The sequence below is a fragment of the Hemitrygon akajei genome, unplaced genomic scaffold (assembly GCF_048418815.1).
Source record: "Hemitrygon akajei unplaced genomic scaffold, sHemAka1.3 Scf000065, whole genome shotgun sequence".
Lineage (NCBI taxonomy): Eukaryota > Metazoa > Chordata > Chondrichthyes > Myliobatiformes > Dasyatidae > Hemitrygon > Hemitrygon akajei.
In genome coordinates, this window is record NW_027331951.1 from 2826935 (window position 1) to 2898861 (window position 71927).

At 48.6% G+C, this 71927-nt stretch overlaps 2 protein-coding genes across 2 annotated transcripts; both read right to left on the reverse strand.

Annotated features, from left to right (window-relative positions):
* Positions 1 to 8927: 8927 nt before the first annotated feature.
* LOC140721930 (killer cell lectin-like receptor 7) lies at positions 8928 to 47478 on the reverse strand. The gene is made up of 12 exons (XM_073036748.1): positions 47374 to 47478; positions 46286 to 46377; positions 43585 to 43840; positions 26807 to 26933; positions 26378 to 26449; positions 25086 to 25205; positions 23910 to 23981; positions 20541 to 20657; positions 17157 to 17372; positions 13929 to 14071; positions 13506 to 13570; positions 8928 to 10051 (listed from the first exon to the last, which is right to left on the reverse strand). The coding sequence occupies exons 4-12, from the start codon at positions 26871 to 26873 to the stop codon at positions 9859 to 9861; spliced, it is 1065 nt and encodes a 354-aa protein (XP_072892849.1). The 5' UTR covers positions 26874 to 26933; positions 43585 to 43840; positions 46286 to 46377; positions 47374 to 47478; the 3' UTR covers positions 8928 to 9858.
* A 10100-nt stretch (positions 47479 to 57578) lies between these two features.
* On the reverse strand, positions 57579 to 69369 carry LOC140721946 (oxidized low-density lipoprotein receptor 1-like). The gene is made up of 6 exons (XM_073036770.1): positions 69285 to 69369; positions 67167 to 67280; positions 65194 to 65409; positions 62367 to 62509; positions 59733 to 59797; positions 57579 to 58544 (listed from the first exon to the last, which is right to left on the reverse strand). The coding sequence occupies exons 1-6, from the start codon at positions 69349 to 69351 to the stop codon at positions 58520 to 58522; spliced, it is 630 nt and encodes a 209-aa protein (XP_072892871.1). The 5' UTR covers positions 69352 to 69369; the 3' UTR covers positions 57579 to 58519.
* Between the last annotated feature and the right edge of the window lie 2558 nt (positions 69370 to 71927).

The window sequence follows — 71927 nt, forward strand, 5'->3', positions numbered from 1 at the left end:
GTTGAGCATGATGCCACTGGTGTCCCGAGCAGCGTATGTTTCAATGCTGGAAGTTAAAGAAGGGGAGGTGAGCTCAGGGCACGAATCAACACTTTGAATTATTACATTGTAGCCATTATTGAGGATTGGAGACAAGAGGGAAAAACGGGACAGCACAATATTTCTGCGATCCCTATTTTTTGACGTCTAAAAGAGGAAGGAATGAAAGGAAGATGGCTGACATTACTGGACAGAGAAAATGTTACCGCAGTGCAGAGTCAGGACAGACAGGAGAACTCATCCAATTGACGAACTGTGGGTAGAGATGAGGAATAGGAAATGTATGACCATGTTCATGGGGCTACATTCTAGACCAGACAGCAGTCTGCTGGATTAGAAGGAACAATTCAGGAGAGAGATCGCAGACTGTTACAGGAAACATTAAGATTGTGATAGCAGGTGATTTCAGCTCCCCACGTATTGACTGAGTCCCATACAGCAAAAAGCCCAGCTGGGTGGAGTTTGTGAAAAATATTCAGGGCAGATTCCATAATGAGCACATAGAAGTCCAACGAGAGAAATATTAATACATGATCTCCTACTTCGGAATGGGACACGGCAGGTGTCAGAGGTTTGTGCGGGGGGCACGTTTTGTATCTACTGATCATAACGCCATTTCTCTCAAGGTAATTATGGAAATGCATGGGGCCAGTACTCGGGATTCGACTCTCAGCTGGATCAAGGCCAAATTTGTTGGGATCAGAAAGGACTGGAATGTGTGGATTTGGACAAGCTGCGGTCTGGCAAATGTGCATTTGGTAATGTCGAACCCAAGCGCTGTTTTATCTCAGTGTCGAATGGAGCGGACTATACCGTGAGTAGCAGGAAGTGTTGAAGGTGAGAGGGAGTTATGCGTATAAGGCTGGGGAACACACACTGTAAATGGGACAGGGCCCCAGTGCCCTCAATGGGACACTGAAAACCGCTTGCGATGACACTGCCACACACCCCACAGTGGCAGCAACACGTCTTTCATCGTGACACCATTATACCAACACGCCCCGCTTCTTAATGCTGTCGCAGTCCACCCCATCTCTTCCCCTCATAAACACCTCCGATCACCGTGAGACACGACCTGCCCTGCACAACTGCCCTTCCCCGGCAGTCTCACCTGCCCCATTCCGCCGGTTATCCTTCCCTCGGTCCTAAGGGCACAGGCCGGTCGTGTGGACCGACACCACTTGCTCTAAAGTTTGCAATCTGAACACTCTGTCTGTGGGCTCCACTCTACTGCCTTCCTCCCTCTTCCCTCAGAAAACCATCGGGTCACATACATACACAATCCCCGAGGGACACACTCAATTCGGGACGACTGAATGCCGAATTGCTGTGTATTGTGAGAGGGGTGATAGGGGGATGGAGGGAGTTTCACTCTTTTTTGACTCCGGTAGAGTGTGAGGCGATGGTTCGGCATTTAATCAGATTCCAGACAGCGGCAGGGAACGAGAAAATGGGAACTCCCGCATTCTGCGGAGCGCATGGAAAACGGTACTTTACCGAAGTGATGGGGTTTGAGCAGCGAACAATCACGGAACGGGATTCATCAGCAAGTGGAAACAAACACAAGGTAGCGGCAAGCGGAGCGGCCATTGTTGAAGAGGCAGTATCGGACTGGTTATTAGAGGCTTTATCACTTAGATGCTTCAGTTAGGAGAGATTTCAGCGAGAAAAGGCATCAAACTTCAAAAATATTTTTGCAGTTTATGAATTGTTTCCTTCTCGATGATGCTTAATTCGGTGTGCGGACAACCGGACGTCATGGTCCATGTCCGGACCAATGACATCGGTATGAGTAGGGAGTTGGTTCTGCAAAGTGATGTCAGGGATTTGCCTGTGAATTTGATGCCCCGGTCCACTATCCGTCCCAGTGAGACCAGACTAGCGCTAGGGTTAACTTTGTTAGCGAAACAGAGAAAAGGCTCTGCGGACGAGAACGTGGTTTCCTCAATGGTATGAGGCCGTTAAATGTACCTGTATTGTAGGTAGAAGGAAAGAGGCCGTTCTGTATGTGCTGGCGTAGTCAAAAAAGTAGAAAGAACATACAATTTAACAGGTGGATTAAGCGTTAGGGGCGAAACGAGGGCTTCAGATATGTGGATCATTGGGCTCGCATCTAAGGAAGCTGCGACCTCTACAGGCGAGATGATGTCATTTAATTTCAATTCAATTCAATTTAAGTTTATGACGTCAAAAAGTGAAAGGAATTAAAGGAGGAGGGGTGACATTACAGGGCAGAGAAACTGTCACCGCAGTGCTCAGTCAGGACAGACATGAGAACTCGTCATAATCAGGCCCTAATGGGTAGAAATTGGGAATAAGAAATAAATGACCATGTTCTTGGGGGTAATTTCTATGTAATTACGAGAGACACAGGTAGACCAGACAGCCGGTATACTTTTTTTTTCTGGAGCGGCATAGTCTGAGAGGAGAGCAGATAAAGGTCTATATCATTTCGAGAGACAGATAGACGAGAGAATCGGTACATTTCTCCCCTAGGATGGAAATGTCAAATACCGCAGAGTTTAAAGTGAGAGGGGATATGCTTATAGGAGCTGCGATGGGCAAGGTCTTGCTTACACAAATAGCGTGTGTGACTGGAATGTTTTGCCAGGGTTGGTGAGTGAGACAGATCGATAGAGGTGTTTAAGTGCTTCTTTGACACTGCGCGTGGATGTACAGGGAATGGAGGGAGATGGTGATTGTGTAGGCAGAAAGGATTTATTCAATTGGTTTAGCACAAGATTGCGGGCAGAAGGTTCTCCTTTGTTCTGTTGTCTGATTTCACTGCTCTGCGGGAGGGGTAGAGAGAGAGATCTGAACTCAGAGGGCGGGAAGAGCAGGTGTGAGGAAGATCAGGGAATATGACGATGGATTGACAAAGACAAGGAACGATATTTCCACAGACGACATGGGCAGTGAACGGCCCACAGGGAGAGCCTGTTCAGACTCAAGCAGATGGCTAATCTGCGTTTTAACAGATTCCTCATTAGTTCTTCATGTTTTGCAGACAGGGAAGGGGGGTGTGAAACTAGGGTTGCAGGCGGATGGGAAGCAGAATGCCAGAACATTTAGTGGAGAGGTTTTGGGAGCGACATCTGTCCCACATCTGCGAGTCCACGACCAGGGGTGCGCCGTTCACAAACTCGGCCGGCGAGGTGTGCAGATCCTCTTTGCACACTGTGCGAATTCCAAGAAGGACCCAGGGATTCTCGTCCACCCAGTTAGGTCCTCTCAGGCGGGCCATGAGTGCTGACTTCAAGTGACGGTGGAAGGTTCCCACTACTCCGTTCGACTGTGGGTGGTAGGCAGTTGTGTGGTGTAGCTACATTCCCAACAGCCGACCACAGGCTGGAGGTGAACTGCGGCTCTGTCGGAGGTAATGTGGGCCGGTACCTGTAGAATTCTGAATTCCTTCTGCCGACACAACGTCCGTCTCCCTACATTCCCTGCACATCCACGTACGTGTTAACGAGCCACTTAAACGCCTCTATGGATTTCCTCCACCATCAGCCTTGCCAGCACGTTCCAATCACCCGCCAATGTCTGTGACATAAAACTTGCCAAATTCATCTCCCTTGAACAAAAGCTCTCTCACCTTAATGCAGGTCATCTCATATTAGACATTTCCAGTCTGGGGGTAAAAGATACAAGATGCCTGGTCTCTTTGCGGCTCGTATTGTTATAAACCTCGAAAAGAAACTTAACTCGAGATTACACCTATCCTTTTCCATAATTACCTTGTATCTAATGGCACAAACTTCTGTCCCCTGGCTTGTCCTATTAGATAGGATGAGATCAAGTATTGCACTCTCTCATTGGGATTTTCTATCTACTGATTAAGGAAACTGTCTTAACTGATTAAGAAATCTATCCCAGCGGTCCTTTCACAGTATGAGGCTCAAGGTCAATACCAAGAATGTTAAACTCACCCGATGTCACAACCTGATGTCTCTTACAACAGACTACAAGCTCCCCACAGATTTTCTCCTCTAACTGCACAGGACTGTTCGGTGGTCGATGATGTAGTCCCATGAACGAATTCACACATTTCTTATTCCGCACTTCCACCTTTAATACCTCAACTCAGCCTAAGTTATATGTGCTTTAGCAAGACTAAAACAGCGGTACCCTGGAAGGTTGAGCAAGCAAACCTGCGTCTCCTACAACCAAGTCTTACTATCGGCAAAACTGCGGTGCTTCCAATTTTTGGCCCATGGCCTGAGCTCATCTGCCTTTCGTACAATACTTACTGCTTGTAAATGGACGCAGCTGAGAACATGAGGCCCAACGGGCTCAACATTTTTCTTGCTGACTTTATCTGAATTCTTAACAACATCGGTCCCAACAATTAGTCTACAATCTGTTTAATCATTCTGGTTATCATCCCCCTGCAACTCTGGCTTAAACAGCACAACGACCCATCTTTTAATGGTAAACCTTCCCACTGGTACATTAATTCAGCTCCGGTTCAGGTGTAAACTGAGAGAGTTTCCATATGGCGGAGAAAATGAAGAAGCTGCACAACGAGGGACGGTTTGGCGCGGCCTCCAGGCAGGACTCCGTGCTGCCCCCAGTGTTCGCTCGGCAGAAGACAAGCTCAGCTGTTGTAGCTTGTAGATTTCGGTGTCTTTTATAGTGCCTAGGACCTCAAGCTGCTTATGTATGAATATATTCGCGAGCGCGTGCTTGAGTGTGCGTCTACATAAAGCATGAAAGTATTTCACTGATATCGTAAATATGCTTGCAAACTTTCTATTTCATACATATTATGTGTGTTTTGTGCCTCGTGTGACACTTGGTTTTGTGTTTAGCAGCTTGGCCCTGGCGGTCATATGTGACGGAATTGCAATTAAAATTAAATTGAATTGAATTGAAATGAAATGAATTCGTCCCGTCTGTAGAGGCCGCACCTTCCGAGGAAGAGAGCCCAGTGACTCACATATCTGAAGAGCTTGTTCCAAACCTAACTCTTTAGCCACATTTTAAACTGAATGTTCTCTCTAATTTTGGCCACACCTGCACATACATAAGTTTAGTGAACCGGATCCCTTTTCCTACCAATAAACTGGTGAGTATATTGACCGCATACCATCAAGGAATCTTTTTCTCGTCCACATAACCTTCATTTCCCTTCCCCTAACAAAGACAACACTATCGATACAGCTCAACACATTTCACCCCCTCCTTTCTGAGCCTCAGAACCATAGTCAGCGCCAGAGACCTGACCGGTGAGACTTTCCTCTGCTTGGTCATTTTACCTCTCCCCTCCCATCCAGAAGTATCCAAAGTGGTGTATCTGTTATTGACCGGGTTGGCCACAAGGTGACTCTGCACCGGCTTTGGCTTTTAATCCCTTTCAACTTCTTGTTTGTCACCCGGTTTTGTGCATCCTACACCTTGAGTGTTAATACTTCTTTATATGTCCTTCCTATCACCCCTCAGCTTTCCGAATAATCCCGAGTTCCTCCATTTCCAGTTCCAACTCTGTAACGCCGAGTGATAGAAGGTGCAGCTGGATGGTTTTCTTTCATCTCGCAAGAGGAGCATTCAACTCTCCTGCCAGGCATTGTTACTGTCATGACTGTGTTATTATAAAGAAGGAAACAATAATTAAACTGAAAACAAATCAAACAACAGTTTTTTTTTTTACCTTCAGTCACCCAAGATGCAAAGAGGTAAACCCTCTGACTTCCACTCAAAACCAATTTCCCGCCAGTCTTTTTGGGTTTCTGGCTCATCACACTCACATACTCACACACACACACACACACACACACACACACACACACACACAGACAGACAGACAGACAGACACACACACACACACACACACACACACACAGACAGACAGACACACACACACACACACACACACACACACACACACACACACACACACACACACACACACACACACACACACACACACACACACGCACACACATTCAAACACTGAGTGAATATCTCTCCACACCGTCCCAACACATATTCACTGGGTCAGACACTGAGTGATGCTCATTCCACACAATCCCATTACGCACTTCCGTTATCAGACAAGAACTGAAGCTCCCTCCATACCGGCCCATCACACACTACCGTGGTCAGTCACAGAGAGAATCTCCTTCCACACCGTCACATCACACAATCCAAAGATGAGACACAGAGTGAAGCTCCCTCCACACCTTCCCTCTCTGTGAGAACAAAAAATTGCCAAACTCATTTCCTTTGAACGTCCCCTCCTCTCACCTTAATGCAGGTACTCTGGTGTTAGTCATTACCTCCCCCCCCCCCCCCACCATGGGTAACAGATACAAGCTATCTGGGCTATTTGCGACTTGTATTGTTATACACGTCAAAGAAAAACTTAACTCGTGGCTACACCTATCCTTTTCCATAATTGCCCTGTAGCTAATGACATTACCATCAATAGATGCAAAGTGATCCCCGACACAAACTTCTGTCCCCCGGCATGTCCATTCGATAGGATGAGATCAGGTATTGCACTCTCTCATTGGGACATTAATCTACTGATTAATGAACATTTCTTAACTTATTATGAAAACTATCCCAGTGGTCCTTTCACAGTGTGAGGCTCACAGTCAATACCAAGAATGTTAAACTCACCCGATGTCACAACCTGATGTCTCTTACAACAGACTCCGAACTCTCCACAGGTTTATTCCTCTAAATCCCCAGACTGTTCGGTGGTCGATAATGTAGCCCCATGAACGAGTTCATACCTTTCTCATTCCTAATTTCCATCTTTAAAACCTTACCTCAGCCTAAATTATATATACATCAGCACGACTAAAACAGCGGTAAACTGGAAGGTTGAGCTTACAAATCCGCCCCTCCAACAACCAGTTCTTACTAATGACTAATCTATCATGCTTTCAGTAGTGGGCCCCTATCCTGAACTCATCTGCCTTTCCTACAATACCTACTGCTTTGAAATGGACGCAGCTCAGAACTTGAGTCCCAGCGGGCTTAATATTTTGCTTGCTGACTTTATCTGAGGTCTTAACAACATCTGTTCCACAATGATTCAACTATCTGTTCAAACATTCTGGTTATTATCCCCCTTCAATTATAGCTTAAACACCACAAAGACCCTTTTTTTTAATGGCAAACTTTCCCGCTGGGATATTAGTTTCACTCCAGATCAGGTGAGAGAATTGCAAGATGGCGGGGAAGATGAAGGAGTTGCACAATGTGGACCGATATGGCACGGCCTCCAGGAATGACTCGGTGCTGCCCCCAGTGTTCGTTCGGCAGTAGACAAGCTCATTTGTTGTAGTTTTTGGATTTCGGTGACATTTGAAGTGCCTAGGACTTCAAGCTGCTTATTTATATACGTGCGTGCGTGCGTGATGGCCTCCTTGCAGGTGAAGTTGGCACGGACTCTGGAGGTCTCCATGCCTTCCCACATCTTACAAGAGGAGCATTCAACTCTCCTGTCAAGCATTGTTACTGTCATGACTGTGTGATTATAAAGAAAAAAAAACGATAATTCAACTAAAAAAACAACCAATAATGTTGTGCCTTCTCTCACCCAAGACTTATTCTCCATGCAGATTCAAAAAGATAAACCCTCTTACTTCCACTCAAATCCAATTTCCCGGCACTCTTTCCCTCAACTTTAACTCATCTCACTCACACACACACACACACACACACACACACACACACACACACACACACACACACACACACACACACACACACACACACACACACACTGAGATGCAAACACTGAATGGAAATCCCTCCATATCCTCCCATCCAGCACTGATACGTTCAGTCAGAGACTGAGTCTCGCTCCACACCGTCTCATCATACACTCCCGGGGTCAGACATGGAGTGCATTTTCCTCTACACCGTCATAACACACACTCCCGGGGTCAGACAAGTACTAAGCCTCCCTCCAGATTGTCCCATCACATATTCACAGGGTCAGTCACAGAGAGAAGGCCTCACATCACACATTCCCGGTATTCGACACTGAGTGAAGTTCCCTTGACAAAAACGCAGCACACATTCCCAGGGTCAGACACAGAGTGAAACTCTATCAACACCGTCGCATCACAGCCTCCTGAAGTTAGACACTGGGTTTCGCTTTCTCTGGACCGTCCTATCGAACACATCCGGTTTCAGACTCAAACCGAAGCTTACTCCCCAGGGTCCCTTCAGAAACTCCCATGTTCCGAAGCCTGTTCCCTTTCACCAATACCCAGAACTCCGATGTTCCAGTAGTCTTGAATTGTGTGCCGGCTCGGAGAACGTGCGTGTGTTTCTGTTCAGAGGATGTGCAGGGAACAGGAGAGAATTGGTACGGGGATGGACATGGTGGTGAGGTAGCAGTCACTGGGATGAAATGTTGTCGAAACAAACGATCGGCCTGTTCACACAGAGCAGTGCAGAGGCTCAAAACCCAGAGATCGATATCCGGTGGAAGGGGGCTGGGTGTTGTAACAACAGAAGTCACCTCTCCCCCTCCTCCCCATAATTCCATATAAACAGAGAGAGAGGGAGACGTGTGGAGGAGGGAGAGGGTTAATGGAATCGTGGAGGAACTGCAGGGGATGGAGCGGGTCAGTGAGAAGGAGAGCTGAATTTGTGAAGCTGGAGATAACGGAGACAACACGGAGTGTAGGGGACGGAGGGGTCATGGAGACAGGGTGTGGAACAAGATAGCGGTGGCGGAAACTGGGAGGGCTGTTGCGGAAGTCGTGGATGACGGTGACGAGGATGGTCGGCTGGGAAGGAGGGTTGACGACGAACAGGAGATTGAAATCTCAATGAACCAGGAAGACCTTCTTCCCCTCCGCCGACATATTCTTGAACGTATCAGCAACACCTCCACATTTTTGCGGCATTTATTAGGTTTTTGCATGTGACATTAATTTTACATATTTGAGCCCTACTGATTCTTCAAAAGAAGAAATCTCAGGTGGTCTAAGTCACAGATAATAAAACAGACCGTGAGTCCAGTAGAAAAGATGCGATACAGGTGGACAGGACATTTGACACGCTGGCCTTCATCAGTCAGGACACTGAGTACGGGGGTCGGAGGTCACGTTGCAGTTGCAGATGACGTCGGTCAGGCCGCACTTGGAGTATGGAGTTCAGTTCTGCTTGCCTTGCTCTAAGAGAAATTTCAACGAACTGGAAAGATTACAGAGGGAGATTTCCGAGGATGCTGCCGGGACAGGAGGGACTGAGTTATGGAGCGAGTTTGGGAATTCTGAGACTTTTTTCGGTGACCTTACAGAGGTGTAGAAAACCACAAGGGACACAGATCAGCCTAATGCGTGCACTCTATTTCCCCATGACTGGGGTAACGAGAACATTAACGCACATGATTGAGGTGAGAGTAGCTAAATACAGAAGCGGGGTGCGAGTTGGGTTTGATAAAAGCGACACAGTAGGATGAGGGGAGTGGGTAGAGACAGAATCTCTAATCGAGGGGAGAGAGTGGAGCTATGGAGCTCTTTTGGGAACTGATCCAGGTTGTGGGAAAGAATGAGCTAGTGGAAGTGAAAGCTAATCGAGGGAGAGACCGGGAACAGAAGGGGGAATTGGGGGCGAGGGAGGCAAGAAACCAGGCTGAGGAAAACGGAGATGAAACAGAGGAGGCGGGAGTGGAGAAGGATAAGGGAGAGTCATTCGAGGGACGAGTGTACAGAGATGGTAAGATGGTGAGTAAGACTGTGATTGAAGGAAAGAGGAGAATAGGGTAAGGGTGACTGGCAGCGGCGCGGAGGGGTTAATGTGAGTGGTTAAGAGAAATGGAGGAGAAAGAGGGTTTTATCATTGTATTCAAGTCGGTCCCAGTGGTTGGTGACAGAGATCCTGGATCTTTTCAGAAATAACTGGGCACGAATGTGCAGACTTCTCACAGATGAAGCGCGTGCGAACCTCATCGCAAGGTTTACTCTCACTGTACCATGTACATACAGCGCATTCGGGGTCCCCACCGCTCAGCCGGAACATGACATTCGAAGCCACTTTCCTGTCAAAGAGTGGTAAACAATGTCAACACACCTCCAGCAATCAGTCCCCCAAACCACTGATATCCTCCCTCGTCATTTACCTGTGGCACCCCAACATCTCCCACAACCCCACTGTCCCAGCACAGCCCTGTGTCAGTCTCCAGAATATCCCACTGACCCACTCTCTCTGCAGCCCAGTGTCAGTCACCAAAGTAATCCCTTGCCCCCTCTAACAGCAGATCGGTGTCAGAGACCAGAATTATAACAGGACCCAACATTCTCCTCACAGGCCCGTGTCAGTCCCCAAATTATTCCCACAGCGCCAGTGTCTTCCAAGGCCCCATGTCAGTCCTCAAAATGCTCCCACTTCTTTACTGTCTCCCCACGGGCCTGTGTTCTCTGCCTAAGTGCTCACACTCACCAATCCCATCCCACAGATCAGTGTCAGTCCAAACTACACTCACCGCCTGACTCTCTCCCCACAGCCCCGTGCCGGACCCCCATATAATCCCACTGCTCAACCCTCTTCTCAGAGACCTGTGTCAGTCACCAAGACACCTCCCGTTTCTCATGCTCTCCCCACGGACGTGTCTCAGTCCCCAGAGTACTCCCACTGAACCATGCTCTCCCCACAGATCTGTGTCTGTCCCCACAGTACACCCCTCCCTCATTCTCCGCTCACAGACATGTGTCAGGCCCCAAAGTGCTCCCGCTGCCTCACTCTCTCCCGCAACCTGGGTCAGTTCCCAAAAGAGCTCTATAGTTCCACTCTCTCCCCACGGACACGTGCTGGTCCCCAAAATAATCCCAATGCCTAGCCTTCCCATAAAGACCTGTGTCAACCACCGAAAGACAGCCACATCCCACTCTCTTCCCACAGCTCATGTCAGTTCCCACATTTGGAGAAGGAAGTCTGAGGATCAGAAAGGATTTTTTTCTTCTTCTCACTGCAGTTAAGAGAGGCGGGACTGCGCAGGCCTGTGACGTTGGGCAGCGAAGCGGGGAAGATTTAAAAGGAACACAGCCTTATACAGCGGGCAGCGGAGTGAGCCGGGAGCAGAGTAAAGGGCTCTTAAGGGATTTGGCGTACCAGGCTTAGGTGGAAACGGGCGAGGCAAGGTAGGTTTTGTTTTAATTTTTCCTTTTATTTGAGGAAAGGGGGAATTATGAGTGTGAGGGCAGTTTGTTGTCCTCGGTGTCTGATTGGGAGGTCCTGGAGACTCGTAGCCTGCCGGACGTCCGCATCTGCGTCGGGTGCGCCGAGTTTTAGCTCCTAAGGGACCGTGTTAGGGAACAGAAGCTGCAGCTCGATTACCTTCGTCTGGTCAGGAAGAGTGAGGAGATGATAGAGATGAGTTACCGGCAGGTGGGCACACCAGGGCCACAGGAGGCCGAAGGTGCGTCAAGGTTAGGAGAGGGAAGGGGAAGAGTCAGGTAGTAGAGAGTACACCAGTGGCTGTACCCCTTGAAAATAAGTACTTCTGATTGAGTACTGTTGGGGGGGGGGGGCAACGTACCTGGGAGAAACGACAGGTGCCGTGCCACTGGCATAGAGTCCGGCCTGTAGCTCAGAAGCGTAGGGAAAGGAAGAGGAAGGTAGTAGTAATAGGGGACTCGATACTTAGGGGGTCAGACAGGCGATTCTGTGGGCCCAGTCAGGAGACCCGGATGGTAGTTTGCCTCCCTGGTGCCAGGGTCCGGGATGTTACTGATCGCGTCCAAGATATCCTGAAGTGGGAGGGAAAGCAGCCAAAGGTCGTGGTACATATCGGTACCAATGACATAGGTAGGAAAAGGGAAGTGGTCCTGAAAGGAGAATATAGGGAGTTAGGAAGTAAGTTGTGAAGAAGGACCGCAGAGGTAGTAATCTAGGGATTACTGCCTGTGCCTCGCGACAGTGACAGTAGGAATGGAATGAGATGGAGGATAACTGCGTGGCTGAGGGATTGAAGCAGGGGGTAGTGATTCAAGTTTCTGGGATCTCCATTAGGGCAGGTGTGACCCGTACAAAAAGTATGGGTTACTCTTGAATCCTAAGGGGACAAATATCCAGGCGGGGAGATGTGCTAAAGCTACGGGGGAGACTTTAAAATAGAATGGTAGGGGTGTGAATGAATTTGAAGATACTAGGAGATAGCAGGTTATTTCACAAATAGAAAAAAGCTAGTAGACAGTGTCAGAGGGAGGATAAGCAGGTGATGGAGAAGAGGAGAGCTCAGACCGAGGATGTAGGAGAGAAGGAAGAAAATGATAATAAAGTTGTTTGTACCGTTAGGGATAAACATAGAGGAAGAGGTGGAGAGCTTTTTCAATGTATCTATTTTAATGCTAGGAGCATTGTAAGAAATGTGGATGAGCTTAGAGCATGGATTGATACCTGGAAATATGATGTTGTAGCTATCAGTGAATCATGGTTGCAGGAGGGGTGTGAGTGGCAACTAAGTATTCGTTGATTTCTATGATGAAGAGATGTAATGGGACATCTTCCTCCACTGCGCAATCTCATCTCTGAACGCACGAGAACTAACTCCATATTTTTCTATCAGGTCTGATAGAATCGGAGGGGCAAGAGGGGGTGTCTTGTATTATTTGTCAGAGAAAATATTACAGCGGTGGTAATACAGGACAGATTAGAGCCTCGTCTAGGGAGGCTATTTCGTGCGAATTGAGCAATGTGAAAGGTGTAGTAACAATTCTAGACCACCTCATGGGGAGCGAGAATTGGAGGAGCAAATTTCTAAGGAGATAGCAGATATTTGTAGTAAGCACAAAGTTGTGATTGTGGGAGATTTTACTTTTCCACATATGGACTGGGAAGCCAATTCTGTAAAAGTGCTGGATGGTTTGGTGTTTGTAGAATCTATGCAGTATAGTTTTTTACAGCAATGCATATAGTTACCAACTAGAGAAAGGGCAGTGCTGGATCTCCGGTTAGGGAATGAGATAGGTCAGGTGACGGAGGTATGATTTGGGTTCCATTTTGTCATTTAAACAAATGGATAGGCATATGGATAGGAAAGGAATGGAGGGTTATGGGCTGAGTGCAGTTAGATGGGACTAGGTGAGAGTAAGCGTTCGTCACGGACTAGAAGGGCCGAGATGGCCTGTTTCCGTGCTGTAATTGTTATGTAGTTATATGGTTCTATTAATTTTACTGCACACTCTGTACCAACAGCCCTCGTCGATCCACAAACAAGTCCAATTGCCCATTAACTCACCGCAGAACTTTCTCTGTCTCCAAAAGTCCCCGTTTTCCCACTCTCTCCCCACAGCCCTTGTCAGTCCGCAAACTCATACCAATGTCCACTCCCTATAGCAAACCGGGTCTGACCACAAACTAATCTCACTACACACAACCTTCCCGCAGCCTGTGCCAGTCCCCAAAATAAATCCACTGCCCACTCGCTTCTGGCAGCCTGTATCAATCCGACGACCCACTTTCTTCTCAGAAACTTGCAAGATCCAAAATCTCACCCGTCTTTGCATTTTCCAATCCAGTGTGAAATGCCACCGTCGCGGATAGCTTTGACAACAAAATTCTGTGAAATTAAATTGCTATCATTAATGATTGAATTCCAAAGATATTTACGTTGCGTCCCTTTATGACTGAACCCGGGAGAGTGTGAAGGGATGGTGTTGAACGAGCTTAATACTGTGTTTCGCCACGCGAGAATGTGAATGGCATGGTGTGGAAGGAGCCTCACTATGTGTCTGACCCCGGACATGTGTGATGGAACGGTGTAAAGGAGATTCGCTCCATTTCTGACAGCAGGAGTCTGTGCTGGGACGGGAAGGAGGGAACTTCACTCTGTGTCTGACCCCGGAAGTATGAGATCAAACGGTGTGGAGGGAGCTTCACTCTGGTGTGGATATATCTTCCGTCGATCTGACACGTACCTCTTCTTCTGTTGAATTTATTTCAAGAAGTTTAGAATCAAATTTCGAACAATTCTGCTTCGCTTCATCGTAGGAAGTGTTAACCGTGGATATAAAATAACACGGGCCATCATTTCTGATCCAGTTCTGGGAAAACGCTTGCGCTGGAAATTGGGAAAAAAGAAACAGTGAATCTCACTGCGTACCGTCCATTACATCCATTGTGAGTCAAACTCCGAAAGAGGATCCATCCTCACCGACCCATTACACACACCTGGTCAAGTACAGAATGAAACACCCTCCTCACCGGTCCCTTGACAAATTGGCTCTGGAATTTCCGAACAAGTAGCAGTGAATCCGCCGGGAAGCAGACACCGACCCATCACACAATCCCGGGGTCAAACACAGACTGAAACTCCCTTCACACCGTCCCAAAACACAATCCCGGGGTCAGACACAGACTGAAGCTCCCTCCACACCGTCCCATCACACACTCCTGGGGATAGATACAGAGTGAAGGTCCATCCACACCGTCCCATCACACACACTCCCCGGGTCAGACACAGAGTGAAGCTCCCTCCGTACCGTCCCATCACACACTCCCGGGGTCAGACACAGCGACTGAAACTCCCTCCACACCGTCACGTCACAAACTCCAGTCGTCAGATATGTGATACTCCTTCCATATCATTCTGTCACAGGTCTGAAGTAGAGTGACACTCGCTCCATACAGTCCCATCACACGCCCAGGGGTTTTCACCCAGCGTGAGATCCGTATTGCACTGTTCCATCAGACACTTCCGGTAAAAGACAGAGTGAAGTTCCCTCCTCACTCTCCCAATACTCATTCCTGGGGTTTGACACAGAGTGATGCTCCATGCATAGCATCCCATCGCAAACACGCTGTGTCAGACATAGAGTAAAGCTCAGTCCAGACTGTCCCATTACACACTCACGGGGTCAGACACAGAGTGAGACTCCCCAGAAAATGCCCCATTATACGTTCCCGGGGTCAAATACAAACTACCTTCACAGCCTTCTCTCACGCACTCTCGTCGTCAGAATCAAACTGAAGCTCGTTCACACCGTCCCATCACACTCTCCTGCTGTCAGACCCAAATTGAAACTCTCGCCACGGCACCCAATTACATATTCGCGGGACCCGTCACCATGTGTAGCTTCCTCAAATCCGCCCCATCACTAACTTCAGGAGTCAGTTACAAGCTCCTTTCCACCATCCTATCACAGAGATCCTGAGGGACAGACACAAATAGAATTTCAATCCATACCGTCCCGTCACACATGAATTAGCTCCCCGAGTAATTTCCAATCACGCAACCCGTTGCCAGACACTGAGGGACTCTCCTTTAGCACTGTCCCTTCACAGAATCCAGGAGTGAACATAGAGTGGAACTCCCTTATGCTATTACATCATGCTCATTTCCGGGGTCAGACACAGAGTGAAGCTCTCCCTCGCATTAGCCCCCATCACACAGTCATGGGTTCAGACTGCACGCTGCTCACTGTCAAATCACACGCTCTTACGAACCTTCTGCCACACCGTCCCATCACACACTCCCAGGTTCAGACACAGTGTGAATCTCCCTCCACACCGTCCCATCACACACTCCCGGGGTCAGACACAGAGTGAATTTCCCTCCACACCGTCCCATTACACACTCCCGGGGTCAGACACAGAGTGAATCTCCCTCCACACCGTCCCATCACACACTCCCGAGATCAGATTAGCAAAGAAACTACCTCATCACCGTCCCATCACAGGCACCCGGAGTCAGTTATAGAGTGAAGGTCCCTGCAGGCCATTCTATCACACACATTCCTGACGGGTCAGACTACAAATCTGCGTTACATCCACAACGTCACGTCACACACTCTCGGGTTCAGAAGAAGAATGAGGCTCTTGTCTCACGGACTCATTATACTCTCCCAGTGTCAGACACAGACTGATTCTCCTTCCACACTGTCCCATCACACACGATCGGTGTCAGGCTCAGACTGAATCTTTCACTCCACCAGACTGTCAAACACTCCTTGGGTCATACAAGGAGTGAAGCTCACTGCGTGCTCTCCCATCACGCTGTCTTGCCGATAAACACAAAGTGAGCCTCCCTCCACACTTCCCCAACACATTCTCCCCATGGTCAGATAGGAATTGAAACATTCTCTGCACCATCCCGTCGCATACTCCCGTCGTCAGACAGAGTAAGATACTCCTTCTGCCCAGTAACACGGAATAACACAGGAGTCAGAAAACGAGCGAAGCTCCGTACACACCGTCCAAGCACACACTCCCGGGGTGAGAAACAGAGGTAAGCTGTTTCCACACTGTCCCATCAAACACTCACGAGCCTAACACAGGGTAAATCTCCCTCCTTACATCCTCCGTACATCACAGAGCTCCTGGCGAGTCACAGAGTGAAGCTCTCTCTCAACCGTCCCATCACGTTCAGCTGTGCTCACTCACAAAGCGAAGTTCCGCCCACGCTCTCCCATGGCACACTGACGGGTTCAGACTCGCTCCACAACATCCAATCCCACAATCCGGTGTCACATAGAATGAACGACACGCTGCACTGTCCCCCTCGTACAGTCCCGGAGTCAGACACAGATGCTCTCTCTCCACGATCCCATTACTCCTGGATTCAGACACAGAGTGAATCTCCCTCCACCCTGTTCCATCACACACTCCCGGATTCAGACACAGAGTGATGCTCCCTCTTGTTTCGTCCCATCACTCACTCTGGATTTCAGACACAGAGTGAAGCCCCCGCTGCACCGTCTCGTCGTACACTCCCGGCTTCAGGGTGAAACGCTCTCTCCACGTTGCCGTAACACACTTCCGGGGTCAGGCATGGGGTGAATCACTCTGGGCACTGTCTCGTCACACAATCCCGCTGCCAGACACAGAGTGAAGCTGGATCCATATTGTCCCATCAGACATTCCCGGAGTGAGACAGAGTGAAGCTGAAATGTTACGTCTCACAATCCCGTGGTCAGTCACAGAGTGAATCCATATCCACAATGTTCCATCACACTCTCCTGGATTCAGTGACAGAGTGAAACTTCCTCCACGCAGCCCTATCACACAATCACCGGGTCAAACACAGAGTGAATCATCCTCCATACCATCTCTTCACACACTCCCGATGTCAAGGACAGAGTGACGCATCCTCTCTCCATGCCTGCCCTGTGATGAGGAGCCGGTGAAAGAGAGGGATGATGTCTCACCTCTTCTGCTGGTCAACAATTCACAGAACTGAGCCTTGGCTTCGTTGACAGATCTGTACTTCGTTTCCAGCTCAGTGAACTGGTGATGGAGATCGCTGTTCATTCGTTTAAGATCGGACAGATTAGAGTTGAGCAGAGAAGCCTTGAATTCAACGGTTGAGTTTAACTCATGGCAGTTTCGGTCGGAGGTGAACGTAGACTGACGAATCTGTGATACTGAGAGAGATAGTGAAGGATGTTTAGCGTTTACAGTGACACGTGAGTCAACGTCACGCTACCGAACGGGTCACAGAGAGTGTTGTACCAGTGTCACGGTGAAGGGTGGAACAGTGAAGGATGTGCTGGTGGCACAGTGATATACGTCGTCTGTGTTACTCGGAGGGGTATATCAATGTCCTGGTGAAAGTTTTGTTGATGTTACAATGGGGGTCTGCGTCATGTTTGTGTCACGGCTATGGTCGTGTCAGTGTTGCGGTCAGGAATGTATCTGTGTCTCGTTGAAGGTCCGTTTACAACGGTAACAGCATTGTTGGTGTTACCGTCAATGGCGTGTCTGTGCGACCGTGTTATAGAACATAGAATAGTACAGCACTGTTCAGGCTCTTCGGCCCACAATGTTGTGCCCACCCCTTAAACGCTGCCTCCCATATAACCCGCCAACTTAAAATCCTCCATATACCTGTCTAGTAGGCTATTAAATATCACCAGTGTATCTGCCTCAACCACTGACTCAGGAAGTGCATTACACACTAACTGTTCTCCGACTAAAAAACCCTTCCTCTAGTATCCCCCTTGAATTTCCCTCTCCTTACCTTAAAGCCATGTCCACTTGTACTGAGCAGTGGTGCCCTGGGGAAGAGGCGCTGGCTGTCCACTCTATCTATTCCTCTTAACATCTTCTATACCTTTATCATGTCTCCTCTCATCCTCCTTCTCTCCAGAGAGTAAAGCCCTAGCTCCCTTAATCTTTGATCATAATCCATACTCTCTAAACCAGGCAGCATCCTGGTAAATCTCCTCTGTTCCCTTTCTAACGCTTCCACAACCTCCCTATAGTGAGGTGACCAGAACTGGACACAGTACTCCAAGTGTGGCCTAACCAGAGTTTTATAGAGCTGCATCATTAATCCTTAACTCGTAAACTCTGTCCCTCGACTTATGAAAGCTAACAACCATAAACGTTCTTAACTACCCTATCTACCAGTGAGGCAACTTTGAAGGATCTGTGGACATGTACTCCCAGTTCCCTCTGCTCCGCCACACTACCAAGTATTATGCCATTTACTTTGTACTCTGCCTTGGAGTTTGTCCTTCCAAAGTGTACCACCTCACACTTCACCGGGTTGAACTCCAACTGCCACTTCTCAGCCCACTTCTGAATCCTATCAATGTCTCTCTGCAATCTTCGACAATCCTCTACGCTACCCACAACACCACCAAACTGTGTGTCTTCTGCAAACTTGCCAACCCACCCTTCTACACCTACGTCCATGTCGTTAGTAAAATCACGAAAAGCAGAGGTACTAGAACCGATCCTTGAGGAACGCCACTAGTCACGGCCCTCCAATCCGAGTGTACTCCCTCAATCACGACACTCTGCTTTCTCCAGGCAAGCCAATTGTGAATCCACCTGGCCAAGCGTCCCTGGACCACATGCCTTCTGACATTTTAAATAAGCTCTCCGTGCGGAATGTTGTCAAATGCCTTACTAAATGCCATGTATATCACATCCACTGCACTACCCCCATCTATCTGACTTGTCAAAAAGGCTAAGGGGTTGGTGGTGGACCTGAGGAGGGCTAAGGCACCGGTGACGCCTGTTTCCATCCAAGGGGTCAATGTGGACATGGTGGAGGATTACAAATACCTGGGGATACGAATGGATAATAAACGGGACTGGTCACGAAACACTGAGGCTGTCTACAACAAGGGGCAGAGACGTCTCTATTTCCTGAGGAGACTGAGGTCCTTTAACATCTGCCGGACGATGCTTACGATGCTCCTCGAGGCTGTGGTGGCCAGTGCTATCATGTTTGCTGTTGTGTGCTGGGGCAGCAGGCTGATGGTAGCAGACACCAACAGAATCAACGAACTCATTCGTAAGGCCAGTGATGTTGTGGGGGTGGAACTGGACACTCTGACGGTGGTGTCTGAAAAGTGGATGCCGTCCAAGTTGCATGCCCTCTTGGACAATGTCTTCCATCCACTCCACAATGTACTGGTTAGGCACAGGAGTACATTCAGCCAGAGACTCATTCCACCGAGATGTAAAACTCAGCGTCATAGGAAGTCATTCCTACTTGCGGCGATCAAACTTTACAACTCATCCCTCGGAGTGTCAGACACCCTGAGCCAATAGGCTGGTCCTGGGCTTACTTCCACTTGGCATGATTAACTTATTATTTAATTAGTTAATGTTGTATATTGCTTATTTCGTCACATTTCTTGGTTGGTGCGGCTATAACGAAACCCAATTTCCCTCGTGATCAATAACGTATGTCAGTCAGTCTGTCTACTGTCTCCTCAAAGAGTTCTATCAGGCTTGTTAGATACGATCTGCCCTTCACAAAGTCATGCTGACTGTCCCTGATCAGACCACGATTCTCTAAATGTCCATAGATTCTATCTCGAAGAATCGTTTCCAACAGCTTTCTCAAAATAGACATAAGGCTCACTGGGCTATAATTACTCGGACTATCCCTACTAACTTATTTGAACAAGAGGACAATATTCGCCTCCCTCCAATCCTACCATACCATTCCTGTGGACAACGAGGACATAACGATCCTAGCTAGAGTCTGAACAATCTCTTCTTTCCCCTCGTGGAGCAGGCCTGGGGAATATTTCGTCAGGCCCCGGGGATTTATCCGTCGTAATGTATTTTAAGAACTCCAACACCTCCTCTCCGTTAATACCAGCATACTCCAGAACATCGAACACCCTCATATTGTCCTCACCGTCATCAAGCTCACTCTCATTGGTGAATACCGAAGAGAAGTATTCATTGAGGACCTCGCTCACTTCAACAGCCTCCAGACACATCTTCCCACCTTCATCTCTAATCGGTCCAGCATTCACTCCTATCATCCTTCTGTTCTTCACATAATTGAAGAATGCCTTGGGGTTTTCATTTACCCTACTCGCCAGGGCCTTCTCTTGCTCCCTTCTTTCTGTCCACAACCCCTTCTTCATCTCTTTTCTTACTGCCCCATTTTCCTCAATAGACTCGTATGATCCTCGCTTCCTAAACCTCATGTATGCTGCCTTCTTCCATCGGTGTTACGGTAAGGGGGGGTTTTGGTTTCACTGTTGTGTTTTACAATCTCAATATATTCCACCTTCTGTATTTACGGTCTGACTCCATCCGCAGACCGTTCCACTCACCATGAATCGAGAGTCCGACCACAATCACGATTAGGGCGGCTGTAACTAGGCAGAGTAGGCAGATCAGACGGTACGGTCTATTTCCGATCTTCACTTTCGACTCCCGTTCTTGCGCAGCTGTGGAGATACCATGTGATCATAAGATCACAATAAATATTTATTAAGACAATAGGAGCTATTTAATGAATACTTTACTTCAGTATCTTAGTGACTGTAGTGATGACTTGCAACAGACTGAAAAGCCTGAGCATGTAGATATTAAGAAAGATGAAGTAATGGAGCTTTTGGAAAGCATCAAACTGGATACGTCACGGGTACCGGACGAAATATACCCCAGTCTACTGTGGGAGGCGAGGGAAGAGATTGCTGAAGCTCTGGCGATGATCTCTGCATCATCAATGGAAACGTGAGAGGTTCCGGATGATTGTGGATGTTGTTCCTTTATTAAAGAAAATGAGAGGGCATTGCCCAGGAAATTATAGACCAGAAGGTCTTACCTCAGCGGTTGATAAGTTGATGGAGAAGATCGTGAGAGGCAGGATTTATGAACATTTGGAGAGGTATAATATGATTAGGAGTGGTTAGTATGGCTTTGTGAAGGGCAGATCGTGCCTTACGAGACAGATTGAATTCTTGTGGAGATGTGACTAAAGGAAGAAGAAGGTGATTAAGGAAGAGCAGTGGATGTAGTGAATGTGGTCTTCAGCAAAGCGTTTTATAAGATACTCCATGAAAGGCTTACTGAGAAAGTAAGGAGGAATGGGATCCAAGCGGATATTGCTTTGTGGATCAACAACTGGCTTGCCCACAGAAGGCAAAGAGTGATTGTAGACGGGTCATATTCTGCACAGAGGTCGGTCACCAGTGGATTGCATCAGGGATCTGTTCTGGGGCCCTTATTTTTCTTGACTTTTATAAATGAACTGAATGAAGTTGTGGGGGGATGGGTTCTTTGGTTTGCTGATGACACAATGCTTGGGGGTGTTGTGGATAGTTGGAGGGCTGTCAGAGATTACAGCGGGACATTGATAGGATGCAAAACGGGGCTAACGAAGTGGCAGATGGATTTGAACCCAGTTAAGTGTGAAGCGGTTCTTTTTTATCAGTCAAATACGATGGCAGAACATAGTATTAATGGTAAGACACTTGGCAGTGTGGAGAATAAAAGGCATCTTGGGGTCCGAGCTCAAAGCAGCTGCGCAGGTTGACTCTGTGGTTAAGAAGGCGGATGGTGTGTTGGCCTTCATCAATCGTGGAATTGAATTTAGGAACTGAGAGGTGATGTTTCAGCTATATAGGACCCTGGTCAGACCCCACTTGGAGTACTGTGCTCAGTTCTGGTCGCCTCACTATAGTAAGGATGTAGAGCCATAGAAAGGGTGCAGATGAGATTTACAAGGATGCTGTCTGGATTGGGGAGCATGCCTTACGAGAATAGGTTGAGTGAACTCGGCCTTTTCTCCTTGGAGCGACATAGAGGTGTAGAAGATGATGAGAGGCATTGATCGCGTGGATAGTCAGAGGTTTTGTCGCAGGACTGAAATGGCTCGCACGAGAGGCCATGCTTTAAGCTGATTGGAGGCAGGTACAAAGGTGACGTCAGTAGGACGTTGTCATTTTACTCAAGAGAGTGGTGAGTGCATGGAATAGGCTGCAGGTGGCGGTAGTGGAGGAGGAACCGATAGGGCCTTTCATGGGACCCCTGGATGGCTAAAAAGGGGGAAGAAGCCTTCCTTGAGACTGGTGGGACGAGCTTTCGTACCTTTCTCCCCGATGGGAGGGAGTCCGGCTGGGTTGTGTCGGGGTCTATGGTTATGCTGGCTGCTTCACGGAGACAGCAGGAAATGTAGACAGTGTCCACGGAGAGAACATTTCAGATTTCCATCTTTGGAGTAAGACAGCAGGACGGCTGATTAGGGCAGTGTACTAGACGTGGTGGATAGGGACTTCAGTGCCCTATTGTTGGGCTGCTCTGTATAAGGGTTGGGGCCAGGGGAGATTAGACTGACCGATTTGATTGCGGAGGACCCGTTTGTCTTGATTGATTGATTGATAAAGTGTACACTGACTTTATCAAACACTGTCACAAGTTCCCAGATGGTAGATCTCTCTGGGAGATGGAAGAGTGGAAGGGAGGGAGAAAGGGAGAACGAAAGGAGCGGTGAGAGAGTGAGGTGGGGGGAGATCTGGAAGGTGGAAGATGGAGGAGGAAGACAGATACTGGATGGCCTGAGACGCAGAGAGATTTGTCGGGCTAATATGTTCGGGAAGGACAGATCAGGCACGGGGAGTAGATGTAATCTACCTAGACTTTAACAAGGTCTCAGATGGTACACTGCTCTGGAAGATGATGGTACAGGAGTCGGGAGGTCACGTTGCAGATGTACAGTGACGCCGCTCTTGTTCAGTGTTGGTCGCGCTGATATAGGAAAGACCACAGTGTTGGAAGATTTACGATTATGTTGGACTCGGGGCAGTGAGGCATGGAGAGAGGTCGGGCAGGTCGGGACTTTATTCGTTGGAGAGCAGGGGTAACCTCACAGAGTTGTATAAAACCACGAGGGGCGCAGGCAGAGTGAATGAACAGAGATTTGGGAACCAGATGTGGTAGCGAGAACAAGAGAAAAGTGAGTGCGGTTAGAAAAGGGAGAGAGCGGTGGATATAGAGAAAGAAAAGGCGTGGAGGGGAGATGAGCGGAAAACAGGGACAGAGAGAGGTGGGCCAACGGACGGTGTTGACGGTGGTATAAGAGTGAGCAGAGAGAGCGCGATAGAGTGCGAGAAGGAGATCGAGAGTGGTAAAGACCGTGACAGTATAGAAGAGAGACGGGAGAGAGAGGGGGCAATGAGAGAGGGCGAAGAGAACGGGACAGTGGGAGACAGTAGGGGAAATAGTGTGATGGAGGGACGGGGAGGGAGCGAGAAAGGAGACGGGGTGAGAGAAGGTGAAAGAGGGAAAAGAGAGTGGGGTTAGAAAAGGGAGAGAGGGGTTAAGGTTTTATACCGCGCTCCTTCTCAGCGTCATCCACAGTCCTCCCTTCTCAACACACTGACACGGAGCTAACTCAGCTCCACCACCCCTGCCCCACACCACTTGCTCCTCATTGCCCCTTCCTCCACACGCCCTATACCATGCCATCTTCCCACAGCACTCTCTGCGCACTCCATTCTAGAACTCTACCTCTCGGGCGCAACGTTCCGCACGGACCATCAAAGAGAGCTCCCCCCTCTTCGCATCTCCCAGGCGTTACCTCCGTGTTATTCTCAAACAGGGAATCATTAGGGTCAACTGTACGTTTACACTGAAATCTCTCGACAGTATTGGACACGTCACCTAAACAGGAACAAACTGAAAAAGATGAAACTGACCTCGATCTGTTCGGACCCGGGGCGCCGAGAGGGCCTTGAAATTAACTTCCGCATACGATACATCAGATTCAGCTGGGAACAGAAGATTGTTCTGATTGAGGGTCAGACACAGAGTGAATCTCCCTCCACAACGTTCCATCACACTCTCCTGGTGTCAGACACCGAGTGAATCTCCCTCCACACCGTCCCATCACACTCTTCTGGTGTCAGACACCGAGTGAATCTCCCTCCACACCGTCCCATCACACTCTTCTGGTGTCAGACACAGAGTGAATCTCCCTCCACACCGTCCCATCACACTCTTCTGGTGTCAGACACAGAGTGAATCTCCCTCCACACCGTCCCATCACACTCTTCTGGTGTCAGACACAGAGTGAATCTCCCTTCACACTGTCCCATCACACACTCCTGGGGTGAGGCAAAGAGTGAAGCTCTCTCCGCACCGTCCCAATGCACAAACCATGGGGGTCAGACACAGAGTGAAGCTCCCTCCACACAGTCCTGGGTGGGGGGGGGAGGTGTTTCGATAATCCGATAAAAACGGGGCCGAAGCCGTCCTTGGGACTGGTGGGACGTGCTTTCGTATCTTTGTCTCCGATGGGAGGGTGTCCGGCTGGGTTGGGTCGGGGTCTAGGGTTATACTGGCTGTTTCACGGAGACAGCAGGAAATGTAGACAGTGTCCACAGAGAGAACAAGTGAGATTTCCATCTTTGGAGTAAGAAATCAGGATGGCTGATTAGGGCAGTGTACCAGAAGTGATAGATAGGGACTTCCTATAAGAGGGTTGGGGCCAGTGAAATTAGACTGACCGATTTGATTGCGGAGGACCTGTTTGTCCTGATTGGTTGGAGAAATGTACACAGACTTTAACAAATACTGTCACAAGATCCCAGATGGTAGATCACTCCGGGAGAATGAAGAGAGGAATGGAGGGCGAGACGGAGTAAGAAAGGAGCAGTGAGAGAGGGGGGAGGGGGAGATCCGGAGTGTGGAAGATGGAGGAGGGAGGGAGATAGTGGATGGCCTGAGTGACAAGCTTTCTTTACCCAGACTGTGGTCAGCCCATGGGACGAGCTGACAGAGGAAGTGTTCAAGGCAGATGCATTAGAAACTTGGACACTTGGGAGTATGACACGTGACCCATCCAGATTGACGTCTGCGCTGTGAACTCTGACCTGTTTGTGTAATGGTTGACAACCTGCCGGGTCCCTGGGCAATGCGAGGACATTCGCTCTCATCGATGCAGGGTTCCTTTCTCCGAAAGTTCAGATCTGAGTAGGTGGAGTTCAGACCGTCTGGGAGAGAGAGCGAGAGCAGATAAGTGAGAGAGTGAGAGCGGTAGAGAATGGAGTAGGGTGTCGGGAAGAGAGAAAAGAGGGAGGGGTTTGAGAAGAGACAAAGGATGAGGGAGAGGGGTAGAGAGAGGAGAGATACAGGAGACAGCAGAGGAAGGCGATGGGCAGAGAGGGGGAGGTAGCCACAGGGGCGACGGGGGGGAGAATGTAACAGAAAGAATGGTGAGGGAGAACGGGGTGAGAGAGGCGGAGACGGGGGTACAGGGGAGAGAGTCGGGAACAGTGAGAGGTCAGGGAGAGGTGTGAGAGAGGGCGAAAGAGAGTGGTATTGAGAATGGAGAGTGAGGGGAGGAAAAAGTGGGAGAGGGATGGGGAAGAGAGAAGATAATTTGAGAGAGAGAGAAGTACGAGGGGAGAAGCGTCGGGGAAAGGAAGACAGCCGTGGATAGAGAGGAGGAGAGGGCTTGACGGGTGTTGAGGGGCACATTTCGGGACAGAGCGAGGTTGGAAGACCGGTAGGGGCGAACTGAGAAAGATGAGACTGTGGTGAAAGAGAGAGAGGGAAAGAGCGCCATGGGGAGACCGAGAGTGGTAGAGACGGTGACTGTGATAGATGAGAGACGGGAGGGAGAGGGGGCAATGAGAGAGGGCGAAGAGAACGGGACAGTGGGAGACAGTGGGGAAAACGAGGAGACGGAGCAGGGGAAGAGGGAGAGCGGAGAATGTGTGAGGAGGTGAGGAAGGGGAGAGAAGTGGAAAGAAAGAAGGGTAAGTGGAGTTAAGAAAAGTGAGAGAGCGGTTATGGATTTATACCGCGTTCCCTCCTCACCACACCAACACGGCGCTCACTCACCTCCGCAACACCATCCCACAGCGCTCGCTCCTCATCGGCACATGCCATGCTATCTCTCCTCACCGACCCTTCTCACAGCCCACTCTCCGGAAACCGTCCCACGGCGCTCCTTCTGCACCACCCCTCCAAGGGAGCTCACTCCTCACAGAATCCCTCCCCACCGTCCCTCCCACAAAGTTCACCCCCGCATCATCTCCCCCACGTGTTCAATCAGTCTTATGCTCAAACAGGGAATCATTAGTTACGTTTGCCCTGAGATCTCTCGACAGGATTCAACGTAACAGCTAAACAGGGGGAAACCAACAAAGATGAAACTGACCTCGATCAGCACGGACCCGGGGCGCCGAGGGGGTCTTGAAATTCACTTCCGCGTACTGCACATCAGGTTCAGCTGGGGTCAAAACAGCGAGTGTCAGAGACAGAATGAGGCTTCCTATAAACCGTCTCATCACACCCTCCCGGGGTTCAGACACAGAGTGAATCTCCCTCCAAACCGTCTCATCACACCCTCCCGGGGTTCAGACACAGAGTGAAGTTCCCACCACACCGTCCCATCACACAATCCCGGGGTCAGACACAGAGTGAATCTCCCTCCACACTGTCACGTCAAACACTCCCAGAGTCAAACACAGAGTCACTCATCACGCACTCCCGGGCAGACAGTATGAAACTCCCTCCATAAGCCTGATCACACATACCAGGATAAGCTGCAGAACAGATCAGTCGCCTGTCTCTCTGTCGCACTCACCTCGGGAAGGAGACCGTGAGTAATTTTTTCCCAACTTCGCAGTCATGTAGCTCACGTTCTGGTCCATCCAGCCGAGGATTCTCTGCGTCTCTGAGCTCAGGGGGAATCAACCGTTGTCAGAGGAAGCCTGTGTTAACAATGGGTTAGACCGGTGCCAAACAACGCCTGATGAAGAGCTGATGAACTGAGGAACCGAGAGCAGGGGGAGGAAGTGCGGGGAGCAGAGAGATTGAGGGTGTTGCAGAGGGTGGTCGTGAGAAATGAGAGTGGTTGGGGGAAGAGTAATAAGAGTGGGGAGAAAGGAGGGAGGATTCGTGGTCGGGTAGAGTTAGAGATGTGGGTGACAATGGATAGACTGGGGAGAAGGGAGCGAGAAAAGGGGTATGTAGAGTGAAGAGGGCGGAAGGAACACGGTCCCTTCATAGGCTTTGTCGCTTCCTCGTCCAGTGGCGCACTCTCTCTCTACCTCCTTATTCCGTAGAATACTCTGTCTCTTCTTCGACAACCTTCCCCCACGCCCCCTTTTCATTCTCCCTTTTTCCCTCCCCTATTCTATCTCTTTCTATCCCATCTTCCTCCCCTCTTCAACCCTTGCTCTTTTCTCTACCTCCTCTTGCCCACCTTTGCCCCACTGTCTCCTCTTCCCCATTATCTTATTCCACACCCTCCCCCATCTTCCCCACTCTTTTTCTTCTCTCCACGACCAACTCCTGTCGCCCAGACACGCAGATGTGCTTACACACTCACAGATGCTTTCTGTATTTCCCTCCCTTCCGAATGTCCGCCTTCATCTCCTTCATCCCATCTTCCCCATCCCTTCTCCACCCTTCCTCCCATCTTACCTCCGAGCTTCCCGTTCTCTCCCACCACACATTCCTCCTTCCCTCTCCCTCTTCCTTTAGTTTCCCTCAATCACTCTCTTCCTTCTCCCACCCTCGCATGGCACTGGCTCCCTCTGTCCCACTCATCTCACCCACCTCAACGACTTCTCTATCACGCACCTTCCCTCTCCACTTCCTCTCTCCTCTACACCTTCTTTCTGTATCCGACCTTAACTGGTTTATTTCCTCCTCTTCCCATATATTTCCTCATCCAACTCACTTATTCCTTCACTTCTCCTTCTCCCTGGATTCCATACTTCCTTACTTTCCCAATGCTCCGTTCTTTCTGAATAAGCCTTGCATGGGTTACCTTATCCAATGCCTTGCTGAAATTCATATACACAACATCTGTTGCTCTTCCTTCATCAATGTGTTTAGTCATATCCTCAAAAAATGATTAGGCTCGTAAGGCACGGCCTGTCCTTGACAAAACCATGCTGACTATTCCCAATCATATTAAATCTCTCCACATGTTAATAAATCCTGCCTCTCAGGATCTTCTCCATCCAATTACTAACCACTGAGTTAAGACTCACTGGTCTATAATTCCCTCAGCTATCTCGAACCCTTTCTGGAATAAAGGAACAACATCCGAAAACCTCCAATCCGCTGGAACCTCTCCCGTCCCCCTTGATGTTGCAAAGATCATCGCCAGGTTCTCAGTAATCTCCTCCCTCGCCTCCACAGTAGCCTGGGGTACATCTCATCCGGTCCCGGCGACTTACCAACTTGATGCTTTCCAAAAGCTCCAGCTCCCCCTCTTTCTTAATATCAACATGCTGCAAGTGATTGATACTACCACCCAGATCCTTATTCCACAGTGAATACTCGAAACAAAATATTCTTTAAGTTTCTGCCATTTCCTCCGGTTTCATATACATTTTCCGCCTGTCACATTTGATAGGTCCTATTCTTTCGCGTCTTATCCTATTACTCTTCACATACTTGTGGAAAGCCTCGGGGTTTTCCTTAATCCTGCCCGCCAAGAATTTCTCATGGCCCCTTCTGGCTCTCCTCATATCCTTCTTAAACTCCTTCCTGTTAGTCTTATAATCTTCCAGATCTCTAACATTACCTATCTCTCTCAGACTTTTGTAAGCTTTTGTTTTCTTCTTGACTAGGTTTTGTACAGCCTTTGTACACCACGGTTCCTGTGCCCTACCATAACTTCCTCGTCACATTAGAACGTACCTATGCAGAACTCCACACAAATAACCCCTGAACATTTGCTCATTTCTGCCCTACTTTCCCTTGAGAACATCTGTTTCCAATTTAAGCTTGCAGGTTCCTTTCCGATAGCCTGATACTTCCTCTTACTCCAACAAAAAGAGTTTCTAACTTGTCTATTCTGATCTCTCTCCAATGCTATTGTAAAGGAGATAGAATTATGATCACTATCTCCAAAAATCTCTCCGATCGGTTTATTTCCCAATAGCAAATTAATTGCAACCTCTCCTTTTGTGGGTTAACTACACATTTGATAATGTATCCCATGTAAGGAGACACGTGGCCCACGGAGACATTGCTTTGTGTATCCAGAACTGGCTTGCCCACAGAAGGCAAAGAGAGGTTGCAGTCGTGTCATATTCTGCATGGGAGCCGGTGAACAGTGGAGTTCCTCAGCGATATGGTCTTGGACCTCAACTCTACGTGATTGCATGAATGATTTGGATGGGGATCTGGTGCTGTGGTTCTTAAATTTGAGGATGATACAAAGGTTCGGGGTGTTGTAGATACCCCCAATTATGTGCTCTGTCAGAGCTTACAGCGGGACATTCATAGGATGCAAATCTGGTCTGAGAAGTGGCAGATGGAATTTAACTCAGGTAAGAGTAAGGCTGTTACTTTTGTGGGCAAATATGGTGGCAAAATATGGTATTAATGGTAAGACACTTGGCAGTGTGTTGGATCGGAGGGATCTTGCGGTTCCAGTCCATAGGACACTCAAGGCAGCTGCACAGGTTGTATCTGTGGTTAAGAAAGCGTACAGAGTATTGACCTTCATACATCGTGAGACTGAGCTTAGAAGCCGAGAGCCAATGTTGCAAATTTATAGGACCCTGGCCAGACGCTACCTGGAAGACTGTGTTCAGTTTTGATCGCCTCACTACAGGAAGAATGGGGAAACGATGGAAAGGATGCAGAGGAGATTTGCAAGGATGTTCCCTGGTTTCGGGAGCATGCCTTATGAGGATAACTTGAGTGATCCCGGCCATTTTTCCTTGGAGCGACGGAGGATGAGAGACGACCTGATAAGGTGCAACAGATGATGAGAGGCTTTGATCTTGTGGATAGTCAGAGGTTTTTTTCCCAGGGCTGAAATGGATAGCTCTAGAGGGCAATGGTTTAAGGTGCTTGGCAGTAGGTACAGAGGAAAATTCAAGGGTCCGGAGAGAGTGTTGAGTGCGCGGAATGCTCTTTGGGCGATGTTGGTGGAGGCCGGTACAATAGGCTCTTTTAACAGTCTCGTGGACAGCTAAATGTAGCTCAGGAAAAAATAGAGTGCAATGGGTAACCCTGGAGAAGTTCAATGATAAGGACATGATCAGAGAGTTTGTGGGCCGATGTGCCTCTATTGTCCTGTAGGAACTATGTGTTTCTATGTTTCTATGACCTCTGGACGGAGTTGTCTAAGGAGCGTGGATCCGAGGGTCGGCTAAGCTCGCAAAAGCTCGACGGGAGCAAGTGGACGACATTGTGAGCTCCAATGTTTGCACTTTGGACTGTATCATGAGAATGTGCCCCTTTTACATGTTGCTTCACAAACCATATATACAAATTATAAAGCTGAGTCGTTTCCTCTCATATTGTGCACTGTTTGTAAACGTCGTACAACGTCCACCCAAACGAAGTCGGGAGCCGAACCGATTATTTCATTCCCGTTTCGGCCAGAATTGGATATTTCCTGAGTACTGAGAACTTCTTTATTTTTGGAACACACATGTCCTGCACCTTCCTGATCTTTTCCTAGAAACAAAAGCCATTGCTGCTCTGCTGAAATCCCTTGCAGATGTGGTTGGAGAAATGGCAGATGAGTTCAACCCGGACAAATAGAAAGATACAGCACACTATTAAAGACAAGACAGTGTCAACGAGCAGAGGGATCTTGTTTGGAGATATTGTGTATGGCTCCATGAACGCGGCTCCACAGTTTGCAGACGATATGAGGATAAGTGGAGTGGCAGGTAATTTTGAGGAAGTAGACAGGCTACAGAGGGGCTTAGACAGGGCAAAGTAATGGCAGATGTACTGCTGTATTCAAATATGCATGGTCATGCAGTTTGGGAGAAAATGAAAGGGTTTGCTATTTTCTAAATGGAGAGAAAACAGAAGGAAAACAAATCAGAGATTCACGGGGACTTTAAGGCCCTTGTGCGGGATTCCTTAAAGGATAATTTGCAGGTTGAAGAATGAAATCTCCAGCACATTCCCGGCCCCTCAGCCCACAATGTTGTGCCGGTGTTCTAACCTTCTCAGGTTGAGTCTGTGGCGAGGAGGGCAAATGCATGTCAGCATTTCGACTCGAATATAAAAGGAAAGGTGTGATGCTGAGACTTTATAAAGCACTGGTGAGGCCTCACGCGGAGTATTGTGAACAGTTTTGGGTCTCTTATCTTAGAAAGATTGTGCTCAAAGTGGAGAGGGTTCAAACGAGGTTCACAAAAATGAATCCATGATTGAATGGCGTCATATTAGAAGTGCTGAATATCTCTAGACCCGCACTCACTGGAAGTTAGACGGAAGAAGAGTGATCCCATTGAAATCTATTGAATATTTAAATGCCTTGATCGAGGTGGTGTGGCGAGGATAGTTTCTATGGTGGGGGAGTCGAAGACCAGAGGACAAAGACTTAGAAGAGCGGCTCGTCCTTTTAGAACAGAGACAAGGAGACATTTCTTCAGCCAGAGTGTGGTGAATTTGTGGATTTATTTGGCACAGGCGGCCGTGGAGGTCAAAGCTTTCTTTTTTTTATATATTTATGGCAGAGGTTCTTGATTGGTCAGGGCTTGAAGGAATACTGGAAAAAGGGAGGGGATTGAGGCTGAGAAGTAAATTATATCAGGTACGATGAAATGGTGGAGCAGACTCTATGGGGCAAATGGTCTAATTCTGCTTCTAAATCCTACGTTCTCATGATAAGTTACTTTGTCTGAATGTGAAAAAAATAAATGTTTTTGCCAAGCTGGATTAGCTGAAGATTGAGGTCACGAAGGTCACAGGATAAGATGCAGAAACTTGTTGAAACTTGCTTGTGCGAGCTGACAAATCTAGCAGCATTGCATACCAAGAATGAGGTAGTGTTAACTTTTATCCAACACTGTCTTAGTAAATGCTCCTACATCTTACGTTCCTATCATATGTTTCTTTTGTTTTATTGTGGAAAAACTAAATGTTGTTGCTAAGCTTGACTAGCTGAAGACTGAGGCCCCGAAGGCCACAGGATCAGATGCAGACGCTGCTCTGCTTGTTCGAGCTAACAAAAGTTAGCAAAGTTTCATTCCAAGAGTGAGGTAATGTTAACTTTTCTCCGACACTGTCGTGGTAATGGAGGAACTGAATTTTCTTGTAAGCCCTTTCTTTAGCTTTTACAAGAGTTTTGAGTTCCCTTTTCGGCCAAAATTGAATGCTTCTTGAGTACTGAGAACTTCTTCATTTTTGGAACACACATGTCCTGCACCTTCCTCATCTTTTCCTAGAAACGAAAGCAATTGCAGCTCTGCTGAAATCCCTTGCAGATATGCTTGGAGAAATGTCAGATGAGTTGAACCTGGGCAATAGAAAGATATAACACCCTCTTAAAGACAAGACAGTGTCGATGAGCAGAGGGATCTTACGGTCCGTGTATGTAGCTCCATGAACGTGGCTCCACAGTTTGCAGACGATATGTGGATAAGTGGAGGGGCAGGTAGTTTTGAGGAAGTAGACAGGCTACAGAAGGGTTGGACAGGGCAAAGAAATGGCAGATGTACTGCTGTGTTGAAGTATGTATGGTCATGCACTTTAGGAGAAAATGAAAGGGTTGACTATTTTCTAAATGGAGAGAAAACACAGAAATCAGAGATTCAAGGGGACTTGACAAGGTCACAGGATAAGATGCAGAGGCTGCCTTGCTTGTGCGAGCTGACAAAAGCTAGAAGCATTTCATACCAAGAATGAGGTAATGTTAACTTTTTTCCAACACTGTCTTGGTAAAAGAGGAACTGACTGCAGACGTGCAGTTCTAATTTTGTGCACCGACCGGAAGCATTCGTAGACTGTCTGATATCCAACAAATGCTTCTTGAAATCGCTCACTGAGTATATTTGGCTGTTGGCTATTGCCTAAAATTCACTATATAAATTTAAGAGATAACCTGATATTGGCGGAGTCGTAAGGCAACGGGATCACCTATTGAAGGGTTAACCGTACACCGATGTTTGTGTCTTTGTTTCAGTTTGATCCCGGGATAAGTTCTTTTACAGTCCAATTCGGTAAAACAGGGTAAATCCGTCGAGAATAATGATGTGGGTCCCAGGGAGAGATGACCGGTTGATTTGATTGTGTAGGACCCATTTTTTGCATTGGTATGTGTAATAAACATAGACATGTCCATTAAGAATATCCCAGATGGTGGACACCCTGGGAGATGGAAGGTTGGGAGAGACGGAGATGAACTGGAGTGGTGAGAGAGGGAAAGAGAGGAGGAGATTGGGAGCGTGGAACATCGAAGGGGAGGAAGGTATCAGATGGCGTGAGACGCAGGGAGAATTGCCGGTCTGATTTGACCGGGGAAGGTAGATCACGCACGAATAGTAGATGTAACTTTCATGGAATTTAAGAAGGCTTTTAACAAGGTCCAGTTTGCAGACTACATTGGAGGACGATGTGGAGCCCACGAACATTCTCTGAGCAGTTTGATTGCGTTCAGCTATAGGGCGGTTTGTATGAGAATGTACAAGGAGCTGTGAATAACCTTGCCGAAGAGAGTAATGTTGGTGGCGTTGTCTCTAACTATCCACACGATCAATGCCTCTCATCATTTATACACCTCTGTCAGGTCACCTCACATCCTCCGTCACTCCAAGGAGAGAACTGCGATTTCACTGAAACTATTACTAGACGGCATGATCCCCAATCCGGGCAAAATCTTTGTAAAGCTCCTGTGTACCATTCCTATAGGTTCCACATTATCCTTGTAGTGTGTTGACCAGAACTGAGCACAGTTTTACAAGTGGGGGGGGGGGTCTTACCGGTGTGCTATAGGGCTGTAACATTACCTCTCGCTGTTGAACTCAATTCCACGGTTGATGATTACCAATGCATCGTATTCTTAAACACAGAGTCAAACTGCGCAGCCGCTCTGAGTGTCTGATGGACTCGGACTCCAAGATCCCTCTGATCGTCCACACTGCAAGGTTTACCATTAGTAATATATTCTGCCATTATATTAAACCTACACAAATGAACCACCTCCCACTGACCTGGGTTGAACATAATCTGCCACTTCTCAGCCCAGTTTTGCATCCATAAGACAAAGGAGCAGAAGTCGGCCATTCGGCCCATCAAGTCTGCTTCGCCATTCTCCCATTTAGTCCCACTCCCCGCATTTTCACCTTATCCTTTGATGCCCTGGCACCTTAGATAATAATCTATCTCTGCCTTGAATACACCCAATTACTTGAACTCCACTGCCGCCCGTGACAACAAATTCCACAGATTCACCACCCTCTGGATAATGAAATAAAATCTTCGCATCTCTGTTCTGAATGGGCACCCTTCAATCCGTAAGTCATGTATTCTCGTACTTGACACCCCCACCATGGGAAACGACTTTGCCACATCAACTCTGTCCTTGCCTTTTAACATTAGAAATGTTTCTATCAGTTCCCCCCTCATTCTTTAAACTCCGAGGAGTAAAGGCAAAGCGGTCAAACGTTCCTCATATGTTAACACTCTCATTCCCGGAATCATTCTAGTGAATCTTCTCTGAACCCTCTCCAACGTCAGCACATCCTTTCTTAAATAAGGAGCACAAAACTGCACACAGTGCTCCACGTGAGGTCTTACCAGTGCTTTATAGAGCCGCATCCTTGTTCCTGTACTCTAGAAATAAATGTCAACATTGCATTCGAATTCTTCACCACCGATTCAACCTGAAGGTTAACATTAAGGGTATCCAGCACGAGAACCCCCAAGTCCAGTTAAATCTCAGAATATTGAATTTTCTCCTTATTTAAATTATATTCTGCCCGTTTATTTAACCATATAACCATACAACAATTACAGCAGAGAAAAAGGCCATCTCGGCCCTTCTAGTCCGTGCTGACGCTTACACACACCTATCCCACTGGCCCACACTCAGCCCATAAGCCTCCCTTCCTTTCCTGTCTATATACATATCGAATTTTAATTTAAATGACAATACCGAACCTACCTCTACCACTTCTGCTAGAAGCTCTTTCCACACATCTACCACACTCTGAGTAAAGAAATTCCCCTTGTGTTACCCTTAAACCTTTGCCCCGTAACTTTCAACTCATTTCCTCTTGTTTGGATCTCCCCTGCTCTCAATGTAAAAAGCCTATCCACGTCAACTCGATCTATCACCCTCATAATTTTAAATACGTCTATCAAGTCCTCCCTCAAACTCCTACGCTCCAAAGAATAAAGACCTAACTTGATCAGCCTTTCCCTGTAACTTAGGTGCTGAAACCCAGGTAACATTCTATTAAACCTTCTCTGTACTCTCTCTATTTTGTTGATATCTTTCCTATAATTCGGTAACCAGAACTGTACACAATACTCCAAATTCGGCCCTACCAATGCCTTGTAGAATTTTAACATTACACCCCAACTCCTATATTCAATGGTCTGATTTATAAAGGTCATCATACCAAAAGCTTTCTTCACCTCCCTATCCACATGAGATTCCACCTTCAGGGAGCTATACACCATTATTCCTAGATCACTCTGTTCTACTGCATTTTTCAATGCCCTACCATTTCCCATGTCTGTCCTATTTGCATTATTCCTACCAAAATGTAGCTCCTCACATTTATCAGCATTAAACTCCATCTGCCATCGTTCAGCACCCTCTTCTAACTGGCCTAAATCTCTCTGCAAGCTTTCTTCTACCAAAGTGCATGACCGTGCACTTTCCAACATTGCATTTCATTTGCCACTTCTTTTCCCATTCGCAATCTATCCGTCTCTCTGCAGACTCTCTGTTTCCTCAACACTACCTCCCCTCCACCCATTTTGAATCATGAGCAAACTTTGCCAGATAGCAATCTATTACCTAATCCAAATCGGTGCTATACAACGTAAAAAGTAGCGGCCACAACACAGAGCCCTGTTGAACGCCAAAGGTAACCGGCAGCATACCAGAATGGGATCCCTTTATTCACACTCTCTGTTTCCTGCCAATCAGCCAACGCTCTATCTACGTATGTAACTTTCCCGTAATTCCATGGGCTCCTGTCAAGCTCATAAGGCACGTCCTGCCCTTGACAAAGTTATGCTGTCTGTTGCTAAACATATTATAGCTCCCCAAATGTGCATAAATCCTGCCTCTTAGGATCTTCTCCATCAACTTACCAACCACTGAGGTAGGAATCGCTGGTCTGGAATTTCCTGGGCTGCATCTACTCCCTTTCTGGAATAAAGGAACAATGTCCGCAACCCACCAATTCTCCGGACCCTCGCCCGTCCCCATTGATGATGCAAAGATCATCGCCAAAGTCTCAGTAACCTCCTCCCTTACTTCCCAGAGTAGCCTTGTGTACATCTCATAGGGTCCCAACGACTTATCCAAATGATGCTTTCCAAAATCTCCAGCACATCCTCTTTTTTAATATCTACGTGCTCAAGCTATTCAGTCTGCTGCAAGTCATCACAACGATCACCAAGATCCTTTTCCATAGTGAGATCTCACTGAGATCTAACACCTGACCAGGTTAATTTTCCAATAACAAATCAAGAAGATTCTCGTCCTGCAGGCTTATCTACATATTGTGTGAAGAAACCTTCCTGAACACACCGAACAGACTCCAACCCATCTAAACCTCTTGCTCTAGGGAGATGCCTATCGATATTTGGGAAATTCATATCTCCCATCGGGACTACTCTGTTATTATCATACCTTTACAGGATTTGTTTCCCTATCTGCTCCTCGATATTGTTGTTACAATTTGGCGTCCTATATATATATATAAACACCCAGTAAAGTTATTGAACCTTTCCTGCTCCCAATCTTCACCCTAAGAATCTCCGAGATAATTCCTCAATGGCGTCCACCTTTCCTGCAGCTGTGTCACTATCTCTGATCAACAGTGCCACGCCCACACCTCTTTTGCACCCCCCCCCCCCCGTCCTTTCTGAAACATCTAATGGTCGGCAATTGAAGTATCCTTTCCTGATTCTGAGCCATCCAAGTCTCTGTAATGGCCACCACATCATATCTCCAAAGCATGACTTCGGCTGCTTGAACCGGGCACGACTGCGCAAGCGCGTGAATGTCGGCCCGTGAGGCAGCGGGAGAGTTTAAAAAGCGAGCAGATTAACAGAGCGGGGGACGTAGTGGAGGGAGACAGGGTAGGAAGGCATTGGCTCCAGAGGCTTTGGCGAGCAGATGCTGAGGACTAGCTTGCTCCCAGTGAGGTAAGGCCGGGTAATCTCCTTCAATTAATCTAATTAGTTTAGGAGTAGGTAATGGAGGCAGCAGTTAGGGCAGTCGAGTGCTCCGTTAGCAATGTGTGGGAAGTTCGGGCGAGCACAAATGTGCCTGATGACCACACCTGCAAAAGGTGCATCTAGCTGCATCTCCTGACAAACGGAGTTATGGAACTGGACGTGGAGCTGGATAAACTTCGGATCATTCGGGAGGCAGAGGCAGAAATAAACAGGAGTTACAGGGAGACATTTACCCCGAAATGTCAGGAGGCAGGTAGCTGGGTGACTGTTAGCAGGGGGAAAGGGAATAGACAGAATGAGTAAATCACCCCAGCGGCCGTTTAGGGAGTTAGGTGCAAAGTTGAAGGACAGGACCTCCATGGTTGCAATCTCAGTATTGCAACCCGTGCCACGTACTAGTAAGGCCAAAAACAGGAAGCTAATGCAGCTGAATACGTGGCTAAGGAGTTTGTGGAAGAAAGATGTCTTCATGTTTCTGGACAATTGGGCCCAGTTCCAGGGAAGGTTGGGCTTGTACCGACGGGACGGGTTGCACCTGAACTGGTGGGGGCTAACATCCTTGCGCGAATGTTTGCTAGTACTGCACCGGGGGGTTTAAACTAGATTTGCAGGGGGATGGGAACCAGAGTGTTCGCGCAGATGGTGAGGTGGGGAAGGATAGAGGTCATGCGAGAGCTGCAAGTACAGTGCATGGAGTAAAGCCAGATCTAGCATTTGAGGAAAGCGAAACAGAATAAAGGTTGTAAAGGTAGTTAGGTAGAAGGGCTAAAGTGCGTGTACGACAATGTAAGAAACATCAGGAACAAAGGTGATGACAAATTGCCCTTACAATTTCTCAGTTCTATGCATACTGACTCTACATCGCCTGTTTCTATGTCACATCTCGCAAGGGACTGAATTTCAATCCTCACCAGCAGAGCCACCCCGACCCCTCTGCCCACCTGTCTGTCCTTCCGATTGGACGTATACGCTTGATTATTCATTTCCCAGTGAGAAGTGGCAGATACGTTCACCTCGGGGAAATGTGAGGTGTTATAATTTGGAAGGACAAACTCAAAGGCAGAGTACAAATGGGAGGATACTTGGTAGTGGAGAGGAGCAGAGGGATCTGTGGGTACGTGTCCACAGATACCTGAAAGTTGCCTCACAGATAGATAGGGTAGATAAGAAAGCCTATGGGGTGTAGGCTTTCATAAGTCGAGAGATAGAGTTTTAGAGTCGCGATGTGGAGATGCAGCTCTATAAAACCCTGGTTAGGCCACACTTGGATTATTGAGTCCAGTCTGGTCGCCTCACTATAGGAAGGATGTGGAAGCATTGGGAAGGGTACAGAGGAGATTTACCAGGATGCTGCCTGGTTTACAGAGTACCCATTATGATCAGAGATTAAGGGAGCTAGGGTTTTACTCTCTGGAGAGAATGAGGATGAGAGGAGACATAATAGAGGTGTACAAGATATTAAGAGGAATAGACAGAGTGGACAGCCAGCGCCTCTTCCCCAGGGCACCACTGCTCAATACAAGAGGACATGGCTTTAAGGCAATGGGTGGGAAGTTCAAGGGGGATATTAGAGGAAGGTATTTTTTTCACTCATTGAGTGGTTGGTGCGTGGAATGCACTGCCTGAGTCAGTGGTGCAGGCAGATACACTAGTGAAAGTTAAGAGACTACTAGACAGGTGTATGGGAGAATTTAAGGTGGGGTTTATATGGGGGGGCATTGTTTAAGGGTCGGCACAGCATTGTGGGCTGAAGGGCCTGTAATGGGTCGTTCTATTCTATGTTCTATGTTGCAACATTGCCATAAATTTCTTATTCATCATTTCCACCCGTAAAGCCTCACTTAGTCGAATTTTCTCGCCTGCCCTGACTGTCCACTGCAGTAAAAATTTCTCAAACTAGTAATGTCATCCCTCATCCTTCAATTTCTTCCTCTTTCTCACGACTAAAAATAGGGAAACCCGAAAGATCGTGCTGTCCTGCTTGCTCCTCCTACACCCAATTCTCAGTAATGTCCACAACTCAAGTTCAGCAACTCTCCAAAAAACTCTCATGCACAGTCCTGACAAACCTTCCCGCTGGGATATCAGTTCTCCTCTAGTTTATGTGTAAACCGTTTTCCATCTCTTCTATACAAATCCCAACTTCCATGGAGAAAAATTCTATGATTCCAATTTTCGGAGCCCTCCCACCCACAGCTCGTGCTAAACTGTATGGTTGTCATATATCTGGGCACACTGGGGCGGGTAGTGGTCCTCTCCTTTAATTTAATAGCTAAATCCCTGGCCTCACTTTGCAAAACCAGCTTCCCATTTGTACATATATGCTGCTCACATACTCACTTAAGAATCATAGAGAAGGAATGGTGTGCTGAGAAAAGGGAAAGGAAGGGGAGGAGATTGTGGCCACAGAAAGGGTGTTCAGATTGCAGACGTTGGAGCTGAACATGTGAGTTACCATATTTTGCTCCCTATCTAGGATTGGAGTCTGCTTAAACGCCGAAATCCATTGACCCACGACTAGTACTCAGAGACAGAGCAAGAATTCCTCCATACAATCCCATTGCACACTCCTGGAAACATACACTGATTAACGCTCCCTCCGCAACGATCCATGGCACACTGCCGTGGTCAAACACAGAGTGTAGCTCCCTCCAAATTGTCCCAACAGACACTCGGAAATCTTACACGGAGTGAAGCTCCGTCCACACCGTCCCAACACACACTCCCAAGGTCAGATAACCAGCGAAGCTCTCTAAATATTATCCCATATCTCTCCCGGGGTCAGACATGTGAAGTACCTCCCGCACCATCACAGCACACCCTACCGGAGTCAGCAAAAGTACGAAACCCTCTCCCTCCTCCGTTCTCCCCACTCACCAATACCTAGATTTTCGGCTTTCCAGTAGTCTTGAACTGTGTGAGTCTCTCGGAGATGGTGTGTGTGTGTGAGCGGATTGTGTGCTGCCGTTAGAGGAAGGAAGGGGAGGAGAGAGGAGGCCAGGGAAAGGGTGGTGAGAATGCAGACACTGATGCAAGTGGTGCGGAAGCACATGACCGGCCTGTGCATGCAGAGTTGTGGAGAGATTCAGATCCTGGCGATCGATATCCATGGGACGGGGGGAGGTGAAACACCAGCCATCATCTCTCCATCATACTCCGCACAATTGCCTGTGTCACAGAGTGGGAGGAGAGTGGAGGGGCGACGTAGATGGGGAGCGTTTAGCGGGTGGAGTGTACCACCGAGATGGAGAAGGGGCGTATATGTACGTACGGGATGATGGAGACGGCGAAGTGTACAGGAGGGGGTTTGGGTCACGGAGACGGGGTTTCTTGGAACGCAGGGATGGTTGACGGAGACGGGAGTGGTGTACTGGAGACGGGGAGTAGTGCAGGAAACAGAGAGTTTGACGGAGTTGGGCAGACATTTTGCCGAAGGAGGGTGTTATGCATACGGGGTGATGTTTTCGATTGTTTTCGAATTACAGTGCAGGTTAACCTTCTCCAAATATGTCCTCTCTATCACACCCTCGGCTTCCCGAATGACCCTGAGTTCATCCAGTTCCATCTCTAACTCCTCAACGCGGAGTGTTAGAAGCTGCAGCTGGATGCACTTAAGACCATAAGACCATAAGACAAAGTAGCAGAGGTCGGCCATTCGGCCTTTCGTGTCTGCTCCGCGATTTATTTTACATGATCTGATCCATTCATCCATTTCGTCCCACTTCTCCCGCCTTCTCACCATAACCTTTGATGCCCTGGCTACTCAGATACTTATCAATCTCTGCCTTAAATACACCCAATGGCTTGTCCTGCACTGCCGCCCGTGATAACAAATTCCAGAGGTTCACCACCCTCTGGCTGAAAAACAAAATAAGAACACCCCCCCCCCCACCTTGGGAAACCACTTTGCCACATCCTCTCTGTCCATGCCTTTCAACAGTCGAAATGTTTCTGTGAGGTCCCCCCTCATTCTTCTAAACTCCCAGGAGTACAGTCCAAGAGCGATCAACTGTTCTTCATACGTTAACCCTCTCATTCCCGGGCTCATTCTAGTCATTTTTTTCTGAACTCTCTCCAACGTCAGCGCATCCTTTCTTAAATAAGGAGTTTAAAACTGAACACAGTACTCCAAGTGAGTATTACCAGTGCCTTATAGAGCCTCAACATCACATCCCTGCTCCTATAATCTATTCCTTTAGAAACAGACAATAGTCAATAGACAACAGGTGCCGGAGTAGGCCATTCGTCCCTTCGAGACAGCACCGCCATTCACTGTGATCGTGGCTGATCATCCACAATCAGTACCTCGTTCCTGCCTTCTTCCCATATCCCTTGCCTCAGCTATTTTTAAGACTTCTATTTAACTCTTTCTTGAAAGCATCCAGAGAATTGGCCTACACAGCCTGCTGAGGCAGAGCACTGCATAGATCCACAACTCGCTGGGTGAAAAAGTTTTTCCTCAACTCCGTTCTAAATGGCCGTCTCCTTATTTTTAAACTGTGGCCTTTGGTTCTGCACTCCCCCATCATCGGGAACATGTTTCCCGCATCAAGCGTGTCCAATCCCTTAATAATCTTATATGTTTCAATCAAATCCCCTCTCATCCTTCTAATTTCCTGTGTATACAAGCCCAGTCACTCCAATCTTTCAACACCTGACAGTCCCGCAAACCCGGGTATCAACCTCGTGAACCTACGCTTCCTCAATAGCAAGAAAGTCCTTCCTCAAATTTCGAGACGAAAACTGAACACAATACTCTCGGTGTGTTCTCACCCGGGCCCTGGGCAACTGCAGAAGGATCTCTTTGCTCCTCTACTCAATTCCTCTTGGTATGAAGGCCAACATGCCATTAGCTTTCTTCACTCTCTGCTGTACCTGAATGCTTACTTTCAATGTCTGATAAACAAGAACACCTAGATCTCGATTTACTTCCCCTTTTCCTAACTTGACACCATACAGATAGTAATCTGCCTTCCTGTTCTTGCCATTAAAATGGATAACCTCATATTTATCCACGTTAAACTGCATCTGCCATGCATCTGCCCACTCAACCAACCTGTCCAAATCACTCTGCATTCTCCTAACATCCTCCTCATATTTCACACTGCCACCCTGCTTTGTGTCATCTGCAAATTTGCTAATGCTACTTTTAATCCCTTCACCTGAATCATTAATGTTTATTGAATATAGCTGCGGTCCCAGTACCAAGCCTTGCGGTACCCCACTAGTCACCACCTGCCATTCCGAAAATGACTTGTTAATCCCTACTCTTTGTTTTCTGTCAGGCAACCAATTTTCTATCCATGTTTGTACTCAACCCCCAATACCATGTGCTCTAATTTTGCCCACTAATCTCCTATGGACCCTATCAAAGGCTTACTGAAAGTTCAGGTACACAACCCTGTCCATTTTCATAGTTGCATCCTCGATAAATCTAAAGAAGATTAGTCTTTCGGGGTCAGACAATAGGTATGACGCCCACCACACCAACCCAAGACACACCACCAGATCGGAGGACTGAGCAAGCCTCTCTCTCTCTCTCTCTCTCTCTCTCTCTCTCTCTCTCTCTCTCTCTCTCTCTCTCTCTCTCTCTCTCTCTCTCTCTCTCTCTCTCTCTCTCTCTCTCTCTCTCTCTCTCTCTCTCTCTCTCTCTCTCTCTCTCTCCCATTGTCTCTCTCCCCTCTCTCTGTCTCTCTCTTTCTCCTTTGAGAATGGGGTTCAAGCGGTTTGTGGAGGGAGCTTCACCTTGTCTGACCCCGGGAGTGTGTTATGGGACGGTATGGAGCAAGTTTCACTCTGTGCCTGACCCCAAGAGTGTGTGAGGGGGAGGGATCTTCCATCTGGGTCTGACCCTGTGGCTGTGTGATGGGACAATGTGCACCGAGTTTCACACTGTCTCTGACCCCAGTCTTGTTTGTTCGGACGGTTCAGTGGTTCTTGTCCCCTCTCCCTCCTCTCTCTCTCTCTCTCTCTCTCTCTCTCTCTCTCTCTCTCTCTCTCTCTCTCTCTGTCTCTCTCTCTCTCCCTCCCTCCCCCCACCCCTCTCTCTCTCTCTCTCTCTCTCCCCTCTCTCTCTCTCTCTCACTCACTCACTTGAGATTAGGAGCGGGGTAATGAGGGATGTTAACTCACTTTTCATGCTGGTCAACAGTTGGCGGATTAATTTGCTTTTGGGGACAGAGCTGTTGTAGTTGAGATTAGGGGGAATGTGGGATTTTACCTCACCTTTCCTGCTGGTCAACGGCGGCAGAATAATTTGCTTTCGGGGATAGAGCTGTTGTGGTTGAGGATGCACGCATTCCTGAGACAGGTGGCCTGGCAGAGGTCCCGAAGGGAATTCGCGATTGTCCTGGATTCAAGGGTCGAATACAATTCAAGGCCTTTTAGTCGATAATGGCACCTGGTCCTTTTCATCTCCCAAGATATTGTTCCCCAAGAGTCTGGTCGTCTCGTTCGGAAGTGATCAGAGAGAGGCGAAACTCTGTCAAAAAGAAAAGAGAAATTTACAAATGTTTCAGAGGGCAAGGTAATGTTAGAGATCTAGAAGATTATAAGGCAAACTGTAAGGAGCGTAAGGGGGAAATTATGAGAGCCAGAAGTGGCCATGCAAAGTTTTGGTGGCAGGATTAAGGAAAACCCCCAGGCATTCTACAAGTACATGAGGAACAGGAGGATAAGACGTGAAAGAATAGGACGTATCAAGTGAGGCAGTGGAAAGGTGTGGATGTAACCGCAGGAAGTAGCAGAAGTACTTAATGAATACTTTGCTTCAGTATTCACTATGGAAAAGGATCTTGGTGATAGTAGTGACGACTTGCAGCAGACGGAATAGCTTGAGATTGTGGATATTAAGAAAAAGGATGTGCTAGAGCTGTTGGAAATCATCAGGTTGGATAAGTCGCCGGGACCGGATGAGACGTACCCAAGGCTACTCTGGGAAGTAAGGGAGGAGGTTACTGAGACTTTGGCGATTATCTTTGCGTCCGAGTCCATAGGACGCTCAAAGCAGCTGCACAGGATGACTCTGTGGTTAAGAAGGCGCATGGTGTATTGGGTTTAATTCATGGAACTGAATTTCGGTGCACAGAGGTAATGTTGCAGCTATACAGGACACTGGCCAGACCGCGCCGAGTACTGCGCTCAGTTGTTGTTTCCTCACTGAAGAAAGGATATGGAAGCCATAGAAAGATTGCAGAGGAGATTTACAAAGATGTTGACTGGATTGGGGAGCATCCCCGATGAGAATAGGTTGAGTAAACTCGACCTTTTCTCCTTGGAGCGACGGATGGTCAGAGGTCACCTGATGGAGGTGTATAAGATGATGAGAGGCATTGATAGTGTGGATAATCAGAGTCTTTTTCCAGGGTTGAAATGTTTGCCACAAGAGGACACGGGTTTAAGGTGCTGGGGAGTAGGTACAGAGGAGATATCAGGGGTAAGTGTTAGACGCAGAGAGTGGTGAGAGTGTGGGATGGGCTGCCGCCAATGCTGGTGGAGGCGGATACAATATTCACTTTTAAGAGACTTTTGTATAGGTGCATGGAGCTTAGAAAAATAGAGAGCTATGTGCAAGCCTTGTAATTTCTAAGGTAGGGACATGTTGGGCGCAACTTTGTGGGCTGGGCATGTATTGTGTCGTAAGTTTTCTATGTTTCTATATTTCCACCCATAAAGCCTCACTTAGACAAGTTGTCTTGTCTGTTCTGACTGTGTTTTGTAGTTTACGTGTAAACCGTCTTCTATCTCTTCTGTAGAAATTTCACGTTCCTTGGAATAAACACAATGAATTCTGAACCCTCCCACTTGCACCGTAGCTTGAGCCACGTGCTGAACTATATGGTCTTCCTGTGTCTGGGCACACTGGGACGGGTGGTGGTCCTGTCCTTTAATTTAATAGCTAAATCCCTGACCTCACTCTGCAGAACCACCTCCGCATACATACCGATTTCATTGGAACATATATGGACCAGGACGTCGAGCCGCTCACTCACCCACTTAAGAATTATAGAATCGTTTTGCAATTGCAGTTGAGCCTCTTTCTATGGCACTTAAGTCAACTACATTATTTCAGGGTGTTAGGGGAGGGGTCACAGAACATTGCCATTGAAATCCTCTCAATTCACATCTGACCCTGTCGTGCTCTCCACCCTCAAAATGTGTAGTCAATTTCGCTGCCACTGTACGTTCACATCAGTTCAGTTTTGGGTCCCATTCGTACAAACCATCTATTTCTTCCCTCCACACTCGATTCAGTTTTTAGACAATGGGGTTTGAACGGTCTTATGTGCATTAAGGATTTGCGCACTGAAAATATATTCAATAGTTTTGATAACCTGTGCAGTAAATATGGCCTTCCGCATAATCATTTTTTTTTCAATACCTGCATATTCTCCTCTCTGTCAAGGAAAAAACATTTCACATTTTTTTCTTAATTTACCAAATACTATGTTGTGGGACAAACTCACTCTTAGCTTTAATAATAAAGGGCTGATCTCTGTACTATACTCTCAGCTGATTTCTTTGGGAGTTCAAGATCTAAACAAAACTACGACTAGCTGGGAGGATGACCTTGGTGTGGATCTGGCTGAGGAATATTGGGCAAAAACACTGAATAGGGTTCATTCCTCGTCATCATGTGCTAGACTCGGGCTCATACAATTTAAAGTTTTACACGGTACATTTAAGTAAAGCCAGGCGTGCTGACATATATCCTGGGGCAGACGCAGGCTTTGAAAGGTGTTCCTTCTCTCCGGCTGGTTTAGTGCATGCATTTTGGTCTTGCCCTCGGCTACTGGGCACTGGTTTTTAAAATTATCAGTGAGGTTTTGGGGCTGACATTGAGTCCTTGACCGCTTATAGTTGTATTTGGTGTGGCAGATGATGTTTTGGGTTTAAATGCAAACCTGTCGGATATCATTTCACTTACATCGCTTTTGGCCCGTAGGAGAATCTTGCTGGTCTGGAAATCTGCCACTCCCCCATCTGCTGCTGCTTGGTTAGAGGACGTAATGTTTTATTCTGAAATTAGAAAAGATTAAATTCACTCAGAGGGCATCTGTGAGAAAGTTCTATTCGAAATGGGGGCCCTTCTTGTCATATTTTGGGAGTCTTAAGGAATTACCTACGAGCTGAGGGCATTTGATTGTATTTTGGAAGTTGCTTCCCTTTTAACACGCATATGGTTTACCTCACAGGGTGTTTGATGAATTGTAATATGAGTGTATTCTGGATCATCTGAGATGTTGTAGAGGTGTGTGGGACTTCGTCTTGAAGTAGTTTGGGGGTATAGCTGTGAAATGTCCGTACTTGTATTTATGAAGTGTCTTATTGTAAATACATTAGCTGTCATTGTATGTTCGGGGAGGGCGGGTGAGGGGAGGTTTGTTTAGGGGTAAGATACAAAAGTAAAATGGAGGAAAATGTAATCCATTATTATTCTGTACAGTGACCTTCCTACAATAAAAATTATATTACAAATAAAAAAAGAATCATAGAGAAGGAATGGCGTGCTGTGAAAAGAGGAAGGAAGGGGAGGAGAGTGAGGCCACAGAAAGGGTGTTCAGTTTGCAGCCGTTAGAGCAGAACGTGTGAGGCACCATTTTCTTGCTCCCTATCTCCGAATGGAGTCTGTTTAAACGTCGAAATCCACTGACCCATGGCCAGGAGTCACAGACAGAGTGAAAATCCTTCCATAAAATCCGATCACACTCTCCTGGAAATATACACTGAGTAACGCTCCCTCCGCAACCATCCATCACACACCCCCGGGATCATACACAGAGTGCAACTCCCTCCATATTGTTTAAACACACACTCCGGGGTCACACAAAGAGTGAAGCTCCGTCCACGGCGTCCAAACACGCAGTTCCTAGGTCGGATAACCAGCGAAGCTCCCTAAATATTATCCCATCACATTCCCGGGGTCAGATATGTACCTCCCGCAACGTCGCAGCGCACCCTACCGGAGTCAGCAAAAGTACGCAGCCCTCTCCCTCCTCCGGTCTCCCCACTCACCAATACCCAGCCTTTCGGCTTTCCAGTAGTCTTGAATCGTGTGTGTCACTCGGAGATGGTGTGTGTGTGAGAGCGGATTGTGTGCTGCCGTTAGAGGAAGGAAGGGGAGGAGAGAGGAGGCCAGGGAAAGGGTGGTGAGAATGCAAACACTGATGCAAGTGGTGTGGAAGCACGTGACCGACCTGTGCATGCAGAGTTGTGGAGAGATTCAGATCCTGGCGATCGATATTCAAGGTACGGGGGGAGGTGTAATACAGAGAGAGAGAGAAAAAAAAAAACAACTAAATGTATCAGGGATGGCAAACTGATCCAAACTGATGGCATGAACATTGAATTCTCTAACTTCCGTTAATGCCCCTCCTCCCCTTCTTACCCCATCCCTGACATACTTAGTTGTTTGTGTTTTTCTCTCTCTCTGCCCATCACTCTTTGCCTGTTCTCCATATCCCTCTGGTGCTCCCCTCCCTCTTTCTTTCTCCATTGGCCTCTCGTCCCATGATCCTTTCCCTTCTCCAGCTCTGTATCACTTTCGCCAATCACCTTTCCAGCTCTTCGCTACATCCCACCCCATCTTGTCTTCTCCTATCATTTTGCATTTCCCCTCCCCCCCCACTACTTTCAAATCTCTTCCTATCTTTCCATTCAGTTAGTCCTGACGAAGGAACTTGGCCCGAAATGTTGACATTGCTTCTGCTTATCGACGCTGCCTGGCCTGCTGTGTTTCACCAGCACTTTGTGTATGTTGTGCAGGAGAGGGTGTGGGTCACGAGAGGGGGTTGCTTGTAGGCGAGGGATGGGTGACGGAGACGGGAGTGGTGTACTGCTGTCTGTGTGACGGTGACTGGGAATCGTGTAGGAGTAGGGTGATGTTTTGGAGAGGGAGAATGTTATGCATACGGGGAGGACTGTATTCGGTTTGCAGTTCAGGGCCTGACTCTGTGTTGGTATCATTGAGTGGTGAGTTCCTGCTGTGGTGCAGAGCCTGTCAGTGTGTCAGTGTCACGATGAGGGGCGTGTTCATGTCAGATGTGGGTTGTGGCAGTGACACCGAAACACTTTCAGTGTCCCATTGAAAAACATCTCCGTGTCACGGTGAGGGTTGTGTGTCTCGTTCATAGCTTATGCAAACGGTACTGTCCCACTTGCAATCTAGTCTCCCTAATATCTGTCGTATCAGGCTTAGAGGCGTTGACCCCTGACCTGAGCGCATCTGCCCTTCAAACAATACTTCCTGCATTGAAACGTACGCAGCTCAGAACATGAGTCCCAGCAGACTCAACCTTTTGCTTCTTGACTTTTTCAGAAGTCTTAGCAACATCTGTCCCAACAAGCACTCAACTATCTGTAATAGCGTTCTTGTTTACCTGTCCCTGCAACTCTAGTTTATTCTACCACTCTCCCCTATTAATGGCAAACATTACCGGTGGGATTCCAGTTCGATTCCAATTCAGGTGTAAATTGTGAGAATTGCTCATGAGAGAGGCAATGAAGGAGCTGAGCAAGGTGGGGGCGGTATGGCGCGGTCTCCAGGCAGGAGCCTGTGCTGCCCCCCAGCCTGTCCAGCCCCCCAAACTTAAATTGAAATTAATTGAAATGAAATAAAACCGTTCCGTCTGTAGAGTTCGCACCTTCAGTGGAAGAGAATCTAGTGATACACATATCTGAAGTTCTCATTCCAACCCTAATGTTAAACTGAATGTTCTTTTTAATTTTGGCCACACCTGCACATACATAAGTTTGCAGAAACTGCTCCCTCTTCGTTCCTATATACTGGTGTCTATAACATAGGCAGCTTAGAAACATAGAAACATCTACAGCACAATACAGGCCCTTAGGCCCAGAAATCGGTGCCGAACATGTCCCTAACTTTGAACGACCTACGGTTTACCCATAGACCTCTACACCTACGCTCGGTCCGCCAGAGAAAGCAGGATCTCCTAGCGGTCACACTTCTTAATTCCACTTCCCATTCCCACTCTGATATGTCAATCTATGGCCTCCTCTACTGTCAAATTTAATCCAAACTCAGGTTGGAGGAACAATTCCTTATATACAGGCTGGGTAGCCTCCAACCTGGTGGCATTAACATCGACTTCTCTAACCCGTTAATGCCCCTCCTCCCCTTCTTACCCGATCCCTGACATATTTAGTTGTTTGCCTGTTTTCCATCTCCCTCTGGTGCCCCCCTGCCCCTTCCTTCTCCTGAGGCCTCCCGTCCCATAATCCTTTCCCTTCTCCAGCTCTGTATCACTTTCTCCAACCACCTTTCCAGCTCTTGGCTTCATCCCACCCCCTCCAGTCTTCTCCTATCATTTCGCATTTCCCCCACCCCCCACTACCTTCAAATCTCTTACTATCTTTCCTTTCAGTCAGTCCTGACGAAGGGTCTCGGCCCGAAACGTCGACAGCGCTTCTCCTTATAGATGCTGCCTGGCCTGCTGTGTTCCACCAGCATTTTGTGTGTTTTGTTGACCCATAGACCTCTATTGTTCCTAGCTCAATGTAGCCAGCCTGGAGTCTCTCAAAAGACCCTATCGTATCCACCTCCACCACCGCCGCCGGCAGCCCATTCCAAGCACGTAAAAAACCCGTAAAAAAAAACTTACGCTGACAACTCCTCTGTACATACTTTCAAGCACCGTAAATCAATGCGCTTTTGTGCTCGCCATTTCAGCCCTGGCAAAGGGGGACTGACTGTCCACACGATAAATGCCTCTCATTATCTTGTACACATCTATCTGTTCACCGCTCATCCTCCGTCGCTCCAAGTAGAAAAGATAGAGTTCATTCAACCTCATAAGGCATGCTCTCCAATTCCAGCAACAATCTTGTATTTTGGGGACCGCTTACCATCGACGAATCTGGTTCTCGAACACAGTACGTCTTTTCCGTTCCCCTAACAAAGACAACCCTATCAGCCTCCCTACTGAGCCACAGAACCATTTTCACTGCCAGAGACCTGACCGGTGAGACTATCCCCTGCTCATTCGCACCTCTCTACTCCAATCCAGATGTATCCAAAGTGGTACCTGTTATTGATCGGTTTGGCCACAATGGGTCTCTGCACTGGATCTGGCTATTTAACCCCTTTCACCTTCCTGTCTGCCACCCAGATTCCTGTATCCTACACCTTGAGTGTAAATACCTCTATGTCCTCCCTATCACCCGCTCAGCTTCCCGAATGATCCCGAATTCATCCCGTTCCAGCTCCAACTCTGTGAAGCAGGGTGTGAAAAGATGCAGCTGTATGACCTTCTTACAGGTGAAGTTGTCGGGGACTCTGCAGGTCTCCATGCCGTCCCACAACCCGTAAGGCAAGCAGTCAACTCTCCTGTCAGACATGCTTACTGCTCCTTCTAACTGTAATTATAAACGAAACAAACAATAAACTGAGAACAAATCTACCGATAGTTTTGTGCCTTCTCTCACCCTAATCTCTCCTCCTTACAGCATCAAATTGATAAGCCCTCTAACTCGAACAATGTCCGCTGCGATTGTCCACACATTTACACCGAGGTAATCCCCCTCTGCTCCGGTTCATCACACGGATACAGATTCAAACAATGAATGAAATTCACACCACACCGTCCCATCACCCAGACCCGGGGTCAGACACAGATTGAAGCTCCCTCCCCCCGGTACCTTCACACACTCCGGGGATTAGAAGCTGCTTTCCTCTCCCCACTCCTAGCACTCCGCCGTTCCAGTAGTCCTTCACTGTGTGTCTGTCTCGGAGACTGTGCGTGTGTTTGTGTTCAGATAGTGAGCAGTGAAGAGCAGAGAAGTGGGAGAGGTTGAGGGGGAGGGAGTGGCGACGTGGTGTTGAGACAGTGGTCACTGGGAGAAAGTGGTGTGGAACCGCAAGACCGGCCTATCCACACAGAGCAGTGAACAGGATCAGAACCGAGAGATCGATATCCGGAGGAGGGTGTTGGGTGTTGGGTGTCGAGGGGTGTAGAGGAGCGAGAGGATTGATGGAACCGTGGAGTGTGTTGGGGACGGAGCGGGTCAGGGAGATGGGAAGAAGAGATGGGGCAGGAGGAGATGACGGAGACGGCAAGGCGTGCGGGAGACGGTGGGTTGATGGAACCGTGGAGTGTGTTGGGGATTGAACGGGTCAGGGAGACGGGAAGAGGAGATGGGGAAGGAGGAGATGACGGAAATGGCAAGGAGTGCGGGAGACGGTGGGTTGATGGAGTCGGGGTGTGTAAAAGAAGATTGCGGTGATGGAAATGAAGGTAGGGGAAATGACATCGGGTGGAGGGTGTTGTGGAGTGGTGCTGTAACACCAGACTTCGCCTCTCCCTCTTCCCCACATTTCCACATTAACACGGAAAGGGAGCGGGTTAGAGGAGGGAGCGGGATGACGGAAACGAGGAAGTCTGTAGAGGATGCAGCGTTTCAGAGAGACGGGGAGAGGAGTTGGGGAAAGGGGGATAACAGAGACGGAGTGAGGTGTAGGGGACAAAGCAGTAATGGTGACGAGGTGTGTAGAAGGGAAGGGATGACGAAAGCTGGGGAGGGTGGTGACGTAGAGGATGTCCTGTCTGACTGTGGCGAGTTTGGTCGACGGGAAACAAGGGGTTGACGACGAGGGGAGTCGTAGGGAAGAAAGGGGCTGACGGAGACAGGGTAGGGTGCAGGCACTGCTGGTGGTGACAGAGACAGGCGGTGTGTACAAGAGCGAGGGGGTCATGGAGATGGGCAAGGGTGATGGGCAAGGGTGATCGGAAGGGGCAGAGTGACTGGAACCGAGAGTGGGGAAGAGGGAGGGACTGACAGAGACAGGGGAGGGGATGAGGAGGAGAAGCAGGAACAACAGACATGTGTAGCGGTGCACAGGAGGGAGGGACTCATGGAGTCGGGTAGGATTTTGGTGAAGGGGAACGGTTCTGATTTCGGGGTGTCAGGAGAGGTCGGATGGACCCAAACGCAGGACGCAGGCACTGAAGTACTAGGGGGAGGACAGGATGGGGATGCCATGGCACTTAAGGGTAGCTGGGGTTCAGGCAGATAGAGTTCAGGCAGGAGGAGCGGCTCCCGAAGTTCAGACAGGCGGAGCGGAGCGGCTCCCGAAGTTCAGGCAGGCAGAGCGGAGCGGGCTGCCGAAGTTCCAGTCAGACAGGCGGAGCGGAGCGGCTCCCGAAGTTCAGGCAGGCAGAATGGAGCGGCTCCCGAAGTTCAGGCAGGCAGAATGGAGCGGCTCCCGAAGTTCCAGTCAGACAGGCGGAGCGGAGCGGCTCCTGAAGTTCCAGTCAGGTAGGCAGGCTCCCGGGGTTCAGGCAGGCAGGGCTCCCCGGGGTTCAGGCAGGCAGACAGACAGGTCTAGGTGGCGATAGGCTTGCGGAGAGCCCTCCCTGGGCGGGCCGCATGTATCTCGGGTAGGGGCTCTTCCCAGGCGGAAACACAGGAGGCCTGGGCACGACGCGGACCCCTAGGAGGGTGCGGGCCACTATCCCAGGGTTTGGGCGGAAGAGAAGGAGGGGGCAAAACCCCCGCCGGGCCACGGCAGGTCGGCCGGATCCGTCCGACGGAGGCAAGGGATAGGAACAGGCAGAACCACTGCCGGGCCGAGACAGGTCGGACAGACGTACCCGACAGGGGCAAGGGGTAGGAACGGGCATAGGTCCAGTGTGACCAACACAACAGCCATGACAACGGGAAATTCGGAAACGGCCGGCAGACAGCACGACCGCGCGAAGAAAAAAAACCGAGCGGAGAAGCGGGACCAGCGCATGGGAAGAAAGGTGGGAGAGCGGACCAACCTGGCAGTACTGGTACGGGCAGAGAAGCATGATGAATAACAGGTCTGAGCCCGGGCAGAATCACAGAATGCAGAGCCGAGTTCGGAGCCGGCGGAGAAACAGGAAACAGAACAAAACGACCACCCGTCTGGTCCCAGTCCCAAGGCCCCTTATAAACACCTACAGCTCAATGAGTTACAGGTCTGGCTCCTTGAACCAGGAGGGTCCTAACTAGATCACGGGTGACGGGAGGGACAACTGCAGGACCCGGAGTCCGGAGCCCTCGGACCGGATCAAAACCCGGAACGTGTTTCCGGAACGGACCCTGACACGGGGAGGGAGGAGATAACGGAGACGAAGGAGGTTGCAGTTGACTAAGTACAGGAGTTGGAAAGTCACGTTGCAGTTGAAAAAGACGTTAGCGAGGGGCACCATGTTCGGCTCTGATAGAGGTGTACAACATATTAAGAGGAATAGACAGAGTGGACAGCCAACTCCTCTTCCCCAGGGCACCACTCTCAGTACAAGCGGGCATGGCTTTAAGGTAAGGGGAGGGAAGTTCAAGGGGGATATTAGAGGAAGGTATTTCATTCAGACGGTGGTTGTTGCTGAGTCAGTGGCGGAGGCAGACACACTAGTGAAGTTTAACAGACTACTAGACAAGTTTATGGATAAATTTAAGGTGGGGTGTTATAATGTGAGGCAGGGTTTGTGGGTCAGCACAACATTGTGGGCCGAAGGTCCTGTAATGTGCTGTACTATTCTATGTTCTATGTTTCTATTTTATACATAGTATGTGTGCTTGTGCCACTTAGGACTGTTGGTACTGTGTTTAGCAGCTTGTTTCTGGCTGTATTCATGGACATTCATGTGTGATGGAATTGCAATTCAACTTAAATTGAATTCAGTTGAAATGAATTGAATCCGTCTCGTCTGCAGGGGTCGCACCTTCCGAGGAGGAGAGCCCAATAATAAACATATCTGAATACCTCTTTCCAAACCTAACTATTCAGGCACATTTTAAACTGGATGTTCTTTCTAATGTTGGCCACACCTGCACCTACATAAGTTTGGAGAACAGAGTCCCTTTTGCTACCGATATACCGGCGACTATAAAGACCGCATACCATCGAGGAATCTCGTTCTCGTCCACAGAACCTATTTCCGATTCCCCTAACAAATACAAATCTATCGATACAGCTGGCCACATCTCACTCCCTTCCCTGCGGAGCCACAGAGCCATAGTCATTGTCAGAGACCTGACCGATGAGACTTTCCCCTGCTTGATCATTTGCACCTCTATCCTCCCATCCAGAATTATCCAAAGTGGTCTACTTGTTATTCAGCAGATTGGCCACAAGGGGTCTCTGCACTGGTTTTGCTTTTTAACCCCTTGCACATTCCTGTCTGTCACCCAGATTCCTGTATCTTGCACCTGTAAATACCTCTGTATATCCTCCGTATCACCCCCGCAGCTTCACGAATGATCCCGAGTTCATCCGTTCCAGTTCCAACTCTGTAACGCAGAGTGTTAAAAGGCGCAGCTCAGTGACCTTCTAACAGGTGAAGTTGTCAAGAACTCTGGAGGTCTCCCTGCATTCCCACATCTCGCAAAGTATCATTCAACTCTCCTGCCAGACATTGCTACTGCTCTGATTTTGCGATTGTCAAGAAAGAAACAATAATTAAACTGAAAACAAATCAACCATCAGTTCTGTGCCTTCTCTCACCCAAGAATCTCCTCCTTGAAGATTCAAAGAGATAAACTCTCTGACTTCCACTCAAATCCGATTTCTCACCTCTCTTTCCTTCTGTTCCGGCTCATCGTCCACACATACACACACACACACACACACACACACACACACACACACACACACACACACACACACACACACACACACACACACACACACACACACACACACACACACACACACACACACACTCATTCAAACACTGAGTGAAAAGCTCCCTCCACACATCCTACATTTCCCAATCTTGCTGTGTTCCCATTCTGTCCTTGACTGTTTCGTACAGAAAGTATAGTTTCTCCCTCTTGGACAACACACTTTTGAACTGTTGTTTTGCCAGTCACTAGTCACTATGAACCCAATTGCACAATCCCGGAATCAGACACAGAATGCATCTCCCTGCATACCGTCCCATCACAGGGAGTCCCGTTGTCAGACAAGTACCGAAGCTCCCTCCATACCGGTTCATCACACACACCCGTGGTCTGTCAGAGTGTGAAGCTCCCTACACACCATCCCATCAAACACTTCCGTGTCCAGACACAGAGTGGAGCTCCCTCAACACTGACCCATTACACACTCCTGGGGTCAGACACAGAGCGAAACTCACGCTTTCTGTGGACCGTCCTTCCGCGCACACGCAGGTTCAGACACAAAATGAAGATTACTCCCCCTGGGTCCCTTCAGAAACTCCCATGTTCAGAAGCTCCTTCCCTCTCTCCAATCCCCAGAACTCCGCCGTTCCTGAAGTATTGAATTGTGAGTTCGGCTTGGAGAATGTGAATGTGTTTGTATTCAGAAGATGCTTTTGGAATAGTAGAGAATCGGATGAGATTGGAAGAGTGGGTGGTGTTGGTGGGAGAACGGAGGTGGTGGTGGTGAGATATCAGTCACTGTGCTGAGGTGTTATCGAACCACACATTCGGCCTGTCCACACAGAAGAGTGCAGAGGCTCAGAACCGAGACTTCGATATCCGGAGAAAGTGAGCTTGGTGGTGTAACAAACGACGTCACCTCTCCCCCTTTCTCCCCAGTATTCCATATAAACGGAGAGAGGGAGACGTGAGGAAGAGGGAGAGGGTTAATGGAACCGTGGAGGACCTGCAGGGCGTGGAGCGGGTCGGGGAGACGCGGAGAGGAGTTGGGGAAGGAGGAGATAACGGAGACTCCACGGATTGTAGCGGAGAGAGGGTTGATGGAGACAGGATGTGTAGAAGAAGATGGCGGTGGCGGAAACGGGGAGGGCTGTAGGGGAAGTCGTGGCTGACGGTGACGAGGATGGTCGACTCGGAGGGAGGGCTGACGACGAAGTGGATCGTAGGGGAGGAAGGAAGACAAGGAAGGGTGCAGGGACTGCAGGTGTTGACAGAGGCTGGCTAAGTGTGGAACAGCGAGGGGAACATGGAGACGGGAAGGAGGTGAATGGACGGGTCTGGGTAACTGGACCGCGGAGTTGTGCAGAAGATGGAGGCAGTCGGGAGACGGGGAAGATTTTAGAGGAAGGATGGTTGACGTAAAACAATAAGGGTGAAGTGGAGGGAGGACACGGTGGACTCGTGGTGTTTGAGTAAGTACACGAGTTGGGAAGTCACGTTGCAGTTGAACAAGACGCTGGAAAGGGGCGCCTTGTTCGGCTCTGCTCGCCCCCTTCTCTTCTGTGACCTCTGTCTCGAAGACAGATGTAGGAATGATCCTTCAGGTGGGTGAACCCTCGCAAGGCATCGGGTTCCGATGATGTAACTGGGAGGGCACTGAAATCCTCTGTCGAGCAACAGTCTGGATTGTCTGAGGAGTCGGTGGTGTGGAAGGCAAATACAAGGCTAGCATTCATTTCCAGTCAAGGATTTTATTTTAAGGCACTGGTGAGGTCTTATTTGGAGTATTGTAAGCTGGTTTGATTTAAATAATCCAGCAAGCTGAGCTTACATTAGAGATGTTTGAAAGGAGTTTCACGACAAGGATTTCAGTATATCAGTGGATCTATCCTCGGTACAACACATTCACGCAAACACTAAAGTGTCATGCTCCCGACTGAAGAGGGGGAGGCATCCGAGTTCCGGCAAGGCCCTTCGCCGGAGTGTGGTTAGCTGTCGCGTTCCCTTTAAACCTCATACCACTGCCACCTATTGCCTGTAATACACCTTCACGGAATGTCTGCAGTTAAAGGCCTCGTGCTGAGCACTCTGTGCTCAACCGTAGGAGATCCATTTCCTGTCCTGCAACTTGTGATTTTACCTTTGGGTTTCGTTAGTGTCGTCTTGTCTATTTCGAGTCTAAGTTTCAGTAATAGTCTTCATCACCATCCCAACCGTCCATAACCCTCTCGTGACGGGATTGCAACAACAGGAGTTTGATAAGATTTCGTCTTTCGTTGACTTGTTGCATCGCCGCCTGGTGTGGAAGCTGCAACGCGCGATGTCGCCAGAGGTGGCAGAGCGGTGCGGACTCAAGATGGAGAAGGTGCATCCATCACTGAGACCGCTCACCCGGGGACAGGCTCCCAGTTCATTTCTACCATCGGGGAAGAGGCACAGCAGCCCGCAATCTGAATGACCCAGGAACACCTTCTCCCCCCCCCCCCCACCAGCATATTTTTGAATGCATCAGTACCACCTCCACATTTTTGCGTCATTTATTAGCTTTTTGGATTTTATATAAATTTTATAAATTTGCTACCTGCTGATCCTTTAAAAGACCAAATCCCTGGTGGTATAAGTCACAGATAATAAAACAGACTGTGAATCCGACAGAAATCATGCGATGCAGCTGGACAGGACATTTGACGCGCTGGGCTTCATCAGTCAGGACACTGAGTACGGGAGTCTCAGGTCACGTTGCAATTGTACAAGACGTAGGTCAGGCCAGATTTGGAGCACGGTGTTCAGATCTGGTCGCCCTGCTAAGGGAAATATGCCGCTGAGCTGGAAAAACTGCAGCGAGAGACTTTCGAGGATGCTGCCGGGATACAAGGGATGGATTTATGAAGCAAGGACGGGAATTTTTAGGCTTGATTCGGTGAACTTACAGAGGTGTATAAAACCACGAGGGAGAGAGATAAGGCGAATGCGTGCGCTCTATTTCCCCAGGGCTGGGGTATCGAGAACATCAGTGACATGATTGAGGTGAGATTAGCTGGAAAGAGAAAAGGGAGATGGAGTGGGTTTAGATAAATGAAAGAGTGGGATGGGAAGAGAGGGGCAGAGAGGATGTAGAGAATCGGGGGAGAGAGTGTGAAGAGAAGAGAGAAGAGTTGGAGGAGAGGGAGGCAAGAAAGAGAGAGGAAGGAAAATAGGGTTGTAATAGGTGAGGTAGAAGGGGATGAGGATGAGAGAGAGAGTTTGGAATGAGGGTAAAGAGAAGGCGAGATGGCGAGTAAAGCAGCGATAGAAGGAGGGAGGAGAATAGGGTAGGGGCGAGGGGAAGAGAGAATGGGTTAGTGAGATTCGGAGAGAGAGATAGAGAAATAAGGTGTTGTCATTTGATTCAAGTCGGCTCCACGGCCTGTTGACAGAGATCCCGGATCTTTGCAGGAATATCCGGGCACAAAGGTGGAGACTTCTCACAGATGAAACGGTGCTGATCATTTTTGCATCTATGATCCTGACTGGATTTACATTTACCGCATTCAGGCTTCCCAGCGATCTTCTTTTACTCGACATTTGAGGCCACTTTCCTGACAAGGAGGGGTAAACAAGTTCAAAAGGGACAACGCACCTCCAGCAGACAGCCCTGTGTCAGTCCCTAAATCACAGACACACTCCCTCACCATTGACCTGTGGCAGACGTCAAAATCTCCCACTATCCCACTTTCCCAGCACAGCCCTGAGCCAGTATCCAGATTACTCACAGTGACCCACACGCTCCATGCCACCCTGTGTCAGTCCCGGAATTAATACCATGTCCCACCCTCTACCCACAGACCGGTGTCAGAACCCAGAATAATCCCAGTGCCCCAACTGATCCCCACAGGCTAAAAATACCCCAAGGCACAATGTCAATCTCCAAAATACTCCCACTACTTCACTTTCTCCACACAGGCCTGTTGTATATCCCAAAATACCCTGCCTTCCCACTCTCACCCCAAAGATCAGTGTCAGTCCAAAGTACACACACTGCCCCACTCTCTCTGCAGAGGACTGTCGGTCCCCAAAACACTCGCACTTCCCACTCACTCCCCACAGCCCCGTACTAGTCCCGGGAATAATCGCACTGTCAAGCCTTCTTGTTCGAGACCAAGAAACCAAAACACTCGCACTTCCCACCCTCTTCCCACAGACCTCTGTCAATGTCCAAACTAATCCCACTGACAATATACCCATCCACAGATTTGCGACAGTCCCCAAAGTACTACCACTGCCTTGGTCTCTCCCAGAACCTGTGTCAGATCCCAAAATAACCCCACAGCTCCACCCGCACCCCACGGCTCCGTGTCTGTCTCAAGAATCCCCGTACTTCCCATACTTTACCCACAGACCGTACTCGTCCACAAAATGATCCCACCGCCCAAACGTCTCCCTGCAGATCTGTGACAATCACCAAAACACTCCCACTTCCCAGTCTGTTCCCACAGTCCACGTCAGTCCCCAAATTAATTCACCGATAACCTCTCTACCAACAGCCCGTCCCCAAACAAATTCCATTGCCTACACCCTCCCCGCAGAACCTTCTCAGTCTTCAAAATGCCCCGATTCTCCATACTCTTCCCACAGCTCTTGTCAGTCCACAAACTAATAGCAATTCCCACTCCCTCTAGCAACCCGTGTCCGTCCCAAACTAATCCCACTGCCCACTCCCTTTTCGCAGCCAATATCAATCCCACGACAGCTCTCTTCTCAGAAACTTGCAAGATCCCAAATCTCACCCGTCTTCGCATTTTCCAATCCAATATGAACTGCCTTGGTCGTGGACAGCTTTGTTAACAAAATTCTGTGAAATTAAAGAGCTACCATTAATGATTGAATTCGAGTAAAATTTAAGGAGCGTCACTGTATATCTGACCCCTGAAGAGTGTGAAAGGATGGTGTGGAAGGATCTTAATTCTCTGTCGCACCCCAGGAGAATGACATGGCAAGGTGTGGAGGGAGCCTCACTCAGTGTCTGACCCCAGTCGTGTTTGATGAGACCGTATGGAGGGAGGTCTCTGTGTCTGACGACATGAGTGTGTGATACGGCGGTGTGTCTGATCCTGGAAATATGTGGTAGGAAGGTGTGGAGGAGACTCACTTCGAGTCTGACCCCGGGAGTGTGTGTTGGGACTCGCTGAAGGGACATTCACACTGTGTCTGACCAGGGGGATGTGCGATGGGACTGTGTGGAGGGAAAATCACCCAGTGTCTGATCCCGGAAGTGTGCGATGGGACGGTGTGGAGGGAGATTCACTCTGTGTCTGACCCCGGGAGGATGTGATGGGACGGTGCGGAGGGTGATTCACTCTGTGTCTGACCCCGGGATTTTGTGATGGGACGGTGTGGAGGGAGATTCACTCTGTGTCTGACCCCGGGAGTGTGTGATGGGACGGTTTGGAGGGAGATTCACTCTGTGCCTGACCCCGGGAGTGTGTGATGGGACGGTGTGGAGGGAGATTCACTCTGTGCCTGACCCCGGGAGTGTGTGATGGGACGGTGTGGAGGGAGATTCACTCTGTGTCTGATCCCGGGAGTGTGTGATGGGACGGTGTGGAGGGAGATTCACTCTGTGTCTGACCCCGGGAGTGTCTGATGGGAAGGTATGGAGGAAGCTTCAATCTGTTCCTTAACTCAGGGTCGTGTGATGGTCGATAAACCGGGACCTCCACTATTTTTATCATTCTGGTAAACGTGGGAGCCGTGTGAATATGTCTTCTCAAACCTATTTCAATGTTTTGAGGAAATTACAAGTAGTCTAGACAAAGGAGATGCAGTGGACGTTGTGCATTTCGATTGTCAGAAAGACTTTGACCAGGTGCCGCAATTGATGCAGCTGAAAAAGATAAGACCCCCTGGAATTACGGGAAAGTTACACACGTGGATCGAGCGTTGGCCGATTGGCAGGAAACAGAGAGTGGTAATAAAGGGATCCCATTCTGATTGGATGCCGGTTACCCGTGGTGTTACACAGGCGTCCGTGATGGGGCCGCTTCTTTCTACGCTGTATGTCAAGGATTTGGATTATGGAATAGATGGCCTTATGGCTACATTTACTGATGATACAAAGATGGTGGAGGGGCCGGTAGTGCTCAGGAAACAGAGAGTCTGCAGCGAGACTTGGATAGTTTGGGGGAATGGGCAAAGAAGTAGCAAATGAACTACAATGTTAGAAAGTGTATAGTCACGCACTAAGGTAGAAGAAATAAACCGGCAGCTTTTTATTTAAATGAGGAGAAAATTCAAAGTTCTGAGATACTACGGTACTTGGGAGTCCTCGTGCAGGACACCCTTACGGTTAACCTCCGTTGAGTCGGTGGTTAAGAAAGCGAATGAAATTTTGGCATTCATATCCGGAGAAATACATTATAAAAGCAGGGATGTGATGTTGAGGCTCTATAAGGCACTGGTAAGATCTCACTTGGAGTACTGTGCTGTTTTGGGCTCCTTATTTACAGATGTGCTGGCGTTGGAGAGCGTTCCGAAAAGATTCACTAGAATGATTCCGGGAATCATAGGGTTAACACATGAGGAAGGTTTAACCGCTTTTGGACTGTACCTCTTGGAGTTTAGAAAAAAGAGGGGGAACCTCATAGAAAGATTTCGAATGTTAAAAGGCATGGACAGAGTGGATGTGGCAAAGTTGTTTCCCATGGTGGGGGAGTCTAGTACGAGAGGGCATGACTTGAGGATTGAAGGGCGCTCATTCCGAACAAAGATGCGATTTTTAATTTTTTTTTTAGCCAGAGAGTGGTGAATCTATGGAATTTGTTGCCACGTGCGGCAGTGGAGGCCAAGTCATTGGCTCCATTTAAGGCAGAGATTGATAGGTATCTGAGCAGCCAGGGCATCAAAGGTTATGGTGAGAAGGGGGGTAATGGGACTAAATGGGAGATTGGAGCAGCTCATGATGAAATGGCGGGCCAGAGTCGATGGGCCGAATGGCCGACTTCTACTCCTATGTCTTATGGTCTTATGGTTACAGGGTGAGTGTCGGGGTCTTTGGAGAGATACAGAATGTCTTCACTGGGACGCTGCCTTGATTAGAGAGTAAAATCTCTAAGCACAGGACGGAACTCTTTGGTTTCTGCTCTCTGGAGCTGGGGAGTTTGAGGGAACACCTGACAGTTGTTTATCTTATCACGAGAGACACAGATAAACAAGACAGAGGGTATTGTACCCTCAGTGTAGCAATATCTAATAACAGAATCATGAATTAAGGTGAGAAGGGGTGTGTTCCAGGGAGATGAGTTTGACAAGTGTTGATTTCACAGAGACTGGTGTGCGATTGGAACATTCTCGCAGCGCTGGTCGTGGAGAGGCGTTTAACAGACACGAGGGTCTTAAGGTCTTTCTCGTGGTGTGACACTTACCGCTTCATCCTCTGAATTGATTTTCAGGAGACTTGAATCAATGATTGAACAAAATTCCCTAGCTCCATCGTAAGATGTCTCAAAGGTGGAGAAAAAGTAACAACGATCTCCATATCTGACAAAAACCTTGGAATAATTTTCCTCTGAAAAGCAGGAATAAGGTAAAATCAGTCTCCCTCCACACCGTCCCATCACACACTTCCGGTGTCAGACACAGAGTGAATCTCCCTCCACACTGTCCCATCACACACTTCCGGTGTCAGACACAGAGTGAATCTCCCTCCACACCGTCCCATCACACACTTCCGGTGTCAGACACAGAGTGAATTTCCCTCCACACCGTCCCATCACATACTACCGGTGTCTTACACAGAGTGAATCTCCCTCCACACCGTGGCATCACACACTCCCTGAGTCAGACACAGAGTGAAGCTCCCTCCACACCGTCCCATCACACACTCCCGGGGTCAGACACAGAGTGAATCTCCCTCCACACCGTCCCATCACACACTACCGGTGTCTTACACAGAGTGAATCTCCCTCCACACCGTGGCATCACACACTCCCGGTGTCAGACACAGAGTGAAGCTCCCTCACACCCTCCTATCACGCATTCCCGTGGTCAGACTCAAAATGAAGTTCGTTCGTACTGTCCCATTACACTCTCCTTGTGTCAGACTCAAATTGAATCACCCTCTATGACACACCATTACAGACTCGCGGGACCGCCACAAGTTGAAGTTCCCTCAACACCGTTCCATCTCAATCTTCAAGAGTTAGTTACAAGCTCCTTCCAGCCATCCTATCACAGACACAAATAGAATTTCTATCCACACCTCCCCGTCACACAGTCCCGGGGTGAGACACAGGATTTGGCTTCCTCCGCAATTACCAATCACGCAACCCGTTGCCAGACTGAGGAAGTCTCCTTTAACAATGTCCTATCACAGAATCCAGGGTCAAAAACTGAGTGAAACTCCCTTACACTGTTACATCCTACACACCCGGGGCAGACACAGACTGAGGCGCTCTCTCTCTCCACGGCGCCATCACACACTTATGGGTTCAGACTGCACGCTGCTCACTGTCAAATTACACGCTGTTGCGGACAGACACAGAGTGAAGCTCACTCTACACCGTCCCATAACACATTCTCGGGGTCAGACACAGAGTGAATCTCCCTCCACACCGTCCCATCACACACTCCCGGGTCAGACACAGAGTGAATCTCCCTCCACACCGTCCATCACACATTCTCGGGGTCAGACACAGAGTGACGTTCCCTCCACACCGTCCCTAAACACACTCCCGGGGTCAGACGCAGAGTGAATCTCCCTCTAAATTGCAATTTTATACGTTCCCGTAGTCAGATACAAACCCTCCACACCCTCTTATTATGCACTCCCGTAGGCAGACTAAAATTTAAGATGGTTCACACCGTCCCATAACATTCTCCTGGTATCAGACTCAAACTGAATCTCCCGCCACGGCACCCCATTACACACTCGCGGGACTCGTCACATGGAAGTTGTAGCTCCTTGAACACCGTCCCATCACAAATTTCAGGAGTCAGTATCAAAACTCCCTTGCTGAGGGACAAACAGAAATAGATTTTCAACCCACAGCGTCCCGTCACTCATTCCCACCGCAATTTCCAATCACGCAACCCGTTGCCAGACACTGAGGGAATCTCCTTCAACACTGTCCCATCACAGATTCCAGGGACAAACACAGAGTAAAACTCTCTTACACTGTTGCATCATGCACACCCGGGGTCAGACACAGAGTGAAACTCTGTTTCTCTCCACGGCCCCGTCACACCCACATGGGTTCAGACGGCAAGCAGCTCATTGTCAATTCACACGATTTTGCGGACAGACACTGAGTGAATATCCCTCCACACCATCCCATTACACACTCCCAAGATCAGACACAAAGTGAAGCTGGCTCCAGATCGTCCTTTCACACACTCCCGGGGTCAGACACATGGTGAAGCTCCCTCCACACCTCCCCATCACACACTCCCGGGGTCAGACACAGAGTGAATCTCCCTCCACACGGCACCGTCCCATCACACACACCCGGGGTCAGACACAGAGTGAATCTCCCTCCACACCGTCCCATCACACACACCCGGGGTCAGACACAGAGTGAATCTCCCTCCACACCGTCCCATCACACACTCCCGGGGCCAGACACAGTGTGAATCTCCCTATACACCGTCCCATCACACACTCCCGGGGTCAGACACAGAGTGAATCTCCCTCCACACCGTTCCATCGCACACTCCCGGGGTCAGACACAGAGTGAATCTCCCTCCACACCATCCCATCAAACACTCCAGGGATCAGACAGAGTGAAGCCCCCGCTGCACCGTCCCGTCACACACTCCCGGATTCAGAGTGAAACTCTCTCTCCACGGTGCTATAACACACATCAGGGGTCAGACATGTGGTGAATCTCTCTGAGTACTGTCCCATCACACAATCCCGCTGCCAGACACAGAGTGAAGCTCGATCCAAACTGTCCCATCAGACACTCCCGGTGTGAAACATAGAGTGAAGCTGTAATGCCTCACTCACAATCCCGTGGTCAGACACAGAGAGAATCCACCTCCACAACGTCCCATCACACTCTCCTGGATTCAGTGACAGAGTGAAACTTCCTCCACGCAGCCCCATAACACACTCACCGGGTCAAACACAGAGTGAATGATCCTCCATACCTTCTCATCACAAAGTCCCGATGTCAAGCACAGAGTGACGCTTCCTCTCTCCATGCCTGCCCTGTGATGAGGAGCGGGTAAATAAGGGGGATGATGCCTCACCTCTTCTGCTCGTCAACAATTCACAGATTTGAGCCTTGGCTTGGTTGACATATCTGTACTTCGTTTCCATCTCCTTGAACCGGTGTCGGAGTTCGCTGTGCATTCGTTTAAGGTGGGATAGATTAGAGTTGAGCGCTGAAAGCTTGGATTCAACGGTCGAGTTTAACCCATGGCAATTTCGGTCGGAGGTGATATTACAGTGACGAATCTGTGATACTGAGAGAGATGGTAAAGGATGTTTAGCATTTACAGTGACACGTGAGTCAGCGTCACGCTACCGAACGGGTCACAGAGAGTGTTGTGTCAGTGTCACGGTGAAGGGTGTCACAGTGAAGTATGTGCTGGTGGCACAGTGAGAGGCGTCGGCACCACCTTGAGGGCTTATCAATGCCCTCGTGAATATTTTGTTGTTGTTACAGTGGGGTCTGTGTCAGTATCCTGGTGATGAACACTTCACTGTCTCAGCGTGGGACATGTCCGAGTTGCTGTGAGGGACGTGTCACTGTGATAGGTATTTCTGTGCCCCGGAGAGAGGTGTGCCGGGTCACAATGAAGTTTATCTCGACGTCACGGCGAGGGAAATGTCAGAGTGAGGGACATTTTACAGTGAGCGGTCTTGTAGTGTTACAGTGTGTGGTGTATCTGTATAATGTGTGGGTGCTGGTCTTCCCAAAGAAGTTTGTAGTTTCGTTCAGAGGTGATCTGAGATGGTGAAGGATGTTTGCCGTTTACGTTGTGTCAGCGTGAAGCTACTGAGCGGCTCACGGAGAGTGGTGTGTCAGTGCTTCGGTGAAGGTGTTATACTGAGGGTGGTGACACATTAAGGGGCGTCGGCGCCAGAGTGAGCTACGTGTCTGGGGCACGCTGAGGGTTATATCAGGTTACCAGTGAGGTTTTTGTTGGTGACACTATGGGGGCTGCGTCAGTATCGCGGTGACAGTTGATTCTCTGTCACAGCGAGCCGGTGTTTCAGTGAAAGATGTCTAGCTGTCATTGTGATAAGTGTTTACAGTTAGACGGACATACTTTATTGATCCTGAGGGAAATTGGGTAAAAAAAAAATTCCAGAGCTAAAAACCAGAATAAAACTCTCTCCACCAGCATGTTAGAGAGGGTGCAGCTTTGACGTGTTAGTGTGAAAGTAAAAACAAATAACGTAAGTAAGAAAAGTTAGAAAACTAGTCGGAGCGGCTGCAACAGGCAGCATGCACGTCAGCGCATGCGCACACATATACATATACTTTTCTGGGTCCATGTGAGAGGTGCACTGGGTCACATCGCGATGTATCTCTATGTCACGGTGACAGATATGTCGGGGTCAAAGTGCGAGGTTTCACGGTGTTACAGTGAGAGTCTCGTCGGTGTTATAGTGTCCGGTGTCTGTCCGGTGTGACAGTGGAAAAATGTCGATGTCACGGTGAGGGGTGTGTCTGTGTCACGGGCAATGACCTGTAGTGGTCACGGTGGGTGTGTCGGTGTCACTGTAAGTTTAGTGTTGTTGTTAGGGTGAGGACTGAGTGGGTGACTTTCGGAGGGGCTTGTCGGTGTCACGTGAGGGATGTTTCTTTGCGACGGTGAGTGTTATATCGGTGTTAAGCAGGAGTCGCTTTTGCTGTCATGATAAGTGATGAGTTGGTTGATGAACATGTCTGTGTCCAAGTGAGGGTCGTGTCGGTGCCACTTCAAGAGGCGTGTCAGTGTTACAGTGAAACGTTATTATATTAGGTTCTGTGTTGGCATCAGGTTGAGGGATATGTCGGTATCATGTTGAGGGATGTGTTGGTGGGGGTTGTGTCGGTGTCACGGTGAGGGGTGAGTAGTGGTCATGCTGTCAGTACCCGTCAGTACCACAGTGAGGGGTGTGTTGATGTCACCATAAAGGGTGTTTCTGGGAAAAGTTGGGAACGTGTCGCTGTTACAGTGGCCATTTTTATCATCTGCGGTTTGGTCGTTCCGACCGGTGTGGAACTCACCATGAATCCTCCAGCAGATACCCGTGATAATGAGGGCCGCTGTTAAAAGGCAGGTTAGCCATATGCTTGGGTCTGATCGGTCTCTCCTTGTGGGTCGTTCACTGCCCATACCGTCTGTGGAAAAATCGTTCCTTGTCTTTGTCAATCCATTGTCAAATTTCCTGATCTACCCCACCCCTGCTATTCCCAACTTCTGAGTTCAAATCACTCTATTTTCCTCATGCAGAGCCGTGAGCGGAAATCACATAACAGAACAGACCTTTCGACCCAAATTTGTTTGCTATACCAGTTAAATTCTACACCAAAATCGGTTTTACCGACACAATGTTCATTTCCCTCCAGTCCCTGTACATACAGGTGCATGACAAAGAGCCGATTAAACGCCTCTATCAATTTGCCTCCACCATCACTCCTGGAAGCACATTCCAATCACCCATGCTCATTGTGTAAACAAAACCTTGCCCCTCACCTCTCCTCAAAAGATACTCCCTCTGCCCTTCCACTCCATGGTATTAGACATTTCTCTCTGGGGGTGTAATGCCCCGGTTGCCTGGTCTATCTCTGTCTCTCGTCATGATATAGACCTGTATCAACTCTCCCCTCAGTCTGAGAGACATATGTAATAATATATGAAATAGAAACATATTGCTTGAATGTATTTTACTGATATTTTGCATTTGCTTGTTATCTTTGAGGGTTTTGTGCCGTTGTGTGACCGTTGGTTTTGTGTTTGGCATCTGGGTCCTGCAGTAACGCAGACTCGTTTGACTGTATTGATGGGTGTTCATGTATGGTTGGATTGCAATGCAACTCACATTGAATTGAAACCCTCTCTTCTGTACCGGTGGCACCTTCCTTGGAAGGTGTTTGTCCCTATGAGACAAATACCCGAAACCCCTTTCACTAAAGTTCGCCTCATCATCCCCACCCTAATTCCCGTCTGACAGTGTGTGGAGTAGGGGAAGAGTGGAAATTGGGGGCTCATCGAGAGGGGATGAGCATTGAGAGACAGAGTGAGTGAGAGAGAGAGAGAGAGAGAGAGGGTTAGAAAAAGCAAGGGGTGGTGTGCGGACAGAAAGAGTAAGAGGGCACGGGAAGAGGAAGAGAGGAAGAGCGGGAGAGGGGAGGTGTGATGGCGGGCGGTAGAGCATTTGGGCAGTGAGAGAGTGAGAGAATGAAGGGGACGGTGGCGAGAAAGAGGGAGGTAAGTGAAAGAGAGGGGAGAGATGGGTTGAGAGATGGAGGGAGGCAAGAAGGAGTAAAGTGAAATCCCAGAGAGAAGGGAAAAAGAGGGAGAGAAGGTGTGAGAAAGTGGGGAGAGAGGATGAAAGAGAGACAGGGACGAGAGAGAAGGAAAGAGGGAGAGGGTTATTGAGATTGTAGGAGAAAGAGGGAGCGGGGATAGGATGGAAGGTGGAGGCGGAGAGGGAAAGCGGCAATAGATAATGGGGTAAGAAAGTGTACAGTGAGGTTAAAATTTTATACAGCACCCCTCCCACTGTCCTCTATCCTCATCAGTCCTCCCTCGGTGTTTCCAACTTTCTGCTCATCCCCACAGCGCTCCTTTCTCAGAACTATCTGCTCAACACCCCTCCCACGGTACAACCTCCACCCTGCCCTGCCGATGGCATTCTCTATTCATCGACCCCTCCACAACACTCTCTCTTCATCCTATTCCATAGCGCTCCCACTATACCGCCCCTCCCCAGCGCTGTCCCAACTCCCCAACCCGGAGTACAGGATACTCGGCAAACCTCCAAAAGCTCCCTCCTCATCCCCTCTCCCACCGTTCAGCTGGGGACAGAACAGTGAACGTGATGGGTTCGTGGGTTCCCTCTGACTAATCGTTAGGGTCAATTGTGCGTTTCTACTGAGATGTCCGACAGGAAGGAACACATCATCTAAACAGAGTCTAACTGACAGAGATAAAACTGACCTCCACCTGTCCGGACCCGGGGAACAGAGAGGGTCCTGAGATTAAGTCCAGCGTACGATACATTAGGTTCAGCTGGGGACAGAACAGTGAGAGTCAGTGAGGCTCCCTCCACCCGTCAGATCACACACACCCGGGATCACCCATAATGGAGGTCTCTCTACTGGTTTTTCTGACACACTCACCGTTGGAAGGAGACTGTGGATCCGTTTTTGCGAACTTCACATTCACGTAAGTCTTGTCCTCGTCCATCTTATTCAGGACTGTCTGCGTCTCTGAGCTGAGAACGACCGTTTTCAGAGGAAACCCGTGATGAGAAGGCGGTCAAACCGACACCAGCAAACACCAGGTGGACAGCTGATAAAGAGAGGAACCGAGAGCAGGGAGAGGAAGTGCGGAGAGGACGGAGAATGAGGAAATGGGAGTGCGTAGCTGAGAGAGATTAGAGTGGCGGGTGTTGGGAGAATATTGACAGTGGGGAGAAAGAGATGGAGGGTTGGGAGGGGAAGATTAGGGATCAGCGGAGAAGCGGTGAGAGTGAGTGTACAGAGGGTCGAGGTGCAGAGAAAAGGGGAAGAGTGTGGAGAGAGATGGAAGGTAAGCGTGACAGAAATGGGGAAACAGGAGTAGGGAGGAGGGTGAAGATGAGGAAAGAGGGAGAAAAGCGGCGTTGAACGGGAAAATGAAAGGGAGAGGGAGAGCCGGAATGACAGGAGGGAGAGTGGAGGAGAGGGGGGGGGGGAGAGGGAGCGCTTCAGAGAGTGAAAAGAGAACCGTGGGGAGGGATGGAGGAAAGGAATATAGACGAAGGATGTGGTGAGGAAGATAAATAGGAGGAGAAAGAGAAAAGGAATGGAAGGAAGGGAGAAGATATTGAGGGCAGGAGGGAATGTCCGAAGGATTTGTGTCACTCATACAGAGCCTGTATTTCCCGGGAGATATGCATCCATCGTTGGTTCCTGGTTTGGGCGTTGGTCTGTTCCTCCTCATCGCCGGGGCTCCAGGCTTTCAGTCCGTGAGAAGCCACGACTCCAGGTCAAAGCCCGAACACACACCGAAGTGAGTGAGCCCACACCCTCCTCCGAGTGAAATAAACTCTTCCTCTCGAAACTCGTTCCATCCACTAGTTTCTTCGCCTTCCTCGTCCAGTGGCGGACTCTCACCCACATTCTTTATTCCATTGCATTCTCTCTCTCTCTCTCTCTCTCTCTCTCCTCTCTCTCTCTCTTCTCTCTCTCTCTCTCTCTCTCTCTCTCTCTCTCTCTCTCTCTCTCTCTCTCTCTCTCTCTCTCTCTCTCTCTCTCTCTCTCTCTCTCTCTCTCTCTCTCTCTCTCTCTCTCTCTCTCTCTCTCTCTCTCTCCCCTTTCCCTACCATTCGTTAGGAGAAAATGGAGGTATCGTCAATTTGTTCTCGTCTCAGCTCCCAGTGGAACAACTATGTTATCTATCTCTTAAATAATTTTATATCTTTCCACAAAATCTCCTCTCTTTGGATTCCAGTGAGTAGAGCGCCGGGCCACTCAATCTCTCCTCATATTCTCCCCCCCCCCCCATCTTTGCAATGAAGCTGGTGAGCCTCTTCTGCACCGCCTCCGAATGCAGTATATCCTTCCTCATGTAAGGAGACCAGAACTACACACAGTACTCCAGGTGTGGCTTCGCCAGGACCCTGCACAGTTCCATCATAAGCTCCCTGAGCTTTAGTTCAGCCCCCATTGCAATGAAGGCCAGCATTTACTTTGCCTTCCTGACAGCCTGCTGCACCTGCAAACCAACCCTTTGTGATTCATGCACAGGAATTTGTAACTCCCTCTGCAGAGCAGCATGCTGCAATCTTTTACCATTTAAATAATAATCCGTTCTTCCACTTTTCCTGCCAAAGTGAATGACATCCCATTTACCAACATTGTATTCCGTCTGTCAGACCCTCGCCCACTCAACCTAAACCCAATCTCCTGCTTGCTCCTCCTGCACCCAAATCTCAGTAATGGCTGCAGTGTCATAAATCACTGTATTGATTCATTCCCTGAGCTCAGCCGCCTTTCTTTAAAGCTTCCTGCATTGAAATATACCACTATTACCTGGAAGATTGTCTGTGTCTTCCCTAGTGAAGACAGATCCGAAGTAACACATCATCCCGTCTTCCATTTCCTTGTTTTCCCATAATAAATTCACCCGATTCTGCATTCAAGGGCCCAACTTTGGTCTTACCAAATAGTTTTCCTGTTCACGTACCTAAAGCAGCTTATACAATCCTCTTTTATATTCTTGGCTAGCTTACCTTCGTAACTCATTCTTTCTCCGCTTATTGCCTTCTTAGCTTTCTTCTGTTGTTCCTTAAAAGTTTCCCAATCCTCTGGCTTCCCGCTAATCTTTGCTATGCTATATTCTTCTCTTTTATTTTTATACTGTCCTTGACTTCCCTTGTCAGCCACGGTCGCCCCCTACTCCCCTTAGAATCTTTCTTCCTCTTTAGAATGAACTGATCCTGCACCTTCTGTATTATTCCCAAAAATCCCTGCCATTGTTGTTCCACTGTCATCCCTGTGAGAGTATCCTTCCAATCAACTTTGGCTAGTTCCTCCCTCATGGCTCCATAGTCCCATTTGTTCAACTGTAATACTGACACTTCCGATTTTCCCTTCGCTCTCTCAAATTATAGATTAAAACTTATCATATTATGGGCACCACCTCCTAATGGCTCCTTTACATCTAGTTCCCTTATCAAATCCAGTTCATTACACAACACTAGCTTCAGAATTGCCTTCTTCTTGGTAGGCTCCAGTCCAACCTGCTCTAAGAATCCATTTCTTAGGCACTCCAAAGAC

Bases quoted from the DNA above. Each gene is read 5' to 3' on its own strand.
- LOC140721946 (XM_073036770.1), bottom strand. From the start codon at position 69,351: ATGGACGAGGACAAGACTTACGTGAATGTGAAGTTCGCAAAAACGGAT. The intron at 67,281-69,284 runs GTGAGTGTGTCA...ATTTTTCCACAG, and splicing joins TCCACAGTCTCCTTCCAACG to ACGGTATGGGCAGTGAACGA. The intron at 58,545-59,732 runs GTGAGATTTGGG...CCTCCTTGTCAG, and splicing joins ATTGGAAAATGCGAAGACGG to GAAAGTGGCCTCAAATGTCG.
- LOC140721930 (XM_073036748.1), bottom strand. From the start codon at position 26,873: ATGGACCAGAACGTGAGCTACATGACTGCGAAGTTGGGAAAAAATTAC. The intron at 25,206-26,377 runs GTCAGTTTCATC...TCTCTCTCCCAG, and splicing joins CCGGGTCCGTGCTGATCGAG to ACGGTCTGAACTCCACCTAC. The intron at 23,982-25,085 runs GTCAGAGTTCAC...TTCTGTTCCCAG, and splicing joins GTCAACCATTACACAAACAG to CTGAATCTGATGTATCGTAT.